At 33.9% G+C, this 72,089-nt stretch overlaps 2 protein-coding genes across 11 annotated transcripts; one reads left to right on the forward strand and one right to left on the reverse strand.

The window, feature by feature from the left end:
* The first annotated feature begins 1,470 nt into the window (after positions 1 to 1,470).
* LOC8289307 (callose synthase 1) lies at positions 1,471 to 20,976 on the forward strand. 10 transcript variants are annotated; one of them, XM_048375990.1, is made up of 43 exons: positions 1,491 to 1,698; positions 2,341 to 2,569; positions 3,035 to 3,135; positions 3,475 to 3,596; positions 3,689 to 3,776; positions 3,949 to 4,059; positions 4,161 to 4,277; positions 4,363 to 4,455; positions 4,539 to 4,630; positions 4,854 to 4,980; positions 5,789 to 5,926; positions 6,036 to 6,112; positions 6,193 to 6,286; positions 9,185 to 9,307; positions 9,409 to 9,526; positions 10,628 to 10,962; positions 11,045 to 11,097; positions 11,191 to 11,251; positions 11,758 to 11,839; positions 11,908 to 11,957; positions 12,053 to 12,139; positions 12,461 to 12,598; positions 12,731 to 12,825; positions 12,933 to 13,017; positions 13,149 to 13,309; positions 13,463 to 13,586; positions 13,673 to 13,770; positions 14,287 to 14,410; positions 14,729 to 14,880; positions 15,296 to 15,405; positions 15,496 to 15,645; positions 15,776 to 15,844; positions 15,922 to 16,111; positions 16,219 to 16,378; positions 16,854 to 16,973; positions 17,050 to 17,168; positions 17,288 to 17,371; positions 18,270 to 18,382; positions 18,473 to 18,702; positions 18,820 to 19,617; positions 19,717 to 19,767; positions 20,100 to 20,285; positions 20,394 to 20,976. In XM_048375990.1, the coding sequence occupies exons 2-43, from the start codon at positions 2,383 to 2,385 to the stop codon at positions 20,640 to 20,642; spliced, it is 5,862 nt and encodes a 1,953-aa protein (XP_048231947.1). In that variant the 5' UTR covers positions 1,491 to 1,698; positions 2,341 to 2,382; the 3' UTR covers positions 20,643 to 20,976. The 10 variants fall into 10 exon arrangements, with proteins under 10 accessions (XP_048231953.1, XP_048231954.1, XP_048231955.1 ...); XM_048375993.1 differs by having other exon boundaries at positions 9,188 to 9,307; XM_048375992.1 differs by having other exon boundaries at positions 1,491 to 1,650.
* A 100-nt stretch (positions 20,977 to 21,076) lies between these two features.
* On the reverse strand, positions 21,077 to 21,937 carry LOC8289306. The gene has a single exon (XM_002512135.4). It carries the CDS (start codon positions 21,763 to 21,765, stop codon positions 21,202 to 21,204), a length of 564 nt encoding a protein of 187 aa, XP_002512181.1. The 5' UTR covers positions 21,766 to 21,937; the 3' UTR covers positions 21,077 to 21,201.
* Between the last annotated feature and the right edge of the window lie 50,152 nt (positions 21,938 to 72,089).

Here is a 72,089-nt window from a genome sequence, read left to right on the forward strand (position 1 = left end):
TTAGGATAGTGGGACCACCTACCGGGACTGCCTTGACCGATAATTGGGAAGACGGCTGACCAACGGAAAACCAGGCTGACCAACGCTACCTTAAACAATATTACGAGTTTAATAACTAGGCTCTGATACCATTTGCGGAGCAGGATCAGAATAATAGAGAAATAGTTAATAATAGAAGATAAAAGATATAAGTAAATAATCTAAACTTTTATTGAAAGAAGATTTTACAAAGAGAGATAGTAGGGAAGATAGTTCAAGCATTCAAGTGATGTCTTCTTCCTTCTAATGTACATCTATTTATAATAAGAAAATCTATACTATTCGGACTTCAAACATTTTTGAGTCCGTTACATTATTGAATTAACTTGTCAAAAGAAAATAGTAGCCATTTTGTCCATTTTGCCAAAGAGAAGATTCTTTGTCCGCCACTTGTTCATTTTTATCATCTTTGTTTTGTCCTTGTCCATTCTTCAAAAGATGCTTGTTTATCTTCTTGTCATCTTGTCCATTTTGTTAAAAAGAGAAGATTCCTTGCTTATTTAGTCAAAAAGAATGTCATAATTGTCGAGTCCATAACAATCATCTTCATTTTGAGGAGTAAAGCTAGGTCCACTAGCTTCCAGAGTCTTCACTGTCACTATCTCCAGGAGACTTGTGACAAAGCTTGTTCCAATGCTTTGAATTCCTTATTTGTTGTATTTCCAGACAATTTTGCTAAAATTTTACTTTTGTCCGATAAAAAGTTAAATTGTTCCATAGATTGGCTTGTGCCGGCTATCATGGGATTTTTGCATAAATTATACAACGGTGCACTAAATATGTGCTTAGTTTTGTATTAAATTTCAGTCATAATAGTTAGAAATTTTAAAAATTTATATTTAATATAATATATTAAATATTGGATAGAATAAGAGAGAAATTTTAGAATTAAATATGTTCTAATTTTTTCTTTCTTTTATTCATATATAAAACTTTTTTAACTAAAATTTTATATTTAATATAATATATTAAATATTAGATAGAATAAGAGAGAAATTTTAGAATTAAATATGTTCTAATTTTTTCTTTCTTTTATTCATATATAAAACTTTTTTAACTAAGATTATACTTATAATTTATCACTTCTTAGTAGGTATTTAATGCTATTAATCTGGCTCAAATTCATGCAATAATTTATTATTTCTTAATAGATATTTAATGCTATTAATCTGGATCAAATTCATAAAATATCACTAGGCTGTTACAAATTTTACTCTATTTTATGTGACAATTAAACGTGAAAATCAATTCCAAATCCCACATATCTAGTGATGAGGGTCAACTAATAAAGTTGAGGAGGTCTGATTGAAGTAGTGATGTGGCATGTATTCATTGCATAACTGAAAATGCTTAATAAGAGTCTAGTGCATACTAATAACCCACTCGGCCTGATTTCTTCTTATTGCAATTTTCTTCAAGTGTGTCAATGATAATATTATTAATCTTTATATTGGTATGCACTAGATGATGAGTATATAATGATAATATTATTAATGCACAGTAGAGAAGAGTTCTCAAAGCTTCTTTCTTAGTTTGTTCTGTTCCATAAAGCAGAGTCACTTTGAAAAAAAAAAAAAAAAGTCTTTAGTTAGGTAGGTCGATCATGCAGAGGTTAGCTTCCTATTCAAGCTTTTGATTTCTTTCTCTCTCAATCAACTGGTAATCTTCACCTCCTTCTCTTCTGATTACTTTATGTTTTGCTTTTCTGGGTTATTTAGCGAAGATGCTGGTGGACAGTTTGCAATTTTTATAAACAAGAATAGCTTAGTCAATTTGCTTAATTAATTAGACTTTGCAAAAAGAAGTTATCTCTGTTTTTCCTTTTTCCTTTTAATTTAGTCCTTGTGTGTTGTTTTGGGCTGTCAAGGATAAGTTCCTCTGTTTCCTGTAAAGAAATTGAAGAATATTACCATGGGAAATTTTTTTTTTCTTAATTTTAATTACCCTTTTTAGTTACCTATTGCAATACTTAAATGAATTTGGATAGACTTTCTCTGTGGCTCTGTTTGGTTGCTGAACATGTGGATGAAAGGAAAAGGAAAAGCTCTAAAACTCCGTGTGGCAGACATGGAATTTTGAATTAGATTCTGTGTGCTGGGTCAGTAACCAAATTCTATAAGCTTAAACTTTGATTTTGTAACATTCCACATATAACTTTGCGATCAAGCAGAGTGCAATATAGTTCAATACATGGTCTTGTAGGTTATGGGGGTTGGTTAGATAGGTATATTGGTGATTGCTTTACATATTTTCCTTTTCTTTATTTTATGTTTAATTCTTTATGGTTATGGTCGTTGGCAGATAAATAAGGAGAACTTAAGTTGATCATTGGTAGTGTTGAAAATGTCAAGTAGAAGGGGTTCCGATCATCAGCCGCCACAGAGGCGGATTATGCGGACTCAGACTGCTGGTAATCTGGGAGAGTCAATGTTGGATAGTGAGGTGGTGCCTTCTTCACTGGTTGAGATAGCTCCAATTCTCCGTGTTGCTAACCAAGTAGAGACCAGCAACCCTAGAGTTGCTTATCTCTGTAAGTTGCTTAACAGTACTTTGATGTGTATGTCTCCATGCATGTATATTTTTGCTTTGTAATTTTAGTATGGTGGTTGGCAAATAGCATTATAACCTGAAATGAAATACTGGAGGAAATACTAAAAATGATTGTAGAATGATTTTTTAGATTCTTTGTAGACATGAAAATAACAGTTCTAAGTGAAAGGTGTTAACAAGTTCCTCTGGTTTTTTGTGTCTATAGTCCTAGAAAGGGAAGGATAAGAAAAATCATGCCACTATCCATATGCTTTGAGATTATCAAAGTGATCTCTTGAATTTTTCATCTATTATTGATTCTGAGAAATGTTTGCTTTTGGACATGCCTCTAGAATATGAGATTTTGGCTTATCAAATATTGATTTCTTTATAAAGACATTATATTCTTTGTGAACTTTGATTTGTGTTTTAGCTCATTAATTACTAATATGAATAATGGAGACAGGTCGTTTCTATGCCTTTGAGAAAGCTCACAGATTAGATCCCACATCTAGTGGTCGTGGTGTTCGCCAGTTCAAAACTGCACTCTTACAACGTCTGGAAAGGGTAAGTTCTCATAGTCTCATTTTGTGGTCTCACTAGATCAGCTTTTGATTGATATTTACAATTGCGTATTTTAAAGACTTATTGTCCATGAAGGATGAGAGTAATCTGGCAGAGGCTAAATCCTGCATGAGGATCCTATCTCAAAAAAATGTGCATTACCAGATGGGCATGCCATAAATTACTTTTGATACAGTTTGGAGTGTTCACTGTTTCCTTCTTATAAGAGTTCATATTATTGTTGCCAGTTTTTCATATGTGTTCTCTTTACCCCCTTTTCCATGACGTATACAGTTTGAGTTTCCTGAAAATATTATTAAGCCCTTTCATTATTTTCCCCAGGAAAATGAACTTACAATGCAAGGGAGGTCGATGAGTGATGCTAGAGAAATGCAGAAATTTTATAGAGATTACTATCAAAAGTATATTCAAGCTTTACAGAGTGCAGCTGATAAAGCTGATCGGTAAATTGATTTTGAGGGTTCATATTTTGTTTATCCTCTCTGCATCCCTGGTTATCTGATTATCTGATATCAAGTTCATGTGCCTAGCTCAGTGCCCAACTTACAAAAGCATACCAAACTGCTGCTGTCCTTTTTGAGGTTTTAAAGGCTGTCAACCAGACAGAAGCTGTGCCTGAAGAGGTTAGATTTTCTATTCATTTTTTCCTTATTAGAAAACACTTTCTTCATCTTCATCTCATATCAAGATAAATTTACTTGCATCTTGGAACACACTTGTTGGAAAGCTTCTTAAATAAGTGATGTTTTGACATATAGCATAAATTCTTATCCTTTTCTCCTTACTTCTGTATAGATTCTGGAAGCTCACACAAAGGTTGAGGAAAAGACAAAGATATATGTACCTTACAATATCCTTCCTCTTGATCCTGATAGTCAAAATCAGGCTATTATGAGATATCCCGAGGTTGATTCAATTCTTAGTATACTTGGTTTTTTGTAGCTCTTCCTTTTCAACTTTTAATTTTTCTTATTGGTACTGCTGGCCTTGGCATCTGTAACATGCAGATTCAAGCTGCTGTTTCTGCCCTCCGAAACATCAGGGGTTTGCCATGGCCAAAGGACTACAAGAAAAGAATAAATGAAGACATTCTGGATTGGCTTCAATCCATGTTTGGTTTTCAGGTAAGAAACTGACCAAATTTGATCCATTAATTGGAAAAGCCATGGTATGTTATCTGATTGTGCATATCAAATTGTCCATATGCAGAAGGATAATGTGGCAAATCAAAGGGAACATTTGATTCTATTACTTGCAAACGTGCACATACGACAATTTCCAAAGACTGATCAGCAACCAAAGGTTCTTACTTCTCATATTTTTTAGGCTTACAACTTTTAGTTTATCTCGGACTAAAATTTGTTATAAACCAATATTTTGTCTAGTTGGATGACCGCGCTCTAACAGATGTGATGAAAAAACTTTTTAAGAACTACAAAAAATGGTGCAAGTATTTGGGACGAAAAAGCAGCCTTTGGTGAGAGTTCTAAACTGTAATGAAGTAGTTCATTTTCCCATTGTTATATCATAAAGCTGAGTGGGTAGTGGTCCTCTACACCCATCAGTAATGCGTGGCTTCTTTCTTTCTAGTTCAGTTAGAATTCAGGGTGCATATTGCATCTAAATCTCATTGTTATGCTTGCTTTCTTTTGTATTCCATTCTTCGTGACGTCATAGATATGATTTTATTGAACTGGCAGGTTGCCAACTATTCAACAAGAAGTGCAGCAAAGAAAGTTACTCTATATGGGTCTTTATCTTCTTATATGGGGAGAAGCAGCAAATTTGAGATTCATGCCAGAATGCCTTTGCTATATATATCATCACGTATGCATTGAGGATAGGTTTCTTATTTTAGTGACATACTTAAATTTCATGAACTGTTCATACTTTAAAATGTGACTTGTTTACTGGATTCATAGCAGTTGTTTTTTTTTTCTTTTTGGAATTAGGATTCATAGCAGTTAATCTACCTTATCTCATGAAAAAAACAGGACATTATTGATAGTTCATTTTGTCTTCTATATGAAGTCTGATATGATATCTCATCCATATGCACACAAAGCAATCCCTTAAAGAGATACACTATGCGACTTTCTGCATAGCATTTTATATCTATGCATAACTATATTTTTCCATCTCCTGTTTGTTTTACTTTGTTATCTCTTGAATTTTTTCTTTTAGATGTTACTGGAATCTAATATATTGGATGCAACACTTGCATGAAGGTCATGTTGTAAAAGATTGTCACTAAGCAGATACAACACGCTATAACCCATTTCTCTTTGTATTTTTTTTATTAATAGTAATTGAAATTGTATCAAGAAAAAACAGAAGAAGGTTGTATTGTGGTGGTATTAATTCATAAAATGTTAATATGGCTTCTTCAATTTAGTAAATCAACGTCGTGTAAAATTGCAAGATATCAGAAAGAGTTGCAAAGACTAGTGATAATCAAGGGAGAAGAAGTTGAGAGAATCATATAGAGAGAACACTCTACTTGTTAAGCATATTGATTAATGCATCTCCATGTTGAATATGGGGATTGGGGATTGGTTTGTGCTCTCCGATGCTCTATTTTAGCCACAAATTGTTTAGTTTAAGCGTCTGAAATATTGGATTCCAATTGTTATAGATGGCATTTGAATTGTATGGAATGTTGGCTGGGAGTGTCAGTCCAGTGACAGGCGAGCACATAAAACCTGCCTATGGAGGAGAAGATGAGGCTTTCTTAGGGAAAGTGGTAAAACCAATATATGATACTATAGCAGAGGTTCGCTCTTTATCTTTCTTTTTTTTTCATATTGAATTTGATATATTAATACGTGTTTAATTTTGACTTTTCCCAGTATCTTTTATTCAATTGATTGCATTTTTTGCAGGAAGCTAAAAGGGGTAAAGGAGGAACATCAAAGCATTCTCAATGGAGAAACTATGATGATTTAAATGAGTACTTCTGGTACAATACTGCTCAATTGTGGCTCTGTATTCCCTATGTTAATGTAGTGGATTATGAATTGCTCAATTGGTGTCAAATAGGTCGGTTGATTGCTTTCGATTAGGTTGGCCTATGCGTGCTGATGCTGATTTCTTTTGCCCACCAATAGACGGGCTTCAACTTGAAAAAGATGAGGTTGGTTTACGTTTGTGGGGCTTCGTCCTTGTTGATTTCTTCTTCTTCAATCTAGAATTGCCGGCTTTATTGTTAAACTTGTAGGCATGGTTCTTCACTTTAGTTATTCAAGTTGCCTCCCATCATAACATTAAAATGGTACAATCATATTTATCTTGAGCAACTGCTTAGGATTGGGAATTGGGGGTTCTACCTTGAAGCTTTTAATGTTTGAGTTTCTAGAAAATGCCTAAAGCCTTTTTCTATGGATTTGAATGTGTGGGGTTGCAATCATGCATTAAGTTCAGTTTCTGCTTCAGATTTCCCTGAAATGTGCTTTATGCATGTCAATCATTACCATATTGTTGTTGAAAATGCCTTTGTGGGCAAGGTCTACTCATGGAAGAATACAAGAGGGTTTTAACTTTTAATTTAATTCTGTTTGGATTTATTTTAATAATTTTATTTCAGTAATTTAGTTTCCTAGTTGCATTCAGTTTAGGTTTTCTGGTTTCATTCAGTTTAGGTTTTCTAGTTTCATTATAATTTTTTTATAGACATTATACCTAATTAGGAATGTTTATTTCTTAAGCCTATTTAAAGAGAGGCTGTCATTAATAAAGGGCAAGCAGAATTTTATCAAAATCGCAGACGTGCCTTAGACTCTGTCAAGGACAGGTCTCTTGGCTGCCAGCATAGGTTCTTCAAAGAAAGGTGGGAACACGACCAAGGGAAAAAGAGAATTTCTTCCTGTGTCTCGACTCGTGACTAGATCCTATGCTAGGGCCCATAACAATTATGTCTGCACTCTGCATATTTATGACAGGGTCATCTGCTCTGTCTTACCTATGAAATTGTAATGTATAGTAAAGGAAGACGAAAGTGCCTTAGACAAGTCTTACATTTCCCTTTGGCCTCTATTATAAAAGCCGAAAACACATGTTAGTTGTGATTTAATCTTTTGGCCTGAGCTTGTTCATAACTCTAGTGTTGAGATAGTACTTTATTTTAAGCTGTCATCTAACCTTAAGACAGTTTATTCTTGGAACTCGGTAACATAAATGTCTGACTTGAGCATTCTTATTCTGAGTCCACTATGCCCAAGTTAAATAACCATATTACAGTCTCTTGATTGTTTGCATCTGTTAGAAGTTGTATTTGTCCTGCATCACTAAGTTACTGGACTGTTATAGTGTAATATATATAGGGCACCTTCTTCCTTTGACCTAGCTTTTGAACTTGAGTTCTATTTAAGCCTATTTATTATGGTATTAGAGACAGGCTTTTGTCAGCGATGATGGGTTTGGTATTGGTCCCACATCACTAAGCTACTGGGTTGTTATGGTGTATATATGTGGATCGTGCACCCTCTTCTTTTGAGCTAGCTTTTGGAGAATGAGTTCTACCTAAGTTCATTTATCAACATCAATTCTTTTATTTTATTTCATTATATTATATTAGAGTAATAGTTCATTCTTTTGTGAATAAAAATAGAAAGTACATCACCACTAGTCACGCAGTTCTGGAATTTGCTAGGTCTCTCGGTTTGCATATGTAGCAACAAGAATTACATACTTGAAATTCCGTTATCTTGCTATAGTCATCACTAATATTGGAGATAGTTGATACTTGCACATGATTACTTGGAAATTCCGTTATCTTGCTATAGTCATCACTAATATTGGAGATAGTTGATACTTGCACATGATTACTTGGATAAAAAAGCTTTTCGATGCTGTATACTGATATCTTTACTTATACTGCATGTAGTTAACTTTTTAGAATACTTTCTGCACTTAGCATCTGTACTGATATCTTTACTTAAATTGCATATAGTTAAATTTTTAGAATACTTTCTGCACTTAGCATTTCATTGTTGCTCTGAGAGCATGTTTGGCTATAGAACTATAATACAATATATTCAACTAGAAATAATAAGAGGCAAATGAATCTTTTAGAGACTAGAATTCACACCTTTCACTAGTCACTAGTTAGGGTAGCTGATATCACACTTGTAGATAACCAGCTAAAGGCAAATTGGTGTTCAGTCTGTAAAGATGGATGCTCTGCTATCCTGAATGTTACATATGGTGGCAGATGGTTGAATACAACATTCTATCAAATTAGCAAGGAAGTCTTTTTCATTTCAAATTTGTAGAAACTCTAAAACAGGAAAAGGTCTTTGGGATTAATACATAAACTTTCATTTTAGGAAATTATAGAAAGGAAAGTGCCAAACAAACCTTGAATAATTTTAAATCAACTGCCGCATCTATGTTCCTTGTCTTTCGGAACAACATCGGTAAGGGATGATAAGAATTGCTGAATTTAATTTAGATTTCCAAATTCTGTTTACTCACATTGAAAGAATTAGTAAATAGCATATAGATGTAGTGGCTGTGCAACAGGTTTTTAATTGTACGAGTTAGTTACAGAATTGGTGAGCTGGCAAGGGTTAAACCAGTTGTTAGTATCTTCGCACCAAAGTTAGTTTTGGATTAGTTAGTTGTTTTTGGCATTTCTTGTATTCAGAAGGAAAAAATGAGAGTTGTGAATGATTATGATAATCAATAACTTCTCATCTCTCTCTAACTTCTTTCTCATCTTACTTTCCTCTTCTATTCTCTTCTAATCTACTTCCTGTCTCTTAATCTTAATTTTTTTTCTTCAATAAGACACATCAGCTGTTGCAGCTTATGATCCAATGCTACAGGATTAGAACAAAATGAGGTCTTGTTCTCCCTTCACTATGGAAGAACTTGATCCCTGTCACCGTTTCTCACATACTGAACTGTAGTTTGTTCCTGATAGATTTTATGATTTAACGCACCTGCAGAAACACAATCCTTTTTTTTAGTCTGATTTTGCTTTGGAGTATTTCATTCCTTGTGATAAGCATTTGCTATTCATTGTATTTAGCAGAAGAGGCGAGTTACTAGCAATCGATGGATTGGCAAAGTTAATTTTGTAGAAATACGTTCATTTTGGCATCTTTTCAGAAGCTTTGATAGAATGTGGAGCTTTCTTATTTTGTGTTTACAGGTAAACTTATCCTCTGTGTATATTTTCAGCCTTTGTGTAATTTGTTTGATATACTTTCTTTTCTTAACATAATTTTTGTTGTCATGTGCTGTCCGTTTAAGGCAATGATTATCATTGCTTGGCAAGGATCAGGGAAATTGAGTTCTATATTTGAAGGAGATGTGTTCAAGAAAGTTCTAAGCATCTTCATTACTTCTGCCATACTAAATTTTGCTCAAGGTAGACAAGGGGATTAATCTTCAAGGCTCCCTGTTGTACTTTACTAGTTCACAACCTCATGCATTTAGTGCACAAAATGCTGGCGTAATTTTTATTTATTGTTTTCTTGAACTTTTATTTTGTTATGTTCCATATGTTCTATAAACATGCTCTTAGTTGTTTTACGGTTGCGATATAATACAATTCTTAATCTTTAGGAAAACTAATCACAACTGCTTTAATTTCAAAAGTTTGATTAATCTGATTTTCATATGAATCACATCTTGAAAACATAAAAACTGGAAGTTTCATTGTGATGATAATCGACAGATGATCCATGAACACAAGGATTTTGAAGATCCTTTTATCTGACAATAGTGAAACATGGTTAAGCATTTCATCAGTAAACAAAAGCTTTTTTTTTGGTTGATAGTTTAAAATTCTACAGAATTAAATTTTGAGGAAATGCTAAGCTTTGTTTCTCGATAGCAAGATTTGGAATATTGAAATTGAATTTAATACAAGTTTTCATCAATAAACTATTTCCAGTATGGATAACATTATTTAGTTGTGGATTTTAAATACCTATTAAAAGGTGACATTTTAAATCAAATCATTTTTTTTGAACTAATTAAAATATGAGCTAACTCTTCATTTAAATAATTCGAACAAAAATTAGATTAGATCCTCAATTAAAATCATGGTATCTAAACATGACTTGGAGGCCATTATTAGAATTTGTCTGGTATAAAGTAAGATTATGAAATTTATGTTATGTCAAGTCAATCAAACTAGCAATGCCCTGCTTCCATGACACGAAGATGTGGTTAAGAGGGTTTTGTGTAGTTAGGAGAATAAAGCTAGTAAAAATTACTTGGGGTGCTCTTACACTTTGTGGCAATTCTGATAAGCCAACTAGACTGCATCAGTGGCAAATCTCTTGGTTTCTTGGATTTGTAAGATATCCTTTTAATATCAGGTTTTGTTTTGGATCTGCTTTTATATACATCAGAACTGAATAAACTACTATGTGCTGTAATATGCATCACATATTAATCAAAATAACAATTTGCTCTGTTGGAAAAGTTGGGAACTGATTTATGTGCTATTGTTATTTTTCAGCTGTGATTGATATAATTCTGAGTTGGAAGGCAAGGAAGACCATGCCATTTTATGTTAAACTAAGATATATTTTGAAGGTTTTATCGGCTGCAGCATGGGTCATAATTCTACCTGTAACTTATGCTTATAGTTGGAAAAATCCTCCAGGATTTGGACAGACTATTAAGAAATGGTTTGGAAATAGTGCAAGTTCACCTTCTTTGTTCATTTTGGCCATCCTTATTTACTTATCTCCCAACATCCTATCTGCATTGTTATTTCTGTTCCCAATGGTTCGCCGGCTTCTTGAGCGGTCAAACTATAAAATTGTGATGCTTGTAATGTGGTGGTCTCAGGTATGGAAACGCATCTCTTATCGGCATTATATTCTATACTTCCATATTTGCAATCTCCCTCACTTACACCGATGTCTTGTAGCCTCGTCTCTATGTTGGAAGAGGAATGCATGAGAGCTCCATTGCACTTTTTAAGTAAGAGCTAAGATTTGGTTTTCAGAAGCTAGTGGCCTTTAATGGGATGTTTGTTGCTTTTTCTGATAAACTTTTATCTACTTAACCCTGTAGGTACACCATCTTTTGGATTCTCTTAATTTTATCAAAATTGGCATTCAGTTATTATGCAGAGGTAAATCTTGTGACAATGTGATTGTCATCATCATAGCTAATAAGCATTGTCTATGTTAGGAATTTGACTCATATTTCAGATGTCCAATCTGATGAAAATGCTCACAAGTTCCCATTTCTGAAACGTTACAACTACTATTTCAATCTAAGAATGAACGTCTCACTAATCACTATTTTTGCATACTACTCTAGCTGCATTGTTTTGACAAATTGATAACTTTTTGTTTTGTTTGGAGTTATTTCATTGAAATGCATGGAGATCTATCTGGAGGCATGCTGAATATTTTTCAAGTTTGAGTGTTTTGAACTTTATAATTGCATTGGAATGGAACAGACTGCTAGTAATGTTTGGTGGAGAGAGAATTATCAATTAAAATATTGATGAAAGCTATTGTGGCCAAGTCAAAGAAGATGCTAAAACCGTAGAAAGAGTCTTTTGGTGGGCAATTAACTTGTTCTTTATCCCTCCTGTTTCTTAGAAATGCAATTGAATCTCCTTTGTTACAGATTAAGCCTCTTGTGGGTCCAACAAAAGCTATCATGAAAGTTCGTATAAACAGATACCAGTGGCATGAATTCTTTCCTCGAGGTAAATACATAAATTCTTTTTCTTGTATGGTAGTAATGGCTTCCTAATGTCATTACTGTTGTTTGTAGCCAAGAGTAATATTGGTGTTGTGATTGCACTATGGGCTCCTATTGTCCTTGTAAGTTCATGTTTATATTATGGGCCCCTGCATATCTCTCTATATTCTTTTGAACTCCGTTTCCTCTAATTTTGATTCTAGTGATTCTTTTGCAGGTCTATTTTATGGATACTCAGATTTGGTATGCTATCTACTCAACTTTATTTGGAGGTATTTATGGAGCCTTTCGCCGCCTTGGTGAGGTTGGTAAAGCATCATTTCATTTACTGATATCACTTTGTTTCAAGCAGGAGTAACTAAGAAAGCTAAAAAATATCCTTTAAATCAGATTCCTATAAATCAGGAATATACAGCTCAACAAATCTTCTAATTATATCCTAGCTGTACGCAGATTTCCTAGTTAGAAATAAGGATATTCTCCCACAATTCCATATATGTCAGAAGTAAATTAAATGAGCATTATAGACAATAATATTTGAAACTTTGATGCAACTTAAATGATAAGACATTCTAAAGTGCGAGCCTGGGTAAACTTGAATGCTCAACTTCTATTGTACTTTCAGATTCGGACATTGGGAATGCTGAGGTCTCGATTCCAGTCATTACCAGGGGCTTTTAATGCATGCTTGATTCCAGTGGAAAATAGCGAGAAGACCAAGAAAAAAGGACTGAAAGCCACTTTTTCCCGGAAATTCAATGAGGTTTGTTTCCCTCCTTTTTATTAGTGACAGTTAATAATTAGCCATGAATCATCAATCAGACATGTCATGTTATTATTTTATTTAGTGAAATGCCTTGTTTGGAGTGTTAATGATTTAGATGGTAACTTTTAGGTCCCATCTGACAAAGAGAAGGAGGAAGCAAGGTTTGCGCAGATGTGGAACAAAATAATCACTAGCTTCAGGGATGAAGATCTGATAAATAATAGGTATCACAATACTGACATGCAGTGGAAAATATTTTCCTTCTTTAAAATTAATTCACAAATTTGAATTGTTTGACTTTTTATGATGGTAGTATTAATTTAATCTTCAGGGAAATGGACTTGATGCTTGTTCCATACTGGGCTGATGATGATCTAGACCTCATTCAGTGGCCTCCATTTTTACTCGCTAGCAAGGTCTATAGATACATACATATGCATATATATATATATATATATAGACACAAACCCGTATATATATATTCCTTTGGTCTGTTATTTCTGTAGCCTCACCAAATAATCTCCTCACCTCTGTATGCACTGTATAGATTCCAATAGCATTGGATATGGCAAAGGACAGTAATGGTAAAGACCGTGAATTAAAAAAGAGGTTGACTTTGGACAACTATATGCACTGCGCAGTTCGTGAATGCTATGCCTCATTCAAAAGTATCATCAAATTTCTGGTTCTAGGGGAAAAGGAAAAATTGTAAGTTTACTCAAATAGAATATTTTGTCAGAATTTGAAAGAGACTAATTCTGTCAGAATTTGAAAGAGACTAATTCTGTCAGAATTTGAAAGAGACTAAGTTCATCTGTAGTGATGTAATTTATCATCATCTTGATGTTTTGTTGCGTTCAGGGTTATAGACGATATTTTCTTCAGGGTTGATGAGTATATACAAAATGACACCCTGATAGAGGAATTGAATATGAGTGCTCTCCCGACCCTCTATGATCAGTTTGTGAATCTTATTGAATATTTGGTATCTTCTTCTTTCATAATTTCTGACATTGATGTATTAAGTGAAGCTTATTCCCCCTCCCAACTGAAGCAGCTTCATTGTTATAGTTAATAAATAAGAAAGAGGACAAAGATAAAGTTGTCATTCTGTTGCTTGACATGCTAGAGGTGGTGACCAGAGACATCATGGATGATGAGTTTCCAAGGTACATTATGTTGGTTAATTTAGAATCTTCTTGGGATTTAACACAATATATGTTTGTGATTGTGACCTTACTTCTTCAAAAATAAATAAAATACTTGTTGACTTTTGGAGAAGCATACACTTTAGTCCCTCACCATTAAGTAAAATAACTTTTAGTTCCCAACTTTAGTAATTGAATAGGTGTTCTGTTTGAATCTCAAGGAATTAATATTGTTAAATTAAGGACAAGCATGTGAAATTTTAGTTAGAGGACTATTAAAATTCAAGGACCATTTAATTCAATTTTTTTAAATCTGTTTTATTTTTCCATTAAGACCGAACATAAATCTGTGCTCGAGAGATAACTGTCCATATATTGATAAGGGATGTATGGATTCTCGAGAAGAGTGGAGCATGAAGGTTCAAGTGTAAATTTTGCTCAATTTCATGTTCCTGACTTGCCATTTTATTGCAACTATCTTCTCAAACATATCAACTTGTTCATTTCATATTAATAAAGTATTCTTTTCCTCTCTAGTTTGCTCGAGTCAAGCCATGGTGGATCTTATGGAAAACAGGAGGAAATGACACTTGACCGACAGTATCAGTTTTTTGGCATGCTAAAATTTCCAGTAACAGAAACAGAAGCTTGGAAAGAGAAAGTAAGTTTCTTTACATTTGACTGTTGTGTTGCATGCAAGAGACACTTTGCTCATTTCATGTAAATGTAAGAAGAAAAACTTCTTAGAGTTTGACTAGTGTATCTTGGTTGAATGAAGCAATTAATTATTTTGACCTAAGTAAATGCTTTTGCTGTATTTCTGATTTACTGTACTTAATGAATATGATCCTGGTAGCTTATAATCCTTTGTGGCAGTTATTTTTTCATTTCCTAAATTGTTATCTCAGTTTCAATCCTAATTTTAATGAGTTTGATGCTTCATATGTTCATTCCTTTCTATGTAAATATTGTATTCTAGATCAGAAGGCTTCATCTATTGCTCACAGTGAAGGAGTCAGCTATGGATGTGCCATCTAACTTGGAAGCTAGAAGACGAATGTCTTTCTTCTCCAATTCATTGTTTATGGACATGCCAACTGCACCAAAAGTTCGAAACATGCTTTCATTCACGTAAGCTCTCTTCTCATACAACTTCAATGGAGGCTTATGTTTTATTAGCATGCATCATTTCACCATTTAAAAAAGGAGAAAGGTAGAATGGCTTTTTAGTCTGGAAGTCCTACTCTTTTTCTAAGTGTCATTGCAATATATGCCATCTGAATAGGCTCTCACTTCTGTGCCGCCATGGCTATAATCCTTACAAGTATGCCTAAATAGTACCTTAGTTGTGTAAAGAACTTAGATGTGATTTTGGCTACATGGTTGAGGGTCATGGCCATTTTTTGTATGATACAATTGTCTGAGGTTTTATTTTTCCTTTCACTTGACTGTTGTTTAAATGTTATGTAATCTTTCTAAGTGCGTGCCCTAGTACCACTGACCCAAGGCAGGTTTATCCCCACCTTACAGTTGTTTCATTTTATAGTGTCCTGACTCCTTACTATGATGAGGAGGTTCTGTACTCCATCAATCTTCTGGAGAGGCCAAATGAAGATGGGGTTTCTATCCTTTTCTACTTGCAAAAAATCTTTCCAGGTGAATTTCTTTTGCTTCTTCTTGGGTCTTCTCATCACCATTTTGTTGGTAGTCCCCTCATGGGTGTTTAATCTATTGCTAAATGATAAGGTCTCATGTTTTATGGGATTGCAATAGATGAGTGGACAAACTTTCTTCAACGGGTTGGATGTAATGAGGAAGACCTCAGAGCATCTGAAGAATTGGAAGAAGAACTTCGTTTATGGGCATCATACAGAGGCCAAACATTGACCAAAACTGGTATAAATTCTCTCTTTTAACTAATTGAGTCTTCTCTCTTCCTGATGGTTGATGAACATGGAATATTTTATATTTGATATTAATATTAACAAGCACTTTATTTCCTTTTCTGCTTACTCTCGAGTAAAAGTACGAGGCATGATGTATTACCGTAAAGCTCTAGAACTTCAGGCCTTCCTTGATATGGCAACAAAGAAAGGTACTTTGTGATATCTTACTTGTTGCATACAATAACCTCATCCATTCTAGCTACAGAAAATCTTTCATGAATATCAGAATTGATGAAGGGCTACAAGGCTGCTGAATCAAGTAGCGAGGAACAGTCGAAGAGTGAAAGGTCACTATGGGCACAATGTCAGGCAGTAGCTGACATGAAATTCACTTATGTTGTTTCATGTCAACAATATGGAATTCACAAACGATCGGCTGATCCTCGTGCTAGAGACATTTTGAGGCTTATGACAATGTATGCTTTGCCACACTTCATTTTGCTGATAAAAGAAAGTTATGTTTCATAAATCTATAGAACCTGTGAGAAACTGGTGTCATTATATCCTTCTTTGCCTGTGTCAGCTATCCATCTCTTCGTGTAGCGTATATTGATGAGGTTGAAGAAACTAGTAAAGATAAATCCAACAAGATGGTTGAGAAGGTCTATTATTCAGCTCTTGTGAAGGCTGGTCCTCCAACCAAGCCTATTGATTCTTCTGAGCCAGTTCAAAATCTAGATCAGGTACAAGTCACACAATATTGAAGAGCTGGTAAAGTTCTTAGAGCTTGAAAATTTTATCAAATGAATTAACACTGACAGTTCTTAGACTTCCGGTGGGAAATCCTTTCTCCTTTAGTTAAACTACAATTGCATTATCATTAGAGGGGAAAGTCTTGCATCTTTATACTTCAGGATTAAGTTAATGCATTCAAATGATGGACAAATATAACAAAAGAAGGAAACTGATTGCTATGTTCTCAGAATTTCCACCTTTAGACAAGTACATCAGGGATTCTTTTAAAATAAGAGAAGTGAAACTCTTAGTTTTTTATAGAAAAAGATAAGAATAAATAGCAATGGCATGGGCTGTTTATTGGTGTTTGCCATCATATACAAAAGTACATGATTGTTCAAGCATACATTATATATGTATAAATGAAGGCCTGGTATTCCTATCAAGATCTTTCTACTAGCTAGCTTGAATTTCCTTGTACAGGTAATATATCGGATAAAGCTTCCAGGACCTGCAATGCTGGGTGAGGGGAAGCCAGAAAATCAGAACCATGCCATTATTTTCACACGGGGAGAGGGATTACAAACAATAGATATGAATCAGGTACTATATTCAGTGAATGCAGTTTTAGACCAGGGCTCAACATCTTCCATAAACTGAATTGACAAAAATGCCATAGGATAACTATATGGAAGAAGCCTTCAAAATGAGGAACTTGCTCGAAGAATTTCTTCAAAAACATGATGGTGTAAGATATCCAACAATACTTGGATTACGAGAGCATATATTCACTGGCAGGTAGCCATATCCTGGAAACTAGATTGTAATAGCTCTACTACTATTAAACTAGGATTTGATAAATGCGTTTTGAAATTTGATAGATGCATTTGTTTTTGTGTTTTTGTTGATTTGTGCAGTGTTTCATCTCTCGCATGGTTTATGTCAAATCAGGAAACCAGTTTTGTTACTATTGGGCAGAGATTGTTGGCTAGTCCTTTGAAGTGAGATTCCTGTTCTCAATTATTTTAAAATTGCCTTGTTTCTTTGTTATGATTTAAATATATAATCTTTATCCCTGTTATCTCATTAGAAAGAAAATGAGAAAATATTGTGTTTGATGAGGCCAAAAGAGATTCCAGTATTTTATGAAGAATATGAAGCACCAGCAATTTTTAAATTTCAACACTAGTCACTACAAGAAATATGAATCATTAACATAGTTTACGTTGTTGTAGCATTCATTTTTGTGGAACTGCGTCACTCTTTTGACTTCCATGAGCTTTCTTGAATAGTGACAGCAGAGTAGTGCTACATTTTTCCACTTTCTTTCTAATTGTCAAAATACTTGGAGTTGCTTCCATTTCAACCTACTAGGGCTGCAATTTATTGTGTTCATATTGGCTGATGAGCTTAAATGGACCACAATTTTGTAGTAAATTTAAGCTGAAAATAAAATTATATATCAGTTCATTAACACAACAATTTGTTTTTACTGAAATAACAATACATTTAGTAACTGTTCTTTTTAATGTAATATGTTTATTTTTTCTTTTGAGTATATCATATATTTTCTCAAATTAAAAGAAAATTGTTTTCTCTTTTTTGACTTCCCATTAAATAAGTTTAAGTAGGTAAATTTATGCATATTATAAATAGAATTATGTGAATCTTAAATTTAAAATCAGGTGGTTATTGATGTTTTCTATACAAGATAGCTGACGAGCTTAATCAAGCTGATCTGTGCTTAGGTTAGCTTAACTCATTTATCCAAAAGGCCTTGGAGAGTGTGACCTCCAGTGAGCCTTTATCAAGATGTTCCTTCAAGCAGCTCACGAGTGGCAGTGTATATCCTGTACATTTTTCTGCTTTAATATCAATAGTTTTCTCCTCTTTCTTCAGAGTGCGATTCCACTATGGTCATCCAGATGTGTTTGACCGACTGTTTCATTTGACTAGAGGAGGTGTCAGCAAGGCTTCTAAAGTTATCAATTTAAGTGAGGACATATTTGCAGGTATAGTCTCATTGTCTTGGGACTTATGTTCATAAAGGCATAGTTTTGCTTTAATATGGTCTTTTTCATGTTTCTTATGAATGTCTTCAGGTTTCAACTCTACATTGCGTGAAGGCAATGTTACTCATCATGAATACATTCAAGTTGGTAAAGGAAGGGATGTGGGACTTAATCAAATATCTATGTTTGAGGCAAAAATAGCTAATGGGAATGGTGAACAGACATTAAGTCGTGACGTTTATAGGCTTGGGCATCGATTTGATTTTTTCCGAATGCTGTCTTGCTATTTCACTACTGTTGGTTTCTATTTCAGTACCTTTGTAAGTATGTCCATACTCCTATACTCCATATGAGATTCTAAACCAATATGCTATTGATCTTCTACTCATGTATTAAATATCCTCATACTAATTATAATTCTGCTTCTACTTCGACAGTTAACTGTGCTCATAGTCTATGTATTTCTTTATGGCCGCCTTTATCTTGTTCTTAGTGGTCTTGAAGAAGCGCTGAGTACGGAGCGGGCTATTAGAGACAACAAGCCTCTTCAAGTAGCTCTTGCTTCTCAGTCATTTGTACAGATTGGGTTCTTGATGGCCTTGCCAATGATGATGGAAATTGGCTTAGAAAGCGGATTCCGCAAGGCATTAAGTGATTTCATATTGATGCAACTACAATTAGCCCCTGTATTTTTCACATTTTCTCTAGGAACAAGAACTCATTATTATGGGAGGACATTGCTTCATGGAGGTGCACAATACAGAGGTACTGGTCGCGGTTTTGTCGTGTTCCATGCCAAATTTGCCGATAACTATAGGATGTATTCCCGCAGCCATTTTGTCAAAGGGATTGAACTGATGATTCTGCTTCTTGTGTATCATATTTTTGGAAGTTCATATAGGGGGGTAGTTCCATACATCTTGATTACTGTATCAATTTGGTTTATGGTGGGGACATGGCTTTTTGCTCCTTTCCTCTTTAACCCTTCAGGGTTTGAGTGGCAAAAGATTGTTGATGACTGGACAGATTGGAATAAATGGATAAATAACCGTGGAGGTATTGGTGTACCTCCAGAAAAGAGTTGGGAATCCTGGTGGGAAAAAGAACAGGAGCATCTTCGATATTCTGGGAAGCGTGGAATTATTGTGGAGATACTTTTGGCATTGCGCTTTTTCATCTTTCAGTATGGCCTCGTGTATCGTCTAAGCATTATTGACGATACCAAAAATTTTCTGGTATATGCTTTACTGTCAATTTTCTTTGTCAATTATTCCTATGTGCAGGACACTTATGATGGTTAACAATGAATAGCAACTCTTTCATTGTACTTGCAGGTTTATGGTGTATCATGGGTTGTTATCATTGTGATATTGTTATTAATGAAGGTGAGCTGCAAATATCACTATACTAGTATATGATTCAGACCGACTCTTTTTCCTCCCCAAATGGTTCCATTTTGGAAAGCAGACTTGGTTACAAAATCGCAACCTTGAATTTCACAAGGACATCATACCTCAGACCCAATACTTATCTTATTTGTTTTATATGAGTCAATGTAGATGCTGGATTTTGATTGTGTATATAACTGATTTAATTTTAACTGTCATATCAGAAAATTATGGTGTGGTACTTCTGAGGGTTATGTGTCGATAAATTTATCTCATATAGTGGAAATCCAGAAGCTGGATTAGTACTGACAGTTGCATTGAATGTACAGGCTATGTCTGTTGGAAGGCGAAAATTCAGTGCAGACTTCCAGCTCTTATTTCGATTGATCAAGGGTCTTATATTTGTGACATTTGTTGCCATATTCATTACATTAATAGCACTTCCACATATGACATTTAAAGACATTTTAGTCTGCACTCTTGCTTTCATGCCTACTGGATGGGGACTGCTGCTGGTCAGTGAATCATTATGCTTCGCTCCTTTTAATACTTTATTCATTTAAGAACTACTGCCTTGGATGTTACATCTGATTTTCCGTAATATTTTGGTTTCATTTTGTTAGATTGCACAAGCGTGTAAGCCTTTGATACAACATGTTGGGTTTTGGGGATCAGTGAGGACGCTTGCTCGTGGTTATGAAATAATCATGGGGCTGCTTTTATTCACACCTGTTGCATTCTTGGCTTGGTTTCCATTTGTTTCGGAGTTCCAAACACGCATGTTGTTCAACCAAGCATTTAGCAGGGGTCTGCAGATTTCTCGTATTCTTGGTGGACCGCGGAAAGACCGATCCTCCAAAAACAAAGAGTAGTGGACCACAAAGACAGCTTATTATCAGTGTAAAAATTTTCATACATCTCTAGTAGTTCTTTCCCATCACATAAAAGACGATTGGGGTGTATATATGTGTTTATATTGTAAATATTATTATACTGTTAGGCTGTTAAAACAGTATAAAAGTTTGTTTGGTAGTTGGAACATCGTAAAACGGAAGGAATATTATGTGTCCTGTAATTAGAGTCCTGTTAGAACCATAAGGCCTCGCCAGTGGTATGAGAGTGTTAGTCTTTATTCTTCCAGTGATGGATGTAAATAGTATGATACTAGTAAATTTTCAAATCTTACGGGATACATGCTTTCTTGTACTTGGTTTCTTTGAATTGAACTGAAAGGAATGCTAAATGAAAGTTCAGAGCAGGAAACAATGAGCCCATTTTCTAAAGCTGAATTTGCAAATTTTCCGAGTGCCCGACGATTAAGCTATTTATTTGAAAATCATAAACTTTTAACAGAAGACAGCAGGGAATACGCACAAAGAACTATGTGAAGAATATCAGAAAAGAGCTGAAGCTGCAGCCTCCAAGCATTCATCAGCATTCAGGAATTGTACATGCTAGATCAGTACCATAATCGCACTCAGGACAGTAGTAAATCCAGTAGCCCTGCGAGACTTTTTTCCTGCAAGCATCACAGGTGAATGACGTGGAACCCCTCTCCATTAAGGAAGAATAGAAGAGGGTAAGTGGGTGACTGTGATCTACATGCTTGATGTTCTTCGGCAAGAAAGCGCATCCGACATGGAGGTTGAACCGGCAAACTGCGCAATGATATGCAAAAGCAGTGCCGTAGTCCCCGCAGGCATTACAGGTGAACTTGGAATCATCCTGAGGTGGGGAAGGGAGAAGGGTGAGCAAGTGTTCAGAGTGAGAATCGTGTTGGAGTTCTTTCGGCAGTTCAAAGCAAGACTTGTGGAGAAGAAAAACACATTTGGACTTGCTGCATTTGTAAGCTGAACCTGAAAGATCAAGCTCACATCCAAAGCATATAATTTCCTCATCCTCTTTCACATCAGCTGGACGTAGGGGATGGGAATGGCTGAAATGCTTTACGCATGGACGCAGGGAAAGAGAATTCCTGATGTATGGTGCTGCCATCTCCCTCTTTTTCTGTCAAAAGGGATTTCTTTAGAACATACTTGTTTTGCATAGTTATATATAATGCTTCATGGAAGGGTAGTAAGCTAACTAAGCTTTCTTTATTTGCGGATCTCTAGGTCGCATATAATGATGGCTTGAAGTTTACATGAAAGTTATTTAATATAATTTAGTCACCTTTTAGGGTAGGCAATTGAAGCTTACCCTTTTTGTTGCAATTCTTTTTTATAACATTTTAAAAGCAGACTGAGTTGACTTATTTTCCTTCAATTCTACTTATTTCCCTAAAGTTATGGCATAACAGTTAAGGATTGAAAAACTGTGGGGGAAACTAATTTCTTTTTAGTGTTTGTTATTTTTTATAGGAAATTAAAGTTGAAGTCATAACTCATGAGATTTTGATAGAATTTTGTTGTTTTTTTTAAACAAGTTAAAGATAAGAATTTAAATTGTTATAAAATTAAATACAAGATAAATAAATTTTAAAAGAGTTTCTATTAAAGTTGAAATGTTGTAAAATAAAGAATAATAATAAAAAAGAGTAAAGAAAGAAGAGAGAAAAGAGGGTAGAAAAGAGAATAATTTTTGTACATATATGTGTGTACTATCTATTAATTGTAATATCTATTTATAGGAGTGAAGGATTAATGAGATAAGTTCTATTTACATAAGAAAATTTATCTATACATATAATGATAGACATCCAATATAATTCAAATACTTTAATATTATCATGATACTCCCATTGAATGTCTACTACAATGAATATGCATCTTTAAAATTTTACTAAGAAAAATCCCGTGGAAGAATCTTAGTAAAGAAAAAAAGAGTATATTATTCATATAAAAATTTGCACCATAACACTGTCCTATTAAATACCTTGTTAGAAAAATTGAATAAGACAAAACCTAAACTAAGAAAAAAAGAGTACAATGCATCAAGTTTTCCTCTCATAAAAACATGACTTCTAGCAAAGATCTTTTAGTCAGCGCATGCCAATTTTATTCACCAACTTTTCAAATGTTGTTACAAGTAGTGCTTTTGTAAACAAATCTATCAAATTATTAATAGATCGAACTTGATGAACATCTAAGACTCTTTGCTTTTAAAGCTCATGTGTGAAAAAGAACTTTGCTGAAATATGCCTGATTTTATCTCCTTTAATATATTCTCATTTGAGTTGTGCAACACAAGCAGTATTCTCTTCATATAGCACTGTTGGATTTTTTTATCAAATGGGAGATCACATATTTTTTTGGTATATTGTATTATAGATCTCAACCATATCATTCTCTACTAACCTCGTGCATTACCAATATTTCAGCATGATTAAATGATGTGGCAATTAGAGTTTTCGTAGTAGAACGCCAAGCTATAGGAGTGCTACCATATGTAAATAAGTAACATGTTTGTGATTGAGCTTTATATGGGTATGATAAATACCCAACATCTGCATATCAAATTAGTTATGACTTCGAGTCTTGTAGATAAAAGAAACCCATATATGATATAACACGTAAAGAACGGAAACTTGTTTCACACTATTCTAATATTTTCGAGTTGGTGATAAACTATATCTTACTAGCAAATTTATAGAAAATACTATAATAGGTCTTGTACAATTAGCAAGATATATTAATGCTCTAATAGTACTAAGATATGGTACTTTTGGACCAGGTATTTCTTCACCATCTTTCTGAGAACGAAAATGGTTCTTTTTCACATTCAGATGTCTAACAATCATGGGAGAATTCATTATATGTGATTTATCCATATTAAATCTCTTCAAAATAAATGTTAACTTTTTAATATCTCTTCAAATAATGGTTAACATTTTAATATCTCTTCAAATAATGGTTAACATTTTAATATCTTTTCAATATAAGTTGATTAATAAATAAAAATCTCTTCAAATAAATGTTCGATCTGTAGGCTGAGATAAAATTTTGTTCGTCTCAAATCTTTCATTTTAAATTTATTTTTTTAAATTAGTTACTATTTTTGTCAACTCTTCAGGAGTTCTAATGATGTTTAATCCATTAATATAAACCACAATTATAGCAAAACTAGAATTTATTTTCTTTATGTAAACACGTGGACAAATTGCACTGTTAGGATATCCTTCCTTCAAAAGATATCCATTAAATCGGTTATTCTATATTCGTCCAGATTGTTTTAATCGATACAAATATTTTTGTAGCTTAATTGAATACATTTATGAAGTTTTGAGCTACATGCTTCAGTCATTTTTAGTCCTTCAGGAACTTTCATATAAATTTCATTATCAAGTGATCGATATAAATAAGCTGTAACGACATCCATAAGATGCTTATGAAATCTTTCTAAACTTGTCAGACTAATTAAAAATTTAAATGTAATTGCATCTACAAATGTAAAATAAGTTTCTACATAATCGATGTCAAGTCTTTGCGAGAATCCTTATGCTACAAGTCGTGCTTTGTATCTCACAATTTCATTTTTCTCGTTGCTTTTACATATAAAAACTCATTTATAGCCTACTGGCTTAATATTTTTAGGTGTTAAAACAATAGGTTCAAAGACTTTGTGCTTTTCTAATGAGTTTAATTCTGATTGGAGTGCATCTTTCCATTTAGGCTAATCATTTCTTTTTTGACATTTAATGACAGACTTAGATTCAAAGTCCTCATTTTCTTTGCAATATCAACTACTACTGCATATGCAATTATATTGTCGACAATAGTTTCACTTTGGTCCCATCTCTTTTCTGAAACGACATAATTGATTATATCTAGTTGTTTTCATCATCTTCAGGCACTTGAACCTCTTACAGGTTACTTGTTCATCTATGTCTTCTATTATAGGCTTTTCAGAAATATCAATTTTGAAATTGTCACCTTAATTTATTTTGTTCTCTTTTCTTTCATAGATTTTTGTCCTTGAAACTAGGTGGCCTACCATGTTTCTAGTGTATCATGAACGTATTTGCTATAATATTAACATATTTTTCTATTAGGACAACAATTCTAATTGGAGAACTTTCATTTGGTATATGAGATTTAGTAACTCTTTCTAGATCACAAAATGCATTTGATAATTGGCTTGCTATACTTTGCAAATGAATGATCCTTTAAACTTCTAATTTACATTGTTTTGAATAAGGATCAAGATAATTTAATGATGGCTCATTCCAAATAATTTATTTCTCTAAGTGCTTGTTCTCTCCCCCAACTTAAAAAATAAAGTCTTATTAAAATGACACTCATTAAATCTCATAGTAAAGACATCTTCCGTTAATGGCTTAAGATATTTAATTATAGATGGAGATTCATATACAATGTATATTTCCAATCTCCTATGAGGTCCTATTTTTATGCAATGTGGGGGTCAATTGGGATATAAACAACACATTCAAAAGTTCTAATATGGAAAATATTTGATTGCTGGCTAGAAATCAACTGTAATGGTGAAAATTTATGATAACTAGTTGGCCTGATGCAAATGCGAAATTTTAGGAAGAACAATACATTTTCTATAAAGAAATATGTTCCTCTAAGTAGTGATATATTTTCTCTTTCGGAGCCTTCAATTTTTTTTTTACTTCCATATATTATATTAATAGAAGTCTATAGGCATTTATATAGTCATTTTCGATCAAATGATCAAGTTTTTTCTTCAAGATTCTCAAGAGAATCTGACGCATCTGAATATATTTGTTGTAGAATAATCTAGAATATTATAGAATATGGAGTAATTAATAGAAGATAGAGTATAATTAATTAAAGATAATTCTAGAGATTAGAATATTCTAGAATAAAAACTCCAATTGTATATATATATATACTTCCATGATCAATAGACAACATAACAATTTCAGATTTATTTTCTACTTTTACATGGTATCAGAGCCTAATCTGATTATCTGATCCTCCTTTGCTTCAGATTGCCCAAGTGAGCAATCATTTGTTAAAAATAATTTTCTGCCCTAGTGAGCAGCACTGTGAGATTCTTGTGGCGTTTCTTTCTTTGTTGCCTGTGTCTTTGTTATTTAGACACTGCTATTATCCATTTTGTTCTCTGCTGCCTACTATTGTAATCATGAGTGGTACCAAATCAGTTTCTTTCACTACTGATATCATTCCGGCAATCACGAAAATTACGGATCAAAAATTAAATTGGTCCAATTTTCGTGGATGGAGCAAGACTGTACGTGTGTATTTACGAAGCATCAACAAGGCTTATCACCTAACAGATAATCCTCCGGATGACAATACCAAGGAAGCTTGGTTAACAGATGATGCCCGCATATTCTTACAGCTGAGGAACTCAATTGACGGTGAAATACTTCCTCTCATTGATCACTGTGAGTATGTTAAGGAATTAATGGATTATCTGGATTTTATGTATTCAGGTAAAGGCAATACCTCTCGTATTTATGATGTGTGCCGGAGCTTTCATCGTACTGAACAGCAAGATCAATCTCTCACTGCTTATTTTATGAACTTTAAGCGTACTTATGAGGAGCTTAATGTTTTATTGCCCTTTAGTCCTGACGTGACAGTCCAACAGGCTCAACGAGAACAAATAGCTGTAATGAGTTTTCTTGCTGGTCTTCGTCCTGAATTTGAGTCGGTAAAATCTCAAATTCTTTCCAGTCCCCAAATTCCAACGTTGCAGGAGACTTTTAGTAGGGTTGTCCACAATGAATCAACCCCATTAGTTGCTCCATCTCAGCTGACTAATGCCCTCATCAGTCGAAATATTGATTCTGGGCGATTCAGCAGGAACATTAATAAAGGAGGAAGTTCAAGTAATCGGGTTCCAGAACAAGGGGGAGTTGTCTGCTACTATTGTCATGAGCCCGGACACACAAAACGAACTTGCAAGAAATTGCAAAATAGGCTTCAAAGAAATCCGTATGTGCATATTGCAGCTACTACAACTCCTTCTCCTCAACCAACTGATAAGACAATCATGGTTTCTGCAGATGAATATGCTAAATTCTCTCAATATCAAGAGATATTAAGGTCTCCCTCGCAGCTTATTACTGCTATAATAATAATAATAATAATAATAATAATAATAATAATAATAATAATAATTTACTATCTGAAATTTTTTATTCATTATTATTGATAAAATAAACTTTAATTATTGTTAAAATCATAAAAAAGTTTAGCATAGTCAATATTTATCTAAATTCCACTTTCTTTTTTATTAGATTGATTTATGTATTATATTTATAAAACTACTAACTAAATTATTAAATTTAAAACTATAAACACTTTCAATATTATATTATTTTTATAAATAGGAGAATCCATTTATTAATAATAAAAATATTTTCTCTTTTTATAAGCTAATAATAAATAAATTTATCATAGTGAAAGTCTGCATGGACTACTCCTTACCCCACGTAGGGTAGCTCCTAGAAGCTTGGAGCTTTTGTCTTTTAGGCTTTTCTTCGTAAAATACTACTTTTAAATGTAATGCAGACATAAAACATGATGAAACATAAACAATATATGTTTAAAATAGGTTTAATCTAGAGTTTTGGTGCTCGGGGTGATACCTTTTGATGATTAAGGTAAAAATGATGGTTTTGAGAGTGAGAAGGGTTTTGCAAGCTTCTTGACACCAAGAGGAACTTCAAATGACTCCTGGAATAAACAAAGTAACCCTATAAAATAACAAAATCATGAAAAAAAAGAGTTGGGTGTGTTTTTTGGTAATGGATGAAGGAAACGGTAAGGAAAGTTAAATGTAGGTATTTAGGCTAAAAAGAGGGATGATTTAAAGGTTGTAAAATAGGTATAAGTTGTTGGAAATCTTGAAGAAGAGGTTTTCACTGGAGTTTTTGGCTTCTAAATATAGATGATTAAGGGTTATGAGTATGATTGAGGGTAGTGTTTTAGTGTGTGGATATGTAAGAAAGAATGAAAAAGAAGAACTTAGAGGCCTTTGTATGAGGAAGAACGAATTTTCTTTCTTTTTCTTTTGGTTAGAGTGTCTATTTTCAAATTTGTGGCTAGGCTTTATGGGTAGGAAGAGAATGATTTTATATGAATATTTTAAGACTTTTAGGATGGTGTATTTATTGTCTTTTGATTAGTTTTGCTGATGTAGGGTAAAGGATTAATTATTAATGTTCTCAGGGAGGCCCTAGATCAAAACATGCGTTCCTTAAAGGGGAATATGCCTCGTAGGTATGAATCCCTATGTAGATTTCCTTCTCCTTCTGGACCCTTAGCCTAGGTGGGTAATCACCTAGCCACGTGGGCTTAGCTCAATGCTTAGCCCACCTAAACCTCGCTAAGCCCATTTGGCTTGCTTTAGCCCACATGGTCTAGGCTTTAGCCTACATGGTATAATGTGGCTTTTCAAAGGGGGTTAGAGATTTTGAGGCCTCGATTATGGTCTTTGAGGTTATAGGGTCTCGACTAGGGTTGACAGAGTTTTCAGTTTTGATTTTAGGGTTTTCTTAGTCCATTCTAGAGCTTCCAAGCGTCCTTTGGTGTCTTTTAAAGCCTTTTTCCTTACTATCTCAAAGCTTAGTCCATCAAACTTATCCTAGTCTCATTATTGGGATTATGTAACGAATGAGCAAAAGTTAAGTAATGACACTACATTACACAAACTGATTAATCTAAGATCTTTTATACAAGTGGGATTTTGACTTTTGGGATAAGGGTGACAATTATGTGATTTAGAGACATAGGCATTGTTCTACTATGATGGAAATTCAAAACCATATCAACAACCTCAGAACTAACAATATGCCAATATTTTTGGAAAAATAAAGCAAACATACACATTAACATTGAAGCTTTATTAGGATGCATTTAAGACAAGAACTAAAACCTCTACAGCTATGAATGGACGATTCAATGAATCTACCATTTTTTATGATAATTTGATAGTAATCATTTCAATAACCAACTCTAGGTTGGGGATTGCATTAGAATCAAATAAGCTCTCATCATAAGATAGTACATCCCGACCCACCTCCAAAGACCTGAGTCACCAACCAAAACCCTTAAGCTTGTTCCTTGATTCCCTTTGAGAGGCTTTGCGATGGAGAAAGGTTGTATTCTTATCACCCTCCTCTAAGCACACAATACGAGATCTAGTTCTCTAATATCTTAATCTTAGATTCCAAATCATTAATTAACACATGAAGCTTCCTACATCTCTCTACATTCATATGGTCAAGGGAAGTATTTTGAAGGTTGTGCATCTCATCTCTAAAAGCACGAAGAAACTTATATAGATAAAAAAATGACTCTTGTGCCACAATTGTAGAGAGTCAGTGAAAGCCTTAATTTTACTTTGAAAGCTATGAAAAGGTCGAGAAAACAAACTACCCATCCATGATTCATGCGTAATACCCTTGCCCTCTTCACTTCGCACCCACATAAGCTCAAATTTGAAAAGCTTCTTCCTATTTCTTTTATCATCCGAGCCAACATCAAAGCATAGAAGGATAGAAGCATGATCATAATGTTCTTGGATTAAATGTTCCACTAAGGATTAGGAGTAGGAGTGAATTCAAGCAAAATTTGACAAAAACAGGTCTAATCTTTGTCTCATATTATCAAATCTCACTCTACTATTATCCCATGTATGCATATAACCCTTAAATCCCAAATATTGAAGACCATTATCATCTGCGGACTAAAAATCACTAATTTGTTGTTAGCATTTCTCTTTACCTCCCTCATTCTCACTTGATTATAAGATTTCAGTCAAATCACCAAAACATAATTATGGTACGGATACATTCGCTCCTAACTCCCTTAAAAGTGGCCAAGTTCTCCATTTTTCTTCTATTCTAGGCCATCCACACACCCTTGATCCTTTCCATTATTGAACTCCTTCCATACCTCCTTTGAAAAGAAAATTAATAAAATGCATACTCGAATCTAAAATCTCAACATCAATCTCCTTCCTCCATAGTAGAGATAAACCACCTAATCTTCCATCAACATCGACCATAAAAAAATTATAATCATATAATCTATTTTTAATAAAGGTGAATCTAGTGGATATTAGATGCATCTCTATTAAAAATATAATTGAAGGGCGAAAATCTCTTACTATGTTGAGAAGAGTATATACAGTCTAAGGTTTGCCCATTCTTTGGGTGTTCCAACTAAGGCAACTCATGGCGTCTGACAAGGTTGCTCAACAACCTCCGTATTATCAATGTACCCTTGGCATATTTCTAGACTTGAGAATCCTTAATGCTTATAGAAACATCAAGACCATCTGAACAAACAAGTTTACTGTATATAATAACCTCTCTACTAGCTTCTCTTCTTATTATGCCCTCACACCGTCGCCATCTTCCTTCTTATTTTGCTTTAATTGGGACATACTAGCTCTTTCCATCCCATTTTTCTTTTTTCTAGACCTAAAAACATTTTTTATAAATCTCTCATGATTTTGGTGCTCCACCCAACGACATTAAAATGCACCTCAACAAACTCCACATTATGTAAAGGAACATTAATCAAGGTACTTATGCCCATGCAAAGTATCCACATTATGAGCATGGCATTATTCATCTAAGGCCACTGCATTAGATTTCTCCAACACCGGTCTCATGGGAAAATTAATAATAGCCAACTCCAACATAGTCCTAATGTCATTCATATTAACCTCACCACTGTCTTCCATCGCCACATCTCTCTCCTTTCCTTTATTAATCTCGACGTTTCCTACATCCTCCGTATTAACTTCCATAGTGATTCACTCCTTGGAACATTCTCCATGTCCTCCTATAGAGAACATCAAGCCCCCGTACTTGCACTCCTTTCCTTACTAGATTTTTTAGAAACAGTACGAGCACGTGCACAAAAACACTTAAGACATCATATGATTGCGTGCATGTGATGCTCCAATTGCAGGGTCAGTAGTACGTGCTAAAAGCATTTACTAATGAGCTAATACTTTATATTGATTGGACTTCCAATTAAGTTTAATTTTTTTAGAGGTTGGTTTTTAGTTTTTTAGTCACTTTGAAGATATTACATGGCAAAGAGGTATTTACAATAGAAAAAGCACGAGAATCAGGCTGAGTGAATATATTTTTATCAAGGTTTAAACTCTCATATGAGCATGACACAAGAAGTCACTTACCCGTGTCAAATCTTGAATGCAAAAGGACTAAAGAGGTAGAAAATTTTCATCATGACATGGGAAGCACAAGCCCATGTGGGTTAACCAAAATGACAGATTGTGAAAGAGCATCACACGAGAAGGTGGCACGCCCGTGTCACTTCGTATGCCACCCAGTCAAGATAGGGAGATTATGCATGAGGTTTACACGAGTAGTTCACATGCCTATATTACCCTACCATGTGGACTAGAAGATGGATTTTAGCTATGGATACACTCGGGACGTGGCACGACGTTGGGGTGCCCATGTGGTCCTTGTGCCAATTAGAAAAATTTGTTATTTAAAGGAACTTTGAAGGTTGTTTTAGGAAATCTTAGTCATTAGTTCATTTATAGAGAGAGAAACACTTAGACAACTTATTTTACTTTCATTTCTTAGGGTTTGATCAATGATATTTCAAGGAAGAATATCATTTCCACCTTTATTCTCCAAGATTGAAGATTCAAAATTGAAGATTTTCATCTCTAATCATCCATGAAGAGTTTAAGATCTTCTTTTCCTAATTTTATTTCTTTATTGTAACGTGTAGGAACTAATCTTCTTGCTATTTGGGTTTTGATGAACTCTAATTTGTATTGTATGGATTGATTTAAGTTAATGTAATTAAATATTTTCCTAGAGTTTTTTTATTCATTTGATTGCTTAATCATCTATTTTATTTGCATAGTCGACGTATTCATAGGGATTTGTATTCATAAATTGATTAGAGATAACTATGTATGAATTGATCATATCTTAGGGATTGCGAACTGATTGGGATACTAGAGATCGATCTACAAGATCTTTTGGTTTAATAGTTTCTTAATCTTAATGCATGACCTAAGTGAGTGGGTTTGAGAAGAGATCCCTTTCCCTCCTCCTAGGAATTAGGGGTTTAATCACTTGAGATAAGTTCTTACCTAATTTAATGGATGCCAACTCAACTCTTGGTTTTGATTTAGTTATTATTTGTTTCATGAAGTATTTAACTTATTAAGAGGACTCATTACCTGAATGGGCTTTACCTTTAATAAATATAGTAATTTTGTTGAATTCTTATTTTTAACATTAGTTTACTTTCAAATATCACTATATCCAACCAACATTTTGTTTACTACACATTAGTAGATGATTGAAAATAGTATTCATAGGTAGTCCCTAGTGGAATGATACTGTTACTCATCACTTTACTACTTCATATGATTGGTGCACTTTACAGTGTGCAGATAACGCGCATCAAGTTTTTAGCACTATTGCCAGGGACTTTTCTATTATGATATTATTAGTAATTGAAAAGCTAGTGATTTAATATTTTTATTTTTATTTAATTATTCTTATTATGCTTGTATTTTCTTTAAGTACTTGAATTTGTGCATGACTCAAGCTAGTTCGACGAAAATATTTACTTACGAACCAAACTTGGAAAGAACTTTGAGGATGCATCAAATAGAAGAAAGAGAACGATCTTAGCTGAAACAGTGGTGGAGTTATAGAATCAGAATTAGGAGGACCTGGAGGAACCAAACCATGGAGGGGAATGGTTAAGAATGGCGGCTCCACCTAGGGAGAGAACGATGTAAAAGTAAGCATGTCCAATTCTAAATAGGGATAGAGTATTATAAGAGCAAACAATTTCAAGATCATGGTGCAATATAATTACATGTTTGATGGTTTGCCAAATAAAGATCCAAACACTCATTTGGATTATTTTCTTGATATTTATGATACCTTTAAGTTTAATAGGGTGCTATTAGATTGACACTATTCTCATTCTTGTTGAGAGATAAGTCGAAGAAGTGGTTAAAGTCATTTCCAGTTGGGATATTTACAATGTGGAATCAATTGGCCGAGAAAATTTTAGAGAGATACTTTCCACCTTCCAAGACGGCCAAGTTAAGGGATGACATAACAGGATTATTTCAGCAAGAGAATGAGACTCTGCATAATCATTGGGAACGGTTCAAGAATTTACTAAGGAGCTATCTACATCATGGTTTACCTTTATTGCTGCAAATTTAGACATTCTTTAATGGACTGAACTATGCAAGTAAACAGCCTATTAATGTTGCAGTAGGTGGATCTTTGAATAATAAGACTCCAAAGTATGCTATGAATCTTATTGAAAATATGGCAATCACGAATAATCAGTGGCAAATCCTAGAGAGGAGGTTCAAGTCAAAGATGTTGGGATCCATACAGTAGACCCCATGGTAGCTATAAATGCATAGTTAGAGGCCATGAAGAAGAAGATGGATGCTTTGACTATGTCTTCATCTAGAAGATAGGCACAAGTTATGACTCATGATTGGTGTGGGGTGGTCATCAAAGTTAAGATTGCCAAAATGGAAATACTTTTCCTAAGCTGGAGCAAGTTGATTATTTGAAAAATGCTCCTAGACAACATAACAACCCCTACAACAATACTTATAATCCGAGGTGGAGAAGTCATCCGAATTTCTCTTGAGAAAATTAGGATCAATACACCTCCACCACCAGGATTTCAGCAGCAAAACCAGTAGTAAGCTCTTTCTAGGAGTAAATTAGAGGAGATGATGGAGAAGTTCATCTCAGCTTTTGAATACGGGTTTTAATCTATATAAACTATTCTTAGGAACCAGCAAGCTTCAATTTATAGCTTAGAGAATTAAGTGGGATAGATTATGAAACTCTTACGTGAAGCACCCCAAGGAAGCTTGCAAGTAACATAGAAGCTAATCCTAAAGAGCAGCTTAAGGTTATCACATTAGCATATAAGAGTTCAACTACAGTTTAGAAGGTAATTGATGAGCAAAAAGGTGAAGAGGCTAAAAAGGAAGAGAAAGTAGAAGCAAAAGCCTACTATGGGCAGTAGTCTCGGGTGCGCACCCAAGTGTCTTTATTGACTACGACACTGTAAGGCTTTTCAACCACATCAGAAACACGTTAACTAGTCATTAAGACTACCATGGAGATGGGAGTCGCCACTCGGGTAATCATTGGGACACTTTTACTAATGATTGGCATTTCTCAAATTCTATAGGGAAGCTTATGCCACAAAATCCAGAGATGGATATGGAAGCCAACTTCTTTATTTGTGTATATTAGTCTTTAATTTTATTATTTAACAAATTATTCCATATAAACATAGTAGTTCATAGACAACCATACCAAATAACACACATAATTCACCTTGGTCTAATCCATTTTACTCAAGCTCAGCCCAAATTAGAGTTGTTAATCGTATTTATTAATTAGTTATGTATATAGCCCACTTACTCTAGCCTATTCACAAGTTATGCTTTTAATTTCCAACCTTTAGGCCTAATGGACTACTTATTATGACAATGCCCATTTTGTATGAACCTAATTCTAATAAAGCCAAATCCTAACTAAAACATGGCAAAGCCCTTAAGTCTACTTCGATTTTAGAGTTTAAGCCTAGTTAATGTTGATTAGCCTATTGGACTATAGTTTTCATGTTAGGTTAGATTTTAGCCCTAAGTCTATGTCCATTTTAATTAGGAAGTCATATCACAGTTATTTATTATACATTAAGCCATGAAATAAATAAAATAAAGAGCAGAAATATAAATCTAGCTATTACAACCCAACTTACAACTAAAATTGCAAAGAAAATCCCTAAGATTTAATACAGTAAACAAAACTGATGAAAATAATCAAAACTCATAAAAATCCAAAAATTGGGACAAAAAGGGTGTAGAGCCAATTGTCTTAGAGCCAATTGGCTCTGCATTGAGTCGATAGGCTATAGGGTATCCAGGCTGACTTTTTCAACTTTCAATGTATTCCTTGTATCCATAGAGCCGGTTTTGATATGCACAAAAGGTGAAACACATTTAGAATGTGAAATAAATAAAATAAAAATAAAATGGAAATAATAGAAATCAATCGATTAAATCAGAAACCCTAAAAACTAATACAAAATCCTAGAAACTAAGAAAACACAATAAACAAAGATAGCAGATTAATAATGTAATCCTAATAAACATATTCAATTACAAAATTATAATGGAAATAGAAATCCAATCATATAATCCTATGCATATGTTTAATTAGATTCAAAACCCTAATGTTCTTATTATTAGATTTCAAAACCTTAATGTTCTTATTATTAGATTTCAAAACCCAATAACTTAATAATATGCAAATTCATAAAAAAAAACCTAATCTAATCATATTAATCATAAAAATAAAACAATATAAGTAACCCTAATGATGTTTCTAAGAAAAAACATAAAATATAAGAAAACACAAGGAAACCGGTTTAAGATGATGTTGATGATGGATGCATGTTTGGAGGAACCCTTAGGTTGTCACTGTAGTTGATGGTTCTACGAGTCTTAGATGATGAAGATGCAATTGAATTGAAGACTGGTTAGGAATCTAGTACTGGGTGTGGTATTGGGAAAACTTTTGTTGACTAAAAAGTTTTCCAAAAACAGTTCTTACTTAGTGGCCTTCATTCTTAATGACTTAAAGCCTCTGCCTAGTACTGAACGTTAGTTCTTTCCTTTCTCCCAAATCAGTATTAGCTTCTGTTCTCTCTTGTTGTCTCTTAATTTTTCCTCATCCAAAACCCTAGGCACCTTTTTCTATTTATAGAGGTAGGGTTTCAAAGCAAACCCTATAGAGGGGATAATCTTTATTTTTTTTTAAAAGATGCTAAATATCCAAATTTAATTCTTTAAAATTTGAATAATTATCTTTAAAAGAATCCACTCTTATCGTCAAAACCCATATAGAATCTGTATTTGGATGTAAAATCAACAAGAAAAATGACATCAAAGTGAAAAAACCTTAATCGGCACTTTGTAGAGCCAGTCGGCTGTGGACAAATCTGATTGGCTCTATGCAGAGCCTATTGGCTCTACACATGGGAAGTTTCGCAAAAAGTGCAATTAAGTCCCTGATCATGCAAAATCCATCATTTTGACCCTCGAACTTTATTTTTCTTAACAATTAACTCCAATTTGATTTTAAAAGGTATTTTGGCTAGATTAACCTCAACTCTAACCTCAGATTCGCCCGTTCTTCATCTCCCGATACCCAAGAAGGTAGTAACTTTCATCATAAGGTTTTCCATAATTCCCTCCATATATAGATTCGGAAAATGGGTGCTGACATTTGCCATCATTTTGTCGAAATTTATAAGTATGTAATGCGTTTAAATAAATTGAGACCGATCATAAATATCAATGATACGACAAAAGGATATCTCTATGACCTGTAGAAGCTACACCAGCGTAAGCTTGAAGTTTGATTGTTGATATGAGGACCACACTCTCTTGAATTCTTGAGGACTTTGCCTGCTTGGACCGGGGACTTCGCTTGCTTAGATTAAGGACTTCACCTATTATTTAGGAACCATGCTCATTGATTTGGGAGCCACGCCCGTGAATTGTGAACCACGCCCGTTGATCTCATGATTATAGAGACTTTCTTTTAACTCTTTCCCATTTCAGGAGACAATTCACAACTTCTGTTCAATTTGGTAATTTCCTATTTTCAGGTACTTTCAGTTAGAATTTCCCACCTCGGGGTACAATTTGATTCATTTTGATGCTTTCTGGAAGCTATACTGGTATTTGGCCTATTTAAGGATTAAAGCGTAATTTTGATAGGTCAGGGACCAAACTTATAGTTTCTCGAATATTACCCCTTCCCCTCGGGATGCCAACTTGGTTTCTATGTGTATTTTGAGGACTGACATCATCTTTTTAGACTAAGATGTGAATTTGACAGGTTGGAGACCTAAATGACATTTTTTTGCCCCCCTCCATAATATATATATATATATATATATATATATATATATATATATATATATTCTTACATCCACACTTCATTCACCACATCTATTTTCCTTCACTTTTCTCTCAAACCCTTTCTTTCTCTTTCTGTGATTTCTTCTTCATTTCTTAACCATATTTCACGAAATCAGTCCTAAAATGGCAAGCTCTTCCTCAAGATTTTTTAGACGTACCTTAATTGCACCAAATTGGGAGTCTTTTCCTTCGATTTCTCTCCAAAATGATATTGGGCTTGTAAAGGGAGAGGAAATTCTCCTTTTAGTAAAATTGAACACCTACCGTACATTTCTAGCCATCGGAGAGGTAGTTTCTTGGTTTAAACCTTTTTTCTGTAACTTATAGACTTGATATATATGTTATTTATCCAAAACATGTGAAAAATAATGAAAAATTGTTGAAAATCCGTGTGCCCTAGCCTGTAGAGCCGATCGGCTATGTGTAGTGCCGATTAGCTATAGGCAGAGTCGATTGTCTCTGCATAGTCCAAATCGACTGTGCATAAGCCAACTGAAGGTTCTCATGGCTTTCTTTTTATGAAAAATAACAACTAATAGACATATACTTACCTATTTAGGGTCTTTTTGTATGTACATGAAATTTACTACCTGTATATTTGGCTTTCTAAGGTGATGTTATGTCGATCCAGTTAGCCATAAATTTTTATGGTGCACGCGAGTGGTTCGATGAGCTCTCTAACTCGGTCTAGGCTAGGATTGGAGATACTAGCTTCAAACTTTCGTAGTTATGCTCCCATTAATCACCACAAGGGTCGACCGTACTTTTGTCTATGCGTTGCTCGAGAGATGGATGGACACTACTCATACCTTCCACACCCCGGTCAGTAACCCGACGCTCTTTTCTCTTTCATTTTTTGCTATCACAGGCATTGATTTCTCCAGCATGACCGTGCCATTTAACGATGCGATTTACGATTAGTGCTCCAACGTTCAGGAGCGCTTCATTACTGATTTTCTTGAGTTCTTGCCGAAATTCAAGAACTCACATTGCATTAATTATCAGAGCATCTCCTTCACTACTGGGGCTTTGTTTCTTGGAACGCTAGGAAGGTTGACTAGATGGCCCTAGCCTTTTTAGTGTACCTATTTGGTACGATAATGTTCGGTGACTCGGGGAACTCATTGAGATTCCACTATTTGGCCCCTCCTCCTACAACTTGGGATCTGTACGGTACGATAAGCCCGAGGATCTCACCATTTGATCTCGATAGACAGACTACACTTTGTTCATCCCTTAACTGTTGGGGTTATGCCCTTAGGAGATGACGCTATAGCGCAGTGATGTTCGTAGAATACACACATCTCAATGGGGTTTTTAAGGTTGATTTTATGTACATTTGGATGTGAATTGGTCCCAACACTCACCCTATATGTCTGTTTGTGTGCATTAGGTCCAAAAGAAGCTAAAGAGTGATAAAAGGGAAGAATTTGAGCAGAATTGGACGTCAAAGTTGCCGAAATAAGTCAAGTTTGCGCATGAGGAAGCTGAACACAGCCATATTGGTTTTAACACTGGCCGTGTTCCCAACACGGGCATTAAAACGGCCGTGTTGGGTGCATTTGATAATAGGAAAAAGATGCGTTAAGAAGCATGACCACAGAGCGTAACACGGGCATCAACACCAGGCCGTGTTCCCAACACGGGCAGTAACACTAGGCCGTGTTCCCAACACGGGTATCAACACGGCCATGTTCGCGGTAGCTGGACGAATTAATTAAAAGAAAGAAAATAGGGAAATGCGATCAAAGTAGGGTTAGGACGTCCCACACTCATTTCTTTCTCTCTCTAAGGGTTTTCTGAGCTGGAACCAAGGAAAAAGGAGAATTGGACCAAGGTTTCAATTGGATTCCCTTCAAAGATTGAAGATTGGGCGAGGTTTGTTGATTGGTTTCAATTTGAGCAAGGGGAACAAGAATCGATTCAAGATTGGGCAATAGGAATTGGAGCTGTTTACTCTCATCCAAGGTTGTATTCGGGTTTCTCTACCTTTATTCATTCTTGTAATTGAATTCTTGTGGGTTTTGATAATGAACATGATTAGCTAAACTTGTTAACCCATTGGGGTTCTTTATCTAGGGATTTTTGTACTTAACTTTTGAATTGAATGTATTGATTTTTAATATTGGTTTGCAACGGAAGTGCTTATTGATTTGTTCTTCATATCTTGTTGAATGATTATTGGAATTTGAATGTTCTTGAGAAAGACGTTTAGGTTTGGATTGTCCTTTGCAACCTAGAATTGAATTCACCTAGAGATAGGGTGTTCGTTCTACCGGATTGAGAATTAACAACTCTCAATAGTGTTAAATGGTACATAATGCTAATTTGGATTATTAGAGTTAGGAAGAGATTTCAACCTAATTAATCTAAGTTAAGATGTTAATGTCCTTGAGAAAGGCGTTAATTGCGTAGAGATTTTCCCATGAAAATTGAATTCAATCAATCAATTCCATCTTTAGTTTCCATTCCCTAGAGAAAAGAATTCCCAAGGGGTTATTCTTTAACTTCCCTAGTAGCCATAGTTAGACAACAATTAGAGTAGCTATTAGTTAATTTAGGAATTTTTCATCATTCATTTTAGGCTAGTATAACAGAGAACAAAGGAGTAACTCTGGGCTTTCACTTTCCCGAGGAATACGACCTTGATACTCGCCATTAGTGCTAGATTGCATCAATAGGTACACTGCCTCATATTGTAGCTGCATAGATAGCAGCCATCACATAGCTATTTTCCTAAATTTACTTGGAATTCTCCTTTTGTATCCCAACTTTTCTAATTATTTTATTTATAGTTCCTCCATTAGGCTCTTGCTGCTCGTGAGCCGACTGAGGGGCAATCCGCCCGACGTTCCCAGCCTTCCCACATTACAGACTCCTCCAATGGTGCTGCATCTTAGGCACCTCCTACAGCCATGTCTGATGTGGTTCTAGGGAGAATTTCATTCCCTTCATCTCTGATGGTCTCGTATTAGAGCCCATATGGTGTGATGGAGCACCGCTTGCCATGGAGCAATGCCTCCATATAGAGTTCACTCTGAGTACTTGCACTCATGTAAGTTACTCTTCTCTTTTGTGTTTTCACATATTCTTTTCCTAAAATATTAGTGATACATTATGCAAATAATCATATTGGTTCAAAGAGATCAGTTCGAGCACGTACATCGGCTGGCTAGTGCTGTTGATGAGGCAATTTTTTATCCTCGGCGAGGACTTGCAGGTAAGAAAATGATTTATGCAATGTAATATGTATGCATGTATAAAATGCACTAAATAATCACATTTCGAGTTTTCATTAGAGGGACCATAAGGGTTTACAAGGGCAAGTGGACAATCAGTAGCATCAAATCGACGCTCAATAATGTCGGGTCGATAATTTGACACTTCAGTTATAGACCTTATGGACCTAAAGGATGGACACCGACTCAGAAGATGAGATATGGGTTCAAGAGAGAACTCCAGCTTCTGATATTCTTTTGACTCTTTTTATCATTGCTTGTAGAGCTTCTAATTTTAGAACTTTTGTAAGATTTTTGACCTTTTAAAGATATAACATCATGATTTTGGCTTTTGTATTACTTCTATTTTGCTCATTTCCCTTTATTATTGCATTCGTATAAGCTTGTATGCACCAAAAACCAAATGAGAACCCGAGAAATGGCCAAAACTAGCCAAAAATTGCACCAAGAGGCCATACAGCTGATTCAGCTCTGTGTATAGTCGACCGGCTGTGCATAATACCGATCAGCTTTACGGTTGTAGAGTCTGAATTCAACACTGATTTGAGGCCTATATATATCAATGAGCCCCCCCTCACTTCCTCGCATGCGATTTCACGATATGGATCGAGGCCGTGTTGGTCAGCACGGCCCAAATCCAAGTCGTGTTAGATCCCAAAACCTGATTTAAAAGAAAAGATAAAGAAAGAGAAAGGGATTGGAGGGATTGGGAGAGAGAATATTTAGGTATTCAAGACAGACTTTAAGAGCAACCTTCCATACAATCAAGAAGAGGAAAACAGAGACAAATTCCACTTCAACATCATCCAGATAGCTATTTTTGAGGATTGGATTGAAGATTCAAAGGAAAGAAAAAGGAGATCTTGAGCTACAAAGATTGGATCCAGACTTATTCAAGAGGGGATATCATTTCCACCATTTGAGAAAAGGGTGTACATGTTCTTTTCGATTCTTGTTTGCTTTGTATTTGATTCTTATATTAGTTTAATCATCAATATGTGTAACTAATCTTATTAAACCCATTTGGGGGTGATCTTTAGCTATGCTAGGCTTGTTTTATTCTTAATTGATTGGATTATTGTTTTAAGATTATAGTTTTCATTTGAGTATAATAAAATCTATTGTTTTTTCTTCATTGTTGAATCAGTTTTAGAACTACTTTGTAATTGAGAAATTCAATTGAGTTTGGACAACCGCTTGTGTGATTAAGTGATTTGCATCTTAGAGATAAATGTAATAACTTACTGGAATAAGAACTAGACATTCTTATTAGCAGTAATTTAGAGATTAATGCTATTCTAAAATCAATTGTTAGGAAAAGATTCCAACTTTAGATCTTTAGGATTAGGAATTGGTTAGCTCGAGAGAGAGGCCAATTCATTTAAGAAATTATCCATAGATCGCAATTCTTAATCAATCAATTCATAATTTATTGTTTCTAAGCCGGCTAGCTAAAGGGATACCCAATTGGGTTAACTCATCTCATTGGCTTTTTCAAACTTTCATTCTCTTCGTTCAAATTTAGTTTTCATTTGCATTCTCAATCATTTTTTAGTTAATGATCTTCACCACCTTTTGTTCGGTTAGATAATAGGAATAGCATAGTAGTAGTAGCTTCTCAGTTACCTTAGGATACGACATTGATACTTGCCTATAGGTGCACTTGCCTGTAGATTGTTAGTCGTGTTTAGCCAGCATCACCTACCGAGACATAGAGCGAAACCTTGACTTCGAGGGTGATTTGATCACTGATGATATCTTCAAGGCTTGGATTCAACTTCAGATTTCCACTTCTCTTGGTTTTGCCCGATTCAAGAGGATTTGAGAACTAGCTGCTTTATCTAGGGATGCATATGCGAAGAGGATGAGAAGATAGAAATTATGCTTCTTTTAGATCTCATTTATTTTGCTTAGAAATTTTACCTTTGTTTTTCTTTTGGCTAGTATGTAGAATGGTAAAAAGACATACATATTTTGATAACAATTTTATTCATTTAGTAAAAGTTCAAATGGGTATTATTTGATTTCTTAAGATATAACTCTTGTTATCAACCAGTCTTTTCAGATTTTCTAGCGGATTATTTTTCTCTCTTTTGCTCTAACTTTTGCCTGCCTGCCTTTTTTAGGTTCTCCGATCAATATGCTATTTTTTATTTTTTTTATTTTTTTATTTTTTTACACATAGTATTTTTTGAGATGATTTAAATTGATTGGTCCGATGAACTCATTCCCCTCCAGGTCTGAGATCATAGCAGCACTTTTAGGCAGGATCTTCTTTACTAAGTATTGGTCTTCCTAATTTGGCCTAAAATTCAACTTGTATTCTGCTAGCAAGTCTATTGTCTCACCCATGAACTTCACCCTATTATCTGTCATGACATGATGTGGGACCCCGTATTCGCATATCAAGTTCCTTACCCCTACGGTGGTGAATGATTGAGCTTCGACCCACTTCAAGAAGCAGTCAATTGCTACTATTATGAACCTGTGACCATTCGAGGGAGGTTTAATTTCACCAATGATGTCGACCCCCAAGTTGTAAAAGGCCAAGAAGACATTAAGTTGTGCAGCTCAATTGGAGGTACATGACTTAGGTCAATATACAACTGGCAGCACAACATTTTCTCACAAGTGCTATATAATCCTTTTCCATTGTTAACCAAAAATAACCTTGTCGCACAATCTTCCTGGTTAACACTATTTCATTCATATATGGCACGTATACTCCTTTGTGCATTGCCTCCATCACTACTTGAGCTTCCGCTTATTATCAAATCTTCCTTATTTTCAAATTTTAAAACCTAATAAATTAATAATATGCAGATTCATAAAAAAAATTAATCTAATCATATTAATCATAAAAATAAAACAATAAAAGTAATTGATGTGCGTAAAATACACACATCTAAATGGGGTTTTTAAGATTGATTTTATGGACATTTGGATATGAATTGGTCCCAACACTCACCCTATGCGTATGTTTGTGTGCATTAGGTCCAAAAGAAGTCAAAGGATGATAAAGGGAAGAATTAGAGCATAATTGGACGCCAAAGCTGCCGAAACAAGCTAAGTACGAGCAAGAGGAAGCTGAACATGGACGTGTTGGTTTCAACACTGGCCGTGTTCCCAACACGTTCACCAACACGGCCGTGTTGGTGCATCAAACATCAAAGAAACAGAAGTTTTAGGGAGCACGGCCATAGAGAGTAACACGGGCATCAACACCAGCCCGTGTTGGGAACACGGGAATCAACACGGTCGTGTTGGCGGCGACATGGGGAATTAGTTAAAAGAACGAAGAGAGGAAAGAAAAAAGGGAGAGCGAGGGAGAACGTCCCAAACCCTAATATTTCTCTCTTTAAGGGTTTTCTAAGCTGAAACCAAGGGAAAAGGAGACTTGGATCAAGGTTTCAATCAAATTCCCTTCAAGGATTGAAGATTGGGCGAGGTTCGTTGATTGGTTTTCAAATCGAGCAAGAGGAACAAGAATCGATTCAATTTGAGCAAGAGGAATTGGGGCTGTTTACTCTCATCCAAGGGTGTAATCGGGTTTTTTCTACCTTTACTCATTGTTGTAATTGTATTCTTGTGGATTTTGATAATGGACATGATTAGCTAGATTGATTAAATCCATTGGGATTCCTTTACTATGTTGACTTAGTATTATATTGTTGGATTATTTGGGTTAGTTTTGTATTCTTCTTGCTTTCAGTATTAATGAGATAATGCATCATTCATGAGACGTTGTGAATTGTGTGTTTAGATTGCTTTGTGTGATTGAGAAGTCCATTTGGCAATTGGAATTTTGAATAGCAAGAACTGGTTAATAATCGCTTAGAGATAAGGATAATTTAAGAATTAACAAAGCTTAATAGAGGCGGATTAAAGCTTAATGCTAATTTAAGAATCAATCGTTTGGAAGAGATTCCAACTTTAGGTTATTAGGTTTAGGAATTCGGTTATCTCGAGAGAGAAACTGAATTCGTTTAAGAATTCATCCACGGGTAGCATAATTAGACTCACCAATCCTTTATCTTTTGTTTGATTGCCAACTAGTTTAGGTTCCCTTTGGGTTTGCTTTCTTGTCTTAGTTATTTTAGTTATCAATTACTCCTGGATCTCCCTTAGAACTTAGATTGTAGCTATTAGTTAGTTTAGAAAGTATTCATCACTCATTTTAGGTTAATATAACAAAGAACAAAGGAGTAACTCTGGGCTTTCACTTTCCCGAGGAATACGACCTTGATACTCGCCATTAGTGCTAGACTGCATCGATAGGTACACTGCCTTAGATTATAGCTAACACAATTAGCACGTATCAGTAATCCTAATCATGTTTCTAAGGAAAAACATAAAATATAAGAAAATCCAAACTGCCTTGTACCTCTCAAAGATAGCACAACCACAATACTTCTAGGGTTTGATGTTCTCAACTCCTCAACATAATCATATAACTGAGCATATTGCTCAATATAATTACCTGCCAGCTCATTCAAATCTTATGTTTAGCTCTTTTGCACATAGAGTAGCCTATTTAAAACTTCATTTCCTTCTTAGCATTTTTTATAACATGGTTATTTTGATTACTAGTTTCTCCATAACTACGTCTTTAAAGTAAAATGCAAGGTACTTACGTGTCACCCTTCTACTTGTGAATGCCTTCAAGCATTGAGTATATGTCTTCACCTTGAAATCTCCACTACTTCCCTCCTTACTTGCAAAGCATATCCATGGACAATTTTTGAAGCAATATACTGCCCTCACTCTTTCCTTTTCATTCCTCTTAATGTCAATATCATCAACATCCCTAACAATTGAATATTTGGTGCATGCGTTTCTAAACTCTTATGCATCTTTGAACACTATACCAACTACAAAGGCAGGAACTTTAACTTTAGGATCATAAACAACCTTTTCTTATTTTTTTCCTTCTAACTATTATGCTCTCTTCGATGTGTGATTCTTCCTTAAAAATGTAATGAGAATTATCATCATGATACTTCTCATCAGTCCCAACTTCAAATTGATGATTGCTTAGCTCGGTTTCATACACAACTTCAGTAGGGTCTATTCCGCCTCCTTCTTCCTCACTACTTTCCTCTTCTATACCTACCATTTTCTCTTCAGCATAAGTTCTTTTTCTTTCTCTAGCATTGATTAATTCATCATTTTCTTCTTATATACTTGCATCATTATTAGGGTCAATCACAAGTTATCAATTTCATCAATCTCATTTGCATTTACATTATGCACTTCAAGTTCCCCAATCTCCTCAGTTTCTTTTTAACCTCCCACACCAGCTTCTTTATCACCTCCAACTTCAAATTCATTCACATTAGACCATATCATTGCACCTTTAAGCAAAAGCACATCATTATCCAATACGACAGCCTTATTAATACCATGTTCACAATACAAGTTAATCATACCCTCATTTATCTTATAAGTATTCAGCATCATAAGCATAGTATTGTTATCATAAAAATGCAGTAAATCTCTATCTATAAATCCCCTAGGTTTTAACCAAAATAATCTAGGATTATTCCTATATCCTAAAAGACTAACCATGTCGACAACCCTCTGATAGTGCAGCAAGTCAATGTCACTTACTAGGAACACTTCTACCTCTCCATTACTATACCATAATGTATGGTCCCTTACAAATTTTCCACCATTATGTATTCTAACCATTATTGACAGAGACATACTGCATATGGCCAATCGAACGACAATCAATTTTTTAAATCTAAATCATTAAAAGAAAATCCAGTTTCTAAATACACACTAAACATATACAGATTAGAATGTTACAAAACCCAAACACCCAAGTTGCAATCATAAAAAAACACTTGTTCTTTCTCACATTATAATACTATAAAGTTTAAGTTTTCAAAAAGATAAAGATATAGTTTAAGTCACAATTACTCACCTGACTGGAGAAGCCTTAGCTCGAAATACAACTGGGTTTCGTGCTTATCAGCTCACAATGTTGTCATGCTTCTTAACTCATAATACACTTGAGTCATACATTATAGAGATTTCTTGATTTCTTTCATATTAAAACCTTAATCTTGCTCGGTTTTCCTACTTCAAAATTTAGAGATTTGATTTTGTTGCCTAAAGAAAGAAAGAACGAGAGGGATTAAGGGAGCTTAGGGAAAAAAGTGGTTAGTTGGGTTTAGGAAATCCTGCCAATCTAATCTTATCTTTTTAACTAATTTCTTTTATTAAAAAATTAAATAATTTATTTCATGCACTTTATTTAGCATCTAAGTCTCAAGCGAGAATCCAAGATGAAAATATGTGTCATTTAGCCAAATTTTCCAAGTAACTGTGCAAATGGGCCAAACTTAAAAAGTTTGGGCTAATTTGACATTAGGACCGAGTACAAGGGACAAATTGGCCTTTTGGCCATTTTAGGCCATAAGATCTTGAGTAAGGCAATTAAGGTGGATAGAGCAAAGATTGAGACTATTGAGAAATTGCCAACTCCTTCATCTTTAGAAGCTATTAGGAGTTTCCTTGGACGTGCAGGATTTTACCATAGATTCATTAAAGACTTCTCTAAAAATAGCTAGACCCCTTACTAGGCTTTTGGAGAAGGATGTCGACTTTGTCTTTAATGAAGAATGTATGGCAGCCTTCTCCTCTCTAAAAGCTAAGCTTATTAATGCCCTAATAAAGGTAGTACCATATTGGAGTCTACCATTTGAGCTAATGTTTGATGTGAGTGATTTCACAGTTGGAGATGTTCTTGGTGAAAGAAAGAAAAAGCACTTTCAGCCAATCTATTACGCACGTAAAACGATAACTGAAGCACAAGCAAACTACACTACTACTGAAAAGGAATTACATGTAATTGTTTTTTCTTTGACAAGTTTCAATCATACTTGATCTTGTCAAAAGTGAGTGTGTACACTGACCATTGGAGGTTGAGGTATTTATTCTCTAAAACTGATGAAGAAAACAGATTAATAAGTTGGGTTTTACTTTTGTAAGAATTTGACTTGGAGATACAAGATAAAAGAGGAGTAAAAGACTTGCCAGTTGACCACTTATCGTGCCTTGAGAATTGTCATTTGGAAAGCTACATGAAAAGGATATCAATGATCATTTTCTGGATGAGCAATTGTATGCTATGGTAAGTTTGGTCAGTAATTTAAATTTTTCTATTCCATGGTATGTTGACTTTGTAAATTATCTTATTGCAAGAGAACTTGCAAAAGATTATTCTTATCAACAAAAGAAAAAATTCTTTGTTGATTTGAAATTTTACTTTTGGGAAGATCCTTTTCTGTTTAAAATATGTCCTGACAGAATAATAAGAAGTGTGTGGCATTGCCGAAATCTGGGAGCATCCTTGGTTATTGCCATAATGGACCTGCTGAAGGACATTATGGAGTAAGTAGAACAACTCAAAAAGTACTAAAATTAGGATTTTATTGGCCAAATCTATTCAAGGATACCAATCATTTATGCAAGAATGTGATCATTACCAATGTACATGTAACATTTCGTCTCATGATGAGATACCCTAACAAGGTACACTTGACTATGAGATTTTTGATGTATGGGGTATCAACTTCATAGGACCATTCCCAAATTCTTTTAGTAATAAATACATCTTGATGGCTATTGACTATGTTTCTAAATGGGTTAAGGCACAAGCTTTGCCTCGAAATGATGTTAGAATGGTAGTAAAATTCTTGAAAAAGATTTATGTAGGTTTGGCATCCCTAAGGCCATTATTAGTGATAAAGTACTTTTGCAATGCTCAGCTAGAGAAAGTGTTAAGAAGGATTGGCCTCATGCATTAATTTGCCACCCCCTATCATCCTCAAACTAGTGGCCAAGTAGAAACCACAAATAGATTGCTAAAGAGAATTTTTGAGAAGACTGTAGAGCCGTCTAGGAAGGATTGTTCTATAAAACTTGATGATGCCATATGGGGGTATAGAACTGCTTTTAAAACAGCCCTAGACATTACTCCTTATATATTAGTGTATGGAAAATCTTACCATCTACCCTAATTGAACATAAAGCTTTTTGGACTATTAAACAGGTCAATCTTGATCTAGCTAAAGCAGGTTTAAAAAGGAATTTGCAGGTTGATGAGCTGGATGAATGGAGGCTATATGCATATGAGAATGCATGTTTAACCAAAGAACGCACCAAGAGATGGCATGATTCTTAAATTAAGCTAGGAAGGGAGTTTCAAGCCAGAGATAAGGTGCTTTTATTCAATTTGTAACTTTAGCTTTTTCCAAGTAAGTTAAAATTACGTTGGTCAGGTCCATTTGTGTTTAAACAAGTTTTTGCATATGGAGTAGTTGAGTTAACACATCCTGAAAATGGTGAAGTTAAAATTAATGGCCATAGACTATAATTATATCTTGTAGGAGAGTTTGATTCGAGAAAAGAAGTTTTATAACTTGTCGAGTCAAGATGAGAAAACACATAGATGTCTAGCTAAAATTACATTAAAAAAGCAGTTGATAGGCAGCAACCTACTATTTAGTTTCATTTTTATTTTATTTGTATGAAATGATCATTTTTTTATTATTAGTTAATTATGTCGTTATTATGAAATTTTTGTGTTTAAGAAATAATAGGCTTAGTATGCCCCATTTAATTGGGCCTTAGTTCAATTTTCACAAGTTTAAGCCCATTTTAGTTTTAATTGGATCCAATAAGGATATTAGTGTTTTAGTTAGTTAGAAATAAACTAGTAGTTGTATTTTAATTACTTTTCTCTTTCCTTTTTCTTTAAAGATTAGTAGTTTAGTTTTATTAAGATGACTAGAATCCTACTATTATAATAATAGATCTTTCAATTTTAATAAGGATTATAACTCTTGAGATTAGCTCTGTAAATAAAACCCTCTTCATTCCCTTTAGATTTACATTCTTCCTACTTTTTCCATAGCCATGAGTTCTAGGGATACTCATGTGTATGATGTTCCTTCTTGCCCATCACCATTACTACTTGGAGCTAGGCATAGGTCAAAAAATCCCCATTCCCACATCGCAAAAGATCACTCACACCTCATCCAATTAAGTTTAGGAAGTGAGACTTTCCCAAACCTCGTTCATCATCCCCTATAAGATGGGCGTCATACCCTAAGTCCAATGAGCATGTCTACTCTTTAGATGAAATAATGGAGAATGAATACCTTGAAAGAACTTATTAAGAGAGATATCTTTATAAAGACAACACTTTGGATGAAGCTTTCAAATCTGATACTAGTATAGAGAGTGATCCTACTGATTAGGAAGGGAGGGAAGCCACTTCTACCCGTGTTATTTCAATACCAAAAAAGGGATGAGGATGTTCAAGGAAGGTTGAGCAACCTTCTATAGTTAAGAAAGGGAGAGGTCGTCCAAGGAAGTCAGTCTTTAGATATAAGAATTGGAATAATGTTTGGATTAGTCATCTTAGTAAACTAGATTTTCTTTTAGCTATTTGGTTTTTCTTTTTTATTTTAGGGTTTGAGTCGAAATCCTTATTTTTTCTAGTTTTTCTATTTATCAATAAAGTTTAGTTCTTTTAAATTCAATTTTATTTATTATTTGGTTGTGTTTTCAGTATTATTTCGATTTTCATTTGTGCTTTGACTAAAATAAGACATGTGAAGATTGATCGGATGCTTAGTTTTTTAAGAAAATTGAAGAAAACTATTTCCAAGATTGCGCAACATGAGAAGCCACACGGCCCTATCATCACGCTGTATGGATTGGGCGGAACATATCAAATATAATTGCTTTGACATGGGAAGGCGACAAGCTCGTGTCCTTCTCGTGTTAAATGCATAAAACCAACTAAAGACTAGATTGCTTGACATGGGGAAGGTGCATGCCCATGTCATGCATTCGTATGATATGCTCACAAACTCCTGAAGCTAACTCATTTGACACGAGGAAGTGACAAGCCCGTGTCCCTCGCTTGTGAATTGAAAATTCTAAACTATAGATTAAGTAAAAGATGCCACATGGGGAGCATAGGGTCGTGTTTCTTCTCGTTAGGGACAGTAAATCCATTTGAAGAACAAAACCCTAGCCTCCATTCTAAATAGGTTTCTCTTCATCGTTCCTTATAAAACCCTAGCCTCCAGAAGAATTTAATGCTATATTTGCTTATCAAAGAGCATACCCTAAGCCCAATGAGCATGTCTACTCTTTAGATGAAATAATGGAGAATGAATGCCTTGAAAGAACTCATTAAGAGAGATATCTTTATAAAGACAACATTTTGGATGAAGTTTTAAAATCTAATACTAGTATAGAGAGTGATCCTAGTGATTAGGAAGGGAGGAAAGCCTAGCCTTATAAATAGGTTTCTCTTCATCCTTCCTTATAAAACCCTAGCCTACATTCTTTTCTCTCAACTTTCTTTCATTTCTTTTCATTTTCTTCTCTTTAGCTTGCTTTGTAAACATAATATTACTCTTAAAACCTCTCATAGCTATCACTTTTCCTCATCCTTTTTATCATTATTCCTCTTCTCCATAATGGGCCCTAAGAAAAGTGGTTCAAAGAAGAGAACTTATTCTCAAGTCCCTACCAAATGCCCATAGAGTGGGATTTCTTCCTCTCAAGCACCACCTTCGGCTGCTCCTTTGGTTTCTTTTAACCAAAATCCCCATTCGGTCTAATTTAGTGACAAAATCTCAAGGGCATAATTTGAAATTTAGCCAACAAGAGGTTTCGTCCCACTTGTCAATTTGATTAGGACTTCATGCACTCTATTGGTTTCGAAGAACAATTGAGGGGATGAGTCAACCAACTGGCTTGGAAGAAGTTCTTTGAAATCTCGGAGCCCGCCTATAGAGAACTCACACTTGAGTTTTTATGCATATTGCAATTTGAAGTTAGTTCCAAAGTTGATCGAACGAGGAAGATGATCAAATCTTGATTGGGAAGAAATACTATGATATGTTGGTTAATGAATTTGGGATCGCTATAGGAATATACACGGAGGAGAAGGTGGCATCCAACAACTATACCCCATGCACCCTTCAAATTCTTTGGTAATCGTACTCGAGAGGGTGCTTGGTGAAATTGGCACCTAATGTGCCTAGGTGTGTAACCTATAAATCTAAAGCTTTCACTTTTGATTTCTTTCCCTTGCGATTTTAGCACTTTTTATTGACTACAATAATAATGGGTAGAGGTAAGAGTGGTGGGCATTGCACCTAACAAGATTTGTTTTATTTGATGTGCTCTGAAGAGGGTATTTGGTGCAATGTTGCCTTGTGTTTGCTAGTGTATTTGCTTGAGCAAGCTAAGAAGTTGGAAAAAGGTTGCTTGTATGCAGGTATGTATATCATGAGGCTAGCAAAAAATCTAGGCCTTTTTTATGGATTATCGGCAATGACCTTGGACGGGTTGCCTAAGTTGATGGCCCTAAAGACTTTGCAGCGAATGGATAAGAACAAGCGAATCTTGCATACCGTACCACCTTTGCAAGATAACTTTCAATTTGATTTCCAATCGAACCACTAGCTTTTACTACATGTACTCTTCGTGCTCGGTTAACCACCCTAACTAATCAACCTTGCTCTTCTTCTTTTCATCGTTCGCATACTGGAGGTGAGCCATACAAGGACTGGATGGCCTATAATTTTATTTGGAAGGATGAATATAGGAAGCTCATTGAGTTTAAACAGTAGATTTGTAGGTTGAAAATGCAAATGCATGGGCTTCAATATCAGGATAACAACCTACTTCATAATCAAACTCAAACGATAGGTAATGCTTTGGAACCAACAAGAGATGATGCATCATCAGCAAATGAGTATGGATTGGCTCCAAAACTCAATGATACATTATTGGCAATCGCAAGGCTATTCCCAGCTGAGCTGATGGGCTACTTATGCAACCTACACTTAAGGCAGTGAACCTATCGATGCGGCCTAACACTAGTGAGTATCAAGGTCGTATCCCTAGAGATCGGGTGAACCTAGAGTTACTACTGTTCACTATGTCATCTAGTCTGAAATAGGGTGTGAGAAATCTAAATTAACTAACTAATGATTATGAATGTAAATAAATAAATGAACAGCAACTGACAATCGAAAGACAACCGTAATAAGAGAAGCAAACCCAAAAGGGACCTAAGTGGTGGAATTCTAAAGGTTGATTTTATAAATTACCAATCTTGCTTACCCGTGCCTAAATTCTGAATTGAACTCGGTTCCTCTCTCGAGCTCACCGACTTCCTAAACCTGCACTAACCTAATGGAATCTCTTCCTATCATATTATTACAGATTAGCATTAAGCGTGATTTAGATCTATTAAGAGCTGTTAATTCTTAATCCAGCGAGTAAAGTAACCTTATCTCTAAGTGTTAACTACCAGTTCTTACTATTCAAATTCCAATTGTAACAAGCATTTCTCAATGTCAAGAAACAACCCAAAAGACAATTAATTCAACCTCTCAAATTAACTAAATGAAACTTTATTACTGAATAGCAAGAAGATTACAAGAATGGAAAATACAAATCTAACAACTAAGCACAATCCATCAACAATAAAGACCCTAATGGGTTCAAAAGATCTAGCTACTCATGTTCATAGTTAAAGCAAAGTAAGGAACAAATAATGAAAAGAAAATTGAAGGCATGTACACCCTTCTCTTTCAAGTTGGATGAGAAACCCTAATTTTCCAATTCAAAATATCAAACCCTAATTTGCCTCTTGAATGCTCCCAAATCTTGTTTTGATCTTCAAATCGATGTTGAAACAAGTGTAATCCTCTTTCAATTGATGAATTTGATCTCCTAAAGTCGACAATCGAGGTCTAGAAAACAAGTGTATTGAGTGTGTATATTAGAATTAGGTCAAAAAATTGAGCCACCATTCACCAAATCAAATTTTGCTTATATAGTCTCTTCAGCATGGCCGTGGTCAAGCCTGTGCTGGTCAGCACGGGCGGAGTCCAGGCCATGCTGAACTTAAGGATTCCGTTGTGTTGACCTCTTCCAAGCCGTGCCCAAGCCGGTGTTGAGCCACCACGGGTCATGGTGGAGGCCGTGGTGGCTACGGAAACCGTGCCAAAAGGCACTCTTGGAAGGCAACTAGTTGGCGATTCAGCACGGCCGGAGTCCAGGCCGTGCTCAACCCTCGGGGTGCTAGTCCTAGTCCAATTTGATGGATTCTGGTCCGTAATCACGCGTATTTCCCTCGATTGTTGATAGTATCCTGCGAAAATGACCTGAAACGTGAAAGGAAACAAAAGACAGGTGATTCTAGCATAAAACGAGATAATCATACACAAGAATGTAAATAATTGGACATGAAAACATATGTAGTATGATGCCTATCACGAGCCTCCACCGAGTTTCTATCAAGTGCAACCGTATGATAGAGCTAGGTTAACAATGTTGATTCTGACAATAGCGATGAGGAGGAAGATGACACCAATAATGATGATGGTAGCATGGAGGGCCGAGCTTCATTTCTTTTATGTTATTCTATAGATCTTTTGGACAATGGTTTGCCTTGTTTAGGTTTGCTTTTGTTTACTGGGCTTTATTTTATTTTGAATTGGAATGCTATTTAATTTCTATACACTTCTATCTTCTTGTTAGGTACATTATTTGGTTTTATTTAATAGTATTTTGAATATTCTTAATTTAGTTTATTATGTATATTCTTAATTTAGTTTATTACTATGATTAAATGGGTATCTATTGCTTTTACCTTTGTAATATTTTCGATTTGTGCTAATTAAACAGGTGCCTCATATTGGATTTAGACTCCGAGTTATGCAATTTATTTGAATCCAGGAAAGCGTTTCTTGTCTTTTGTTTTTACGATATATATAAACACATTGAGAACAATGTGTGCAATAAGTTTGTTGTTTTATTTTCTATTTTGTCTATTGGCAATTGGTTTTCTTTCAAGCTTATTGAATTTTATTAAAATGTTGTTATGATTTATTTCTCTCGAATGCATAGGCTAAAGAAAATTTGGGTAATCATTCATTTAATTGCACCTTAGTTGATTTAGCCTTAATTTGAGAATTGAACTTTACTTGTTTGCTAGGATTTTTAATTGGTAGTTATTGCATGATCATTTTATATCTTGAAACTTTAGTTATGTTTATGAGCATTATTTTTCGAATTCCTCTTGATTTTGTTGAAGTAGACACATTTATTACACCTTTGTACTTACTAATGAGCTATACTTTATATTAATTTTACTTCCAACTGAGTTTAATTTATTCTTTTAGAGCTTAGTTTTCAGTTCTTTAAAACACTTTGAAGATGTTACATGTCAAAGAGATATTTAGAATCAAAAACCATGAGAATCGGGCTAAAGGAATATATTTTTATCAACATTTGAAGTCTCACACGGGCATGACATGAAAGAAACTTACTTGAATCAAATCTTGATGCAAAAAGACTAAAGAGGCAAAAAGATTTCATCATGACACAGGCAGCACAGCCCGTGCGGGTTAAGCAAAATGGCAGACTATAAAGGAGCATCATACGGGAAGTGGCACGCCCGTGGCACTTCCCATTCCACTCAGTCAAGATAGGAAGATTATGTATTAGGTTCACATGGGTAGTTCACATCCCGTGTGACCCTCTCGTGCAGACTAGAAGATGGATTTTAGCTGCGGATACACTTGGGACATGGCACGGCCATGTGGTGTGTGTGCCGATCATAAATATTTGCTATTTAAAGGAACTTTGAAGGTTATTTTTAGAAACTCGATCATTAATTCAATTCTAGAGAGAGAATCACTTAGAAAACTTATTTTACTTTCATTTTTTAAGGTTTGATCAATGATTTTTCAAGGAAGAACATCATTTCCACCTTTGTTTTTCACGATTGAAGATTCACAATTGAAGATTCAAGATTGAAGATTTTTATCTCTAATCATCCACGAATAGTTTGAGGTCTTCTTTCCATTATCTTTATTTCTTTATAGGAATGTGTGGGAACTAATCTTCTTGTTATTTGGATTTTGATGAACCCTAATTTGTATTGTATGGATTGATTCAAGTTTATGCAATTAAATATTTTTCTATGAATTGTTTTATTCCTTTTATTGTTTAATTATGTATTTCAATTGAATAGTAAACTTAGTTGGAATTTATTTTCATAAATTGATTAGAGATACCTATTTAAGAATTGATTGCATCTTAAGGATTGAGGATTAATTGGGATACTAGAGATAGATCTACAAGATCCTTTAGTTTAATAGTTCTTTAATCTAAATGCATGACCTAAGTGAGTGGGTTTGAGAAGAGATTTCTTTTCCTCATCTTAAGAATTAGGGTTTAATTACTTGAGAAATATTTTATCTAATTTTGTGGAATGCCAACTCAACTCTTGGTTTTGATTTAGTTTTGATTTGTTTCATGAAGTATTTAACTTATTCTGGGGATTCATTACCTGAATAGTCTTTATTTTGATAAATGTACCAATTGTTTAATTCTTGTTTTTAACATTAGTTTACTTTTAAATATCACTATATCTAAACAACATTTTATTTACTTGATATTAGTATAATATGATTGACAATAATATTTATAGGTAGTACTTAATGGAACGATATTCTTATTCATTACTTTATTATTTGATACTTAGTGCATTTTGTTGTGTGTGGATAACGCACATCAATTATAAGGCCCACCATCAGTATGAATCTCTACTATTTCCAATCCTTACGGCCATTAATGATAACAATAACATGAACTAGGGGTCTATCAACATCCACCAATACCCTAATCCGAATGGATTCACTCAAGGTATTGTCTTTACCCTTTTCCAGCTCCAAAACTTGCCCTAGCTTCTTAGTAACTTTGCTAATTTCCTGGGATCTCCAGTTCAGAGGTAGGTTATAGATTCGAACCCACAACGCCAATTCAAAGAAACCCTAGCTGGCCGGCCATCGCCTGAAATCTCCTTGAGAACAAGCAGATGTTTTATCGAAATGCCAAGGCCCATTATTAATCACAACCCTATATCTGCCTTACTGAATTTATTTATTCACTATGGAGAAATCCGAATTCAAAATCCAACAGAGAATGCTTTTATATTTTATATTGACCAATTATGGTTAGAATTGTAAAAGAAAAAGTAGGTCACTTTGTGTTGCACATTCTTAAGCAGTCAAAAGAAGAAAAAAGAAAAAGAAAAAAGCCTTGTGCATGCAATATGTCTCCTAGTCGAAGTGAAAGATCTATTAAATCATGCTAGAAAGTTAGACATTTATGATGATAGATCATCATGCATGTTTCACAACAATCATGAGTTGCAAATAGAAAACATGATTAATGTTATAATAAGCTACCAACATGCGGATATCACACACTACAAAATTATATTATGGCCAGCATATATATATACCAATACCATATACTATCTTTAATGCTTAAACTAATAATAATAATAATGTATTTATACATATCAATTTGAGTTAGATTTTAAATTAAAATCTCATTTATAATTGAAAAAAGATCATCCTGCTAACAGTTTAAAAAAGTTATAACACCAAAAGATAGAAACCAAACATGATACTAACAATTGATGCCAGCTTTTGGCATGTTGCAACAATTGTTTTGGACACTTGAATAGAAAATCAACATGTAACTCTATTTTTCTTCAAGTTTTTCTCATGCAGCATGTGTCTAATAATTTTCCATTGCTTTACTCAAATCAGCTATTTAAAAAAAAAAACATTATTTTTAAAAAAAATTGAAGGATCGCTTTTGAAAAAATAAATTAAGATTCTTAATATATATAAGACTATTTAAAAAGATTTAATTTCGCCTATTTAACATGCCTGAATTCATTAGCTTCTATGTAAGGCTTCTGGATTTAATGAATCAGTCAAATTGACTCTTGAATCACATATACAATGAGTAAAGTAGAACATGTGAGAGCTGTTGTCTTTGAATCAGTTACAAGACCATAATTGCTGAAAATACAATAACAACCATCTATAAAAGTCTTAGATAGCACACAATCTTGAATTATTCTTTACAGCAGCATGATATCATTAATGAATGTCAAGAAAGAATTATTATCTAATTAAATCTTTGGTTATTAGAACTCTGCTATGGACTGTATAACTGTTGTAAATTGATAGTCTTAATACCAAGAAAAAATTAATTAATAAATTAATTAATTAATCATTAATTTATATTTATACAAATAATTAAATGTGATGTAAAATAATACATGTTTTACTAGGCCCATATATTATTTATACCAATCAAGATTTATGAATGTATTTATTATTTCTAAAAATATTTTCTAATATATTACATTATTTCATCTAACCTCAAAAATGGTACACAAATTGTAAACTTCTCTTTTAATATATGCAGAACGAAAATATGATATTACTCAAGAATCTTAAAACTGATTAGACTAGAGTTGATGCAAGATTATTAAATTATTTATGTTGACTAGTTGAGTATTAGTAGTTTGTTGACTTGTCTCACTACAATAACAATTATGCTTAGCAGTGGACATTACCGTCGCTAAATCAGAGGCTAGCGTTAGTAAAATAATATAGCAATGGCAATAGCAACAAAAGAAAATCGTCGTTAAAATAAGTATCATTAAACAAGTAATGATGTTTTGGGGTGTTTGCCGTGAAGTTTGGTGATGGCGTGGCCATCGGTACAAATAAGAAACAACATTGCTAATAATATAGCCAAAACGGTGTCGTATTTCACATTAGCGACGAAGAGTATGTCGCTATGTCATCGGTTATAATAGTCATTGCTATGTCGTCGCTAATGCAGAATTTAATTCTTTTAGCCATTGCTAAATGCATAATTTCGTTCATCATAATTTTTTATAATGAATATGAATATTATACTAATTATGTTTTATTAATTTATTAATTAAAATTGAAAAATATGCATAATAAAATAATTATATACAAAAAATTTAATAAAACTAATCAGTTACAAATAAAATGTTATAAAAATATTAATAAGTTTGAAAATATATAGAAAATGTAATAAAAGAAATAATTTACAAGAAGTAATATTCTAGAAAGATTGAAAATAACTGTCTAAGATGAGGTAGTGGAGGAGTTGTCATAATCGTATGCTAGAGAATCGGGTGAACTGGTACCAGATGCATCAGCAGTTGGAGTAGGCGTAGGTGATGGAATGATGCTAGCTCCAAACATTCGTACCATGTGCTGCATCGTTAGCTTAAACTCAACTATGCGGGCGCCATACTCTTGGTCAAGCTCCACTCGAAGCTCGCTCTTGAGTGCCTCTCGCTACAGATTAAAAGAAGCGTTGCTCGAACTACTAGAACCATAGGGCTGGATGAAAGTGTGTGCCTCTAACCCTAAGCCGTAGATGCGTTGCTTCATCTCTCTGCTAATGATGTCGACAAACAGTTATGACATATTAACCAGTGTAAGATTAGAAGAACCCTCACCGGGCTGAGATACAACAGTTGTCCATGCCTCCATAGAATATTGAGATTTGAAAGAAAAAAGACAATATATGTAAGCCCTTTAAATATAAAATATTGTGATCTATTGGGACTTGCAGTCAATAAGCTTGAACAACTCATGAGCGGTGGGATCGCGACCTTAACTCAGTGGACTAAATAAGGAAAAATGAAAGATTAAATTAATTATAAGTCATAAATGGAATTAATACTTGTAATTAAGTAACTAATAATTTACAACTATTACTAGTACCCATTTGTGGTCGATAGCCAATCTCGACCTAGAGGTGTGATGAGTAGGGCCTGCACAGGGTCCGGCAACCTTGCTAAGACAGTTCTTATTATGAGTCTCAGTGGCTGCCTTCAACTTAGGTCTCTTTTGGCAATCTATCCAATGGCCCCAAGTCTCCTCTAGTACACATCGAGACATTTTCCCGCTCTTCTTCCAACTGGAGACCATATTGCAGTATCTCTCTACTGCTTACGTATACCACGCTCTGTGGACACTCTCCTTGTCCAGGAGTCCTATCTGAACAATTTCTAAAAAGAATAAAAGAAAATATCAATTTTAAATATTATTAAAAATCTATAATCGTATTTTAATTATTACCTTAAACTCAGTGAAGTATACTCCACACATAGCCCTCGTATTTTATGGCATTCTTAAAAATCTTGGAGATTCTCGTAAAGTATATATGAGATGGTAGCAACCTGTATACAATAATAAAACTATGTTAGTTCATATATTATAAAATATATAAATATATATATATATATATAAAATTATAAAATTTAATATACAAATAAATACTTAAATTTATTACCTTTCATTCTCAACCTATATCTATATTTTAGAACTCCTCGATGAAGATCCAACCAGTAAAGTTCAAGAGGGTGGTGGCACTAGTGTAGTGGATGGTGGAACAAAAGTAGTGGGTGCTGGTGTTATAGTGGAGGGCGGTAGATGCAATAGTGGTCTCAGGGTCTGTGTAGAAGAAGATGGAGAAAGTTATAGTGTATCTGTTTGTGATAGCAAGGTATTATAGAGTAGGGCTAGTATAGGAGGTCATCCTCGACGCTTCTTACAAGAGCGCATGTCTACCATTTGAACTATTTCATATTTTTATATTAGATCATTTTTTTTTAAATACATTAAAAGCTTAAAGTAAACAATTATAATGAATGTAAAGTAGAATATATATATATATATATATATATATATATTATTAAGTTTTATTATCACTTTCATCTGACTTTTCATTCTATGGCATGATTAGTTAATGTTTTCTAGATGCGTTAAAAGAGTTATTACTTTTATGTATAGTTAGAAAGGGGTTTGTTATGGATTTATTATATGTGGAATCAGCATGGAGAACCATATTTGAGTACATTTTATAAGATCTTCAAATGTCATTTATCATCGAAGGTTTATACAGAATCACCTAGAATCGATACCGACAAATGATTCTTGATGCAGCTGGGCCTGAGTTGGAGCCACAAGGCATGGATGAAGCACTGAATCCGAGTGTACATAAATTTTATGAAATATTGAATGATGTCGATGAAAATTATAGGGTGGATGCAATAAACATTCTCAGATGTTAGTGGTGGCACGGTTGTCGCATATGAAATCGAAGCATCATTTTTGGGGGAGATATTTTGATGACCTTATCCAATGTTCACAAGAGGTGTTATCGGAGAAAATAAACTAGTTGATAATTTTTAAAAAACGAAGAAGTTGATTAAGGGTCTTTGTCTTCTAGTACATAAAATTGACTATTGCAAGAATAAATGTATGATATATTAGGAAAGTGACAGTGCCTTAAGTAGTTATAAATTCTATAACTAGCGTCCTTTTAAAAATAATAAGGGATTAGTGGGCATAGTAAAAGTTGTCATTTAAGATTATGTATTACATTTCCTTAACCTTGAGATTGCAATGTCTGTATGCTTCAAAAGCAATAGTCGGACATATGAGATGGCATGATAAGTGATGTGTGTAAAATACACACATCTAAATGGAGTTTTTAAGATTGATTTTATGGACATTTGGATGTGAATTGGTCTTAACACTCACCCTATACGTATGTTTGTGTGCATTAGGTCCAAAAGAAGTCAAAGAATGAAAAAGGGAAGAATTAGAGCATAATTGGACGTCAAAGCTGCCGAAACGAGCTAAGTACGAGCATGAGGAAGCTGAACATGGCCGTGTTAGTTTCAACACTGGCCGTGTTCTCAACACAGGAAACAACACAGGTCGTGTTCCCAACACGGTAACAAACACGGGCCGTGTTGGGTACATCACACATCAACGAAAAAAGAAGCTTTTAGGGAGCACGAGCACAGAGAGTAACACTGCCAGGAACACCAGCCCGTGTCCCCAACACGGCCAGGGACACGGCCGTGTTGGAGGCGACAGGGGGTATTAATTAAAAGAACGAAGAGAGGAAAAAAAGGAGGAGGCTAGGGTTAGAACGTCCAAAACCCTAATTTTTCTCTCCCTAAGGGTTTTCTGAGCTGAAACTAAGGGAAAAGGAGACTTGGATCAAGGTTTCAATCAGATTTCCTTGAAGGATCGAAGATTGGGCGAGGTTCGTTGATTGATTTTCAAATCGAGCAAGAGGAACAAGAATCGATTCAATTGGAGCAAAAGGATTTGGGGCTGTTTACTCTCATCCAAGGGTGTAATCGGGTTTTCTCTACCTTTGCTTATTGTTGTAATTGAATTCTTGTGTATTTTGAGAATGAACATGATTAGCTAGATTGATTAAATCCATTGGGATTTCTTTACTATGTTGGCTTGATATTATATTGTTGGATTGTTTGAGTTGGTTTTGTATTCTTCTTATTTTCAGTATTAATAAGATAATGCATTATTCATGAGACGTTGTGAATTATGATGTTTAGATTGCTTTATGAGATTGAGAAATCCGTTTGGCAATTGGAATTTTAAATAGCAAGAACTGGTTAATAATCGCTTAGAGATAAGGATAATTAACTAGCCGGATTAAGAATTAACAAAGCTTAATATAGGCAGATTAAAGCTTAATGCTAATTTAAGAATCAATCGTTAGGAAGAGATTTCAACTTTAGGTTATTAGGTTTAGGAATTCGGTTATCTCGAGAGAGAAACCGAATTCGGTTAAGAATTTGTCCACGGGTAGCATAATTAGACTCACCGATCCTTTATCTTTTGTTTGATTGCCAACTAGTTTAGATTCCCTTTGGGTTTATCTTCTTGTCTTGATTATTTCGTTTATCAATTACTCTTGCATCTCCCTTAGGACTTAGCTTGTAGCTATTAGTTAGTTTAGAAATTATTTATCGCTAATTTTAGGTTAATATAACAAAGAACAAAGGAGTAACTCTGGGCTTTCACTTTCCCGAGGAATACGACCTTGATACTCGCCATTAGTGCTAGACTGCATCGATAGGTACACCGCCTTAGATTGTAGCTAACACAAGTAGCCCCCATCAATAAGCATTAATAAGAAGATGGGACAAATCAATATATCAGTCGAGTCTCATATTACAGTTCTCAAAAGCAAACCAAGGATGTGTTCAGTGAAAATGTATCCATCCTCATAATAAGAAGATAGGACAATATGCCATCCTTCTTATTCTGAGGATGGATACATTTCAACCGAACACATCCTTAGTTTCCTTTTGAGAACCGCAATATGAGACTGGGCCAGTATATTGATGGTTTTCAACCATTTGTTTAGTCATTACAATAATATTGTACATGGCCAGTCATAGTTACCCTTTATGATTCTGAGAATGGATACATTTCAGCTGAACACATCCTTAGTTTGCTTTTGAGAACTGCAATATGAGACTGGGCTGGTGTATTGATGGTTTTCAACCATTTGGTTAGTCATGATAATAATATTATACATGGTCAGTCATAGTTACCCCTTTAGAAGCAATAGTCGGACGTATGAGATGGCATGATAAGCATTAATAAGAAGATTGGACAATGTGCCATCCTTTTGATTCTGAGGATGGATACATTTCAGTTGAACATGTCCTTGGTTTGCTTTTGAGAACTGCAATATGAGATTAGGTTGGTGTATTGATGGTTTTCAACCATTTGGTTAGTCATGAAAATAATTTTGCACATGGCTAGTCATAGTTACCTTTTAAATTTTGCCCCCATCAATGTGCATGAAAGAGGCATACATGTTTTCATCGGTGATTATCCTTAAGCCTAATAATCCTAAAGATGGAGTCGATTTTTTCTTCAATCGTTAATTATAGAGTTGAACAATCTATGGTACATGGGTATCAAAACTTATGATGTTTCCTAGAAGCAGAATTTTCAAATGAGAGCAATTCTTATATGGATAATTAGTGATTTTCTTGCATACTCGATGCTTTCTAGTTGGAGCACGGTTGGAAAACCAACTTGCCCTTACTATATGGAATATACACATGCATTAATGTTAAGTAGTGCTAGATAAATTTCATGATTTGACAACCATCATAAGTTTCTGCCTTATGATCATCCTTTTAGAAATAATAAGAACTAGTTCCTAAAAATTAGAATAGAGTTCTCACCAACACCACTTATAAGGACCATGAGCAAATATTACAGATAATAGATGAATTAGGACTTAGGAAAGTTAAAAACTTGAGGCTGAAGAGATTAATGCTCATATATGTAAGGATTATGGCTAGACTATCTTCTAAAATTTGCCATACTAGAGTTTGAATCTCATTAGACATAACTTAGATATGATATATATTGAGAAGAATGTCTTTGAAAATATTTTGAACATTATTTTGAACATTGAGGGAAAACTAAAGATAATGAGAAGGCAAGAGAAGATATGTAGAAGGCCTGAGTTGGAAAAAGAAGCAATGGGGAAGTATCTGAAAGCATGTTACACATTAAATAAACCATTAAAATAACTATTTGAGTAGGTGAAAGTCTTTAAATTCTCTAACAGTTATGTTCCCAATATGAGCTGATGTTTGGACATGAGAAAATTGAAGATGTTTGAGATGAGAAGCCACGATTGCCATGTTTTTATACAAAGGTTGACTCCTATTACTTTTTGTTGAGCTATTATAGACAAATGTTTGATAGGCTTTGACAAAATCAAGTCTTTTCCTTAAAGACTTAGCAATTATAACAATTATAGTTGTACATAGAGAGACTTGAAAGAGAAATACTAGTTATTATTTACAAAATAGAGCGTATATTCTCTCCTGGTTTTTTTGAGTCAATGGAACATCTTCTAATACACTTGCCTTATGAGGTAGAATTGATGGTCCCATGAAATATCAATAGATGTATCCTTTTGAAAGGTACAAATAGAAATTTAATAATATATTTCTTAAATTGTTGCTCATGTTGAATTATTTATCTTCAAACAGATTTCTTAAAAACTTGAAGTACAATGTTAATAATAAGGCGAAAGTGAAAACTTCATTTTGTAATGCATACTTAGTGAAGAAGCATCTACTTTTTGTTCTTATTATTTTAAGCACCATATTTACACAAGATTGCGGAGAGCGCCTCGTAACGATATAGTGGCAATGTCGAAGAGGTTGAAGGAACTCTTTAAGTTTTCAAACATCATGGTCATGCATATGGACTATCAAAATTAAGAAGGTTGTCTAACATTGAGTTTAAAGCTACACAAATTTATTTTTAATTGGACTGTGAGGAGTTTGATATGTATGTCAAAGTAAGTAAATTTTTTTATTTGAAACTTCTAAGATGATCTCATAAGTTAGCTAAGTTTTCTGAAAAAAATATTCTTTGATTTGTTTAGCATATTTATAGGTGAGTTAAAAAGAACATCACCTCAAATTACAAATCCTGAGCTTGATAGAATGCTTGATAATAATTTTGCAGAGTAATTCGAGACATATGTAAGTAATGAGTCCAAACTTAAAAGTGATTCTTTATAAACAATACATATTAATTTTGAGAGATTTTATAATATATTGAATTTAATATTTAATTTCTAGGCACGTCACAATATTGAAAACAAGTTCCACAAAGACCCTATAAAAGGGCCTTTATGAATGATTGAATCTTTTCCAGTAGATTTTGTTAATGGCTATAAATTCTATACAGAGGCTCATAGTTCAATTAAATCAACTTCCAATATTGGAATTTGTATAAACGGCTCAAATTACAGGGACATTGAGAGTGACTATTGTAGACAATTAATAAAGATCCTATGATGGAATATCCAAGGCTCCTAATTAAGTAGAATGTATTGTTCAAGTGTAAGTGGTTTCATCCTATTGATAATGTTGGGATAAAGGTTCATAAATTATATCGTCCATTAGATGTAAGCTAAAGGTGCATATTCAACAAGTATGAACTATTTATTCTCACAATGCAAGCTGCACAAGTATATTATATCCCTTATTCTAACTTGTGAAGAGGTAAGCCTGACCGGTTAGCTATTTGCAAAATAAAAGTGAAGCCGACTGTGAATGTTCCTATTGATATTGAGCCATCAAAAATTGGTAATATGATATTTCAAGAAGATGAGCCAGTGAATATGCACATTAATGACACGTCTATAGTCATCGATGAATCTTTGCTCTTGAATGATGCTAAGGGAGAATTTTGCTGATTTATTTGATGATGAAGATGAAGATTTTGATGAACCAATAATTGAATTGGATTCAGAAGAGAAAGACAAGGACGAAGATGAAAATGGAGCTAGTGATAATGAATAATGTGAATATATATTTGTTGTCCTTATTTAATTTTATTTGTCCAAAAATTTGTAAGTTTGTAATTTTTACACTTGATTTTTATGTACTTTTTAATGTTAGTCGTGATATATATTTTATAACTATTTATATTTTATTTTGTAATTAAAATATTATAAATGTCTATAGGTTATGCACATGGAAAATGGAAAAAAGATGTCAATAGGCGTTATCTACTACTCATGTACCTCCTCCACCTTCTACCATACATCCTCCACTTTCTACCATGTATACTCCACCACTATCTCTACCTTCATCTTCACCTCCACCTCCTACTCAGCCTAAAATTTTACAGCCTTCAGCGTCATATCCACCACCTTGTCGTACGAGTATGAGCTCTCCATCACCACCTACTTCGAACTCTCCATCACCACCTACTTCGCCTATGCACTCTACCTCCATCAGTGCATGCATTGTCAGGTACACCATCGTCTATAGGTGGTTTTGCAGCCCATCTGGATTCTAGGCCGACATGTAGTTGGTTACATGTCCACATATGCAATAATCTGTAAGTAATATATATTTTTATTATTTTGTTATAGAATGGCGTCGTTAAGGTGGAAGTCAGTTTCTAAGAAAACTAAGGACTTCTACTGTGAAGAATTTAAGGTATTTCAATAAATGTCGTTTAAAAATTTATTAAAATATATACAATATGTCTAACTTACAAAACATTTATATTATTATAAAAGCAATGCTTGTGTAAGGAGGCTGTGGATGCCCTTATCCAAGAGGGCTAAAAGAAAAAGGTTGTTGCTCGATATTGTGATATGATATGGGAGTTAAAAGAGGGTGGGCAAAAAGATGGAGTTCATGGATTCGGAAGCATGGGAGAGATGGTAACGAGAATGGAACACACCTGAAGCTAAACAAGAGCAGTATTCCCGGAATAGGATGGCACAGGCTACTGATGGCTTCAGACCATCTACCGGCATTGGAGATATAGCTACCTATCACAAGCATGAGAGACAACTTGTAAGTTTTATTATTAGGACTTTTTTAATATAATATATATTTTGATAACTTATAAAGTTTTTTTTATTATTCAAGCATAATCATTAAGATGCCCACCTAGTGCTCTAAACTTGCTTCTTCACACCTATACAAAAAAGGGTGATAACGGAATAAAAGGAAAAGGAGAAAGATAAAGGAGGTGAATTTATTTAAGAGGTATGATGAAATTGGAAAGAAAAGAAAGAGAGATTTAATTGAGAAGATGGTGGTATCAATAATCTTGATTAGCTCTTAATTTTAGATTATATTCCCTAGGAAAATAAGAAAAGAAAAAGGAGAAAGGTAAAAGAGATAAGAAAGGTAAAAAAGGAAGAAGTATGTGCTGATACGATATTTTATATCATAAAAGAAGTCAAAAAAATTAGGACATGATGGAGTTTCTTTCTTTGTTAACGAGAGGGGTATGGATAATAATAAAAAGCTAATTTTGTGCTTAAATGCACCAAAAAAATAGTTAAAGGGTAAATATGCTTCTCACTAAAAATATGAGGCCAAAAATATACCTTTTCTCCATTTGTATCATATTACATCATGTAAATATACTTTTATCTCATATTCAATAAAGACTTTATCTTTAGCAATTTTACATCTGTGTTTTCTTTGAAAAATAGAATCTAGTCCCAAAATCCTCATCGGTTTCAAGATTAGCATTTTTAAGTGGCAATTATCTATAAGAGTCTAAAATAGGCCTTTCCTTGTCATTTTTTAAAGAATGTATGATGACGACTTTACAAACAATCAATTAGATACAAAAGCCAAATTATAATCTTTTTAGTGATATCACAACCATAAATGAGCTATCTAGACAATGATGTGTAGGCATCGCTTGCATGGTTGACACCTCACAATATTATTGTCTTTGATGTTTGTATTTCTTATTGGCAATAAAGTCTTTTTTCCTATAAAAGGAAGTGAACTATAAAAAAATAAAAATTTCAATTTCAATTTTAATATTATGATAAAGTTCTTATGCGATAGTAATATAGTAATTAAGTCTAAGTTTTGATGTGAACCTTGGCAACTTGTAACAAGACTCGCAGAATTGGAATAAGATTTCCAAGAAAGCTAAATCTGAACTTTGATGACCTTGACCTAAAGATAACCTGTAGCTTGAATCTTAATATAAGAAAGATTATTGAAGCCACACCCAAGAAAGGTAGAAGGTGAGTGATAAGTCGATGTTGAACGCCATAAGAACAAGTTCTTGATAAGTTCGAAGTTCTTCCAAATAACCAAGCAAGAATAATTCTTACAAATATGTTTAACTCAAAATATTCATTAACTTGTGCCATTTGGCTACATATGATTTAAATAGATAAAGACATTACCCTAATTTCCTATTTGCATAAAGGAAATAAACTAAATAGGAATTAACTAAAGTATATATTAAATAGAAATTTTTCCTAAATAAACTAAATAAGGAACTATGCTTAATAGAAAATAATAATAAATATCTATTCTAAAAGAAAATAATAAAAGACTTCCAAAATAACAAAATAAGTAGCCTAATTGATTTAGTCAATCATAATCAATAAAGACATATGACTAAATCAATCGAGATTTATTCCTAATTAACAAGATAAGCGGCTGCCCCATTGTTTCCTCTTTGAAGTTAGCACACTCTTAAGTCAAGCAACACATATTAGGTGCCTTCTTTTGATTTCCTCTTCAAGGAAATTTGTTTGGTACCTTCCTTTTCAAGCATAAAGTATATCATGGCTTTAATAAGCCCAAAAATAAGCCCAAATGATCATGCACGGTTTGGCCAACCTTAGACTTGATATTTTCTTGCATTTATCTTTCATGTCACGCCCCAAATCCACCAATCTTGTACATCTATATTATCTTTCGTAATTAGATCTTCTACTAAGGCATTTGACATTGTCATTGCATTAATTTGCCTAAATAAGGAAAATTGATTTCTTTCAGATAATCTTGTCGTACACGAGATCTTATACAATTCAACAGCTTTAATTATTCTTATTGGATATGCATCATTCTCCCTTTCTTCGAAAAGATTCATCCTCGAATCTTATTCATTTAAGTATGAAATGAGAACCACTTTTCGTACCTTTACTCTTCCATGCTCATCCACCGCTTGAAGCTCACATGACATTGATTGTCGTGTAATTGGTGACTTCAAATCTGTAATAAAAAGTTGACTAAGAAAATCATCATTGTTAGTTAACAAATTACAAAACAACTTCCCATCCATAGAATTCTCAACACTAGTTCGATCATCGTATACAATTTTCTTGAAATCATCTTCCACCAATGGCATAGGCTCAACAATTGACTCAATTTCAGATTTAGCATCTCTTGTTATGGTCAATGTATCAACTTTATCATTTATAATATCACCATCGTGATTTATGATAGCAATATAGGTGGGGTCATTATCAATGGAAACTTGTTCATCACATGTGGACACTTTAAGAACTTCATGGTTTGGCTCTTTAGAAACTCCTTATTGTTGCTCCCTTTGTAACCTATCATATATTTTTTGTAACGTTTCCACATGTTCATATTTTTGCACTTTGGGATAGTATTGTTGTTGTCTTCTAGAATTCTTTTCCATTCGATCAAGATGCCTATCCAGTTTATCAAATTTCTTCTACATTCTTTCAAGTTGATGTTGAACTTCACTGAAATAAAACTCGAAGCTTTGGAACATCTTTTTTTTTTAGTTCTTTTTTATATCAACAATAAAGTGAAGATAGATATATCAGATTTAGAGACTTAGCTCTGATACCAAATGATGTGAACCTTGGCAACTTATGACAAGACCCAACATGCGGAATTGGAATAAGATTCCTAATAAAACTAAATCTGAACTTTGATGACCTTGACCAAAAATAACTTGTATCTTGAACCTTGGTATAAGACACCACACTCAAGAAAGATAAAAGGTGAGTGATAAGTCGATGTTGAACACTACAAGAACAAGTTCTTAATAAGTTCGAAGTTCTTCCAAAGAACCAAGCAAGAGTAATTCTCACAAATATGTTTTACTCAAAATATTCATTGACTTGTGCTATTATGCTACATATGATTTAAATAGACAAAGACATTACCTTAATTTCCTATTTGCATAAAAAAAATAAATTAAATAGGAATTAACTAAAGTATATGCTAAATAGAAGTTTTTCTAAATAAACAAAATAAGAAACTATGTTTAATTAGGAAATAAAATAAATAAAAGCTATTCTAAAAGGAAATAATAAAAGACTTTCAAAATAACAAAATAAGTAGCCTAATTGATTTAGTCAATCATAATCAATAAAGACATGACTCAATCAATCAAGATTTATTCCTAAATAACAAGATATGCAGCTGCCCCATTGTTTCCTCTTCGAAGTTAGCACACTTTTAAGTCAAGCAACAAATATTAGGCGCCTTCTTTTATTTCCTCTTCAAGGAAATTCGTTCGCATAAAGTGTGTCATGGCTTGAATAAGCCCAAAAGCAAGCCCAAATGATTATATGCACGGTTTGACCAACCTTAGGCTTGATATTTTCTTGTATTTATTTTTCATGTCACGCCCCAAATCCACCAATCTTATACATCTATATTTTCTTTCATAATTGGATCTTCTACTAAGGCATTTGACATTGGCATTGCATTAATTTGCCTAAATAAAGCAAATTGATTCTTTCAAATAATCTTGTCATACACGAAATCTCATACAATTCAATAACTTTAATTATTCTTATTGAATCCGCATCAAGTTTTATTTAAGAATTGTGAATTCAAACTTATGAAATTAACAATGGATGAAGAATAGTCTAGAAATAGCTATTATATTATTACTTATTCTATTTCTTAGAAATTGTTACTCTATTTCACAATATTCCATTATGTGAATCTGCATATGGTCTTGATAAATTAAAGATTTTGCTTGATAACTAATCCATTATAGTTGAAAAGCTACCTAAAGAAAAAAAAAACTATAATAGCAAAATTAAATAGTTTTTATGTGAATATTACATACTTGGAAAAATATTATTATTAAGATTCAATCGCACTCCTGAATTTATTACTAATGTTCAATTTGGCCTTTTTTTATACCTTTACGGTCAATAAATCTCATAACTTAGTATTTATAGTTTAATTTAGTCTATTTCTTTAAAATTGCAGGAGAGTGAATTATAAATACGTAATTATGTGGGTTAGGTGATTGTAGTCCAACGGGAGTGAATTGCACTTCTAAAGACATTTTTCAAATTCTTTCACCAAAATATAATGCATAGAAACTTAAAGGTGTGAATTTGTTTCTTAGAATAGATTACCAATTATGCATAGTAGAAATCAAATATCTAACTTGTGTCATATAAATAAAAATGCTAGGAATTACTTTATATTATTGACTCAACCTTAAAGCAAATTCTTTTAGCAACATAAAGCACACAAGCAATAATTTCAATCAAAAGCAAGTAACTTTAAACATATTTTGAAGTAAATTTTAAATTTTCAGCACAAAAATATTTAAACAATAAAAATAAATAAATAAGAGATAATATAAGGAACTTTTCCTGGTTCGACACTTCCATCTATATCTAGTCTCCAAAGGTACACTTTAAGAATTTTTTCTATTATTAACTCTATTAATAGGCTAGCGTCAAACCATTTATAGTAGTTTTTAATCTCTTAGCAACTACAAACGTGCTAGATTCAAACCTTTTAGAGTAGTTTCTAATCCCTTAGAGAACTACAAAAAAGATTTTTTTAATTTCTTATTCCTAGACTTCTGCTCCATCCGTAAACCTCTGCCTCATAAAGTCATAGTCTTCTGCAACCTCTCATAAGCTTCAATAGGTGCATATGGACTTCTCCTAGACTTTACCGGCGGTTATGACACCTTTTTCTCTCACTATAAATTTGCCACAAGGTTCTTGAAAACTAAGCAAAAACTAAAATGAAGCTATATAGAACAATTTTTCTCTGTTATTATAAGACTTAATTAGAAAGCATTTTGTTTGCCCAAAAATTGATAAACTCAAGTTTTGTACAATGATAAAAGAATAAAATTTTCTAAATATTCTTTTAAACGCTCACTTCTATAAAAAATAAATGGTATATATTATTTCTTTTATAGAAAATATATTTTTTGGTCACTAAACCAAGGTAAAAATATTTGGAATAAAAACACGAATTTTGATGGTAGTTGTATGCTTTCCTTTTCATCTACACTTTATCCTTTAAAAATAGTATAGCAGTGACATTGCAATGTTTTTGGCTTTTTGGCCTAAAATTTAAAATTGATATTGCTGAGAACTTTATCCACTAACTTTTTAAAGCAATATTAGTAAATTAGATAACTATATTTACAGAAAACATAAGCTTCTAATTTTACACTATGTTTTTACTCTAAAATAAATTATTTTTTCTTAATTGACCAAAATTCATTTTCTAAAAAATAATAAAATTTACAATTTACATGAAAAGTTAGTACATTATTCACTAAATATTCTCTTATGATTTGGTCCGGAGTCTTCTCATATTTAGTCTATTAATTCTTTATGATTTGTTCAAAGTATCTAAAAGATACAACATATGCAACTACATGTGATAAAAAATTATTTAAATTTTCCTAGAAAGCTACTTAGAAATCAAAAAGTAATATAATTAGACATTGATCATATTTGATTTTTGATTAAAATTGTTGATATAAAATCTTGAAGTTTGAGTTATATATCCTTTCAATCTCAAAAAGATTATCTACCTTTAATTTATATATAAATTAAAAAATTTAGTTATTTTTTTAAAATTGATATTATTAGCTTGTACTATTTCTTTTATTAAAATATCATTACTAAATATTCTAAGTGTCAACTGATAATATTAAGTCTATTGAATTACCAATTCGTCCATTGTTACCATATGATTTGTATCTATTGAGATTCAATTAAATATATATAGCATTA

This window comes from Ricinus communis, chromosome 6 (assembly GCF_019578655.1).
Source record: "Ricinus communis isolate WT05 ecotype wild-type chromosome 6, ASM1957865v1, whole genome shotgun sequence".
Lineage (NCBI taxonomy): Eukaryota > Viridiplantae > Streptophyta > Magnoliopsida > Malpighiales > Euphorbiaceae > Ricinus > Ricinus communis.

Bases quoted from the DNA above. Each gene is read 5' to 3' on its own strand.
- LOC8289307 (XM_048375990.1), top strand. From the start codon at position 2,383: ATGTCAAGTAGAAGGGGTTCCGATCATCAGCCGCCACAGAGGCGGATT. The intron at 9,308-9,408 runs GTAAACTTATCC...TGTCCGTTTAAG, and splicing joins TTCTTATTTTGTGTTTACAG to GCAATGATTATCATTGCTTG. The intron at 12,599-12,730 runs GTTTGTTTCCCT...GGTAACTTTTAG, and splicing joins TTTCCCGGAAATTCAATGAG to GTCCCATCTGACAAAGAGAA.
- LOC8289306 (XM_002512135.4), bottom strand. From the start codon at position 21,765: ATGGCAGCACCATACATCAGGAATTCTCTTTCCCTGCGTCCATGCGTA.